Source organism: Antechinus flavipes, chromosome 4 (genome assembly GCF_016432865.1).
Source record: "Antechinus flavipes isolate AdamAnt ecotype Samford, QLD, Australia chromosome 4, AdamAnt_v2, whole genome shotgun sequence".
In the NCBI taxonomy this organism is placed as follows: domain Eukaryota; kingdom Metazoa; phylum Chordata; class Mammalia; order Dasyuromorphia; family Dasyuridae; genus Antechinus; species Antechinus flavipes.
In genome coordinates, this window is record NC_067401.1 from 196705733 (window position 1) to 196777821 (window position 72089).

General features: G+C 40.5%; 1 protein-coding gene across 2 annotated transcripts; it reads left to right on the forward strand.

The window, feature by feature from the left end:
• Window positions 1-2999: 2999 nt before the first annotated feature.
• Window positions 3000-46312, forward strand: FGD2 (FYVE, RhoGEF and PH domain containing 2). 2 transcript variants are annotated; one of them, XM_051996799.1, is made up of 16 exons: window positions 3000-3189; window positions 9674-10013; window positions 11372-11458; window positions 12521-12669; window positions 13808-13964; window positions 14612-14750; window positions 15490-15548; window positions 16626-16772; window positions 19200-19292; window positions 35508-35587; window positions 35720-35750; window positions 37314-37406; window positions 38178-38309; window positions 39374-39520; window positions 44086-44232; window positions 44781-46312. In XM_051996799.1, exons 1-16 carry the CDS (start codon window positions 3125-3127, stop codon window positions 44991-44993), a joined length of 2079 nt encoding a protein of 692 aa, XP_051852759.1. In that variant the 5' UTR covers window positions 3000-3124; the 3' UTR covers window positions 44994-46312. The 2 variants fall into 2 exon arrangements, with proteins under 2 accessions (XP_051852759.1, XP_051852760.1); XM_051996800.1 differs by lacking the exons at window positions 3000-3189; window positions 9674-10013; window positions 11372-11458; window positions 12521-12669 and having other exon boundaries at window positions 13901-13964; window positions 14617-14750.
• The last annotated feature ends 25777 nt before the right edge of the window (window positions 46313-72089 follow it).

Consider the following 72089-nt stretch of genomic DNA (forward strand, 5'->3'; position numbering starts at 1 on the left):
TGCAATTTTCTTTGGGTATCTACATTATGACTTGTGGTTTTTCTGGACAATATTTTAAGTATACTATATTAAAGTGTCAGATGCCATAGACTGAGTCTAGAAGGAAGAAAAGGATTTTAAGGTCAGAGTGGTAAGGGAGAGCATTCCAGTAATACAGGACAATCTGTGCAAAGGGATGGACATTAGATGTGAGGTTATGTAGAGGAAATAGATAATAGAGTGCTGATGAGCAGGTTGCTAGATGGGGCAGTGGATAGAATGTTGATCTTGAAGTCAGGATGAATTGAGTTCAAATCCAGTTTCAGGCGCTTAGAAGTTGTGTGATTTTGAGCAAGTCACTTAACCCCATTTAGCTCAGTTTTATCATTTGTAAAATGAATTGGAGAACGAAATGGAGAGCCAGACACAATGAAACAACTCAAGAATAACATTCTGACTAGAATATAGAATATGTAAGAGGGAGTGCAATAAGTTTGGACAGAAATGTTGGAGGCAGACTGTGAAGACCTTTAAATACCAAGCAAATGAGCTTGTATTTTATCCTCGGGAAAGCAGAAAGCCATTGGAATTTGTTGAACAGGAGGGGAACATGGTCAAATATTCTTTATAACTTTGATTATCTGAATTGAAATGGGAGAGACTTAAGGGAAATAGATGAAGAGGTTGCCTCAAGAGTCTAGGACAGAAGGGAATAAAGATGAAAGATGTGGAATTTTTTTTAGATTTTTTTCTACTAAATTTATTGAATTTTTTTTATTATAGCTTTTTTATTTTCAAAATATGTACATGGCTAATTTTCGACATTCATCCCTACAAAGCCCTATGTTCTAATTTTTTCCCTCCCTTCCCCCCCTCCATCATTGGGCAAATGATCCAATATATGTTAAACATTTCAATTCCTCTATTCCTGGTTCCACAAATGTCATGCTGCGCAAGAAAAATCAGACCCAAAAGGAAAAAATGAGAAAGAAAACAAACTACAACCAAACAACAACAAAAAGAGTGAAAATATTATGTTGTGGTCCACATTCAGTTCCCACTATATTCTCTTTGATGTGTTTCTTTATCAGTGTGGAATATCTTTGTTCTTATTGAAGAATTGGCCATACTGATTGACTACACAAAGAGGTTTTGAGAATTTGTGAACCTGGTTAACTGGAAGAATTACTCTGATAGTAATTAAGGAAATTAGCAAAATTAGGAAAAAAGATGGGTTTAAGAGAAAAGAGAAGGAATTGTGTTTTGGACAGGTTAAATCTGAAAGGCCTGTCTGACAAATAATTGGTACAATTTGATCAGTCACTGTCCCTCTTCTTCAGCCTCAGTTTCCTTCTCTTTATTATTCAAAGTATAGTGGTGTGATATGGTTAGGTGGCAGTTTGTCTGAAAAAAATGTCTGGGTTTTTGGTGGATTTCAAACCAAATATGAATCAGCAATGAGATTCAGCAGCTGAAAAATCTTAATGAGGTCTTAGGAAAGACATAGACTCTAGGAATAAAAATGTGATATCCCTTCTGTACTCTGCCCTGGTCAGACCACATCTAGAGTATTATGTTCTTTCCTGGGCATCAAAGTAAAGAAGAATATTGATAAATTAGGGAAGTTAGCTGGCACAGTGGATAAAGTACCAGCCCTAGAGGCAGGAAAACTCATTGTTGTGAAATCAAATTCAATTGTAAATTGTAAAATCAAATTATAAAACAATTAGCACAGTGCCTAACACATAGTAGGCACTTAATGAATCTTGTTTGCTTCCCCCTGTTCTATCTATCTAGGAACCTCTTAGGATTTTGATGTATGTAAACTAGCATTTTACTCTAAGGAATCAAAGGCTTTTTCATATTCCACAAGCAATAAATAATAAGATTATTCATACCTCTGTACCTTTCTATCAATTGTGCAACTGGGGCAACTAATAGAGTTTAGGCTGGAATTAGGAAGATGCTTCCTGGGTTCAAATTCAGCCTCAGACACTTATTGGCTATGTTCCCTGTCTGCCTCAGTTTCCTCATCTGTAAAATGAACTGGAGAAGAACATGGCAACTCACTCCATTATCTCTGGAAGGAAAACCCCAAATAAGGTCAAGAAGAGTTGGACATGACTAAATCAAAACAACTGATTGATAAATTGGAGCATCTACAGAGAAAGGCGATCAGAGTGGTGAAGGGCATTGAGCCCATGCCATAGAAGGATCAATGGAAAGAATGGGAGATGTCCAGTCTGGGAACACTAGTCTCAAGAGGAAATGAGAGCTATTTTCAAGTACCTTTGAAGGACTGTTGGGGAAAGGAAGGATTCGATTTTGTTTTCTTTGGTCCCAAATGACAGAAGTTGTAAAGTAGCCAATTTAGGTTTACTCTCAAGGAGAAACTTTCCTAATAATGTTTTGTTATTTGTTTGGTTGCTTCGGCTGTGTCTGATTCTTCATGACCCCATTCAGGGTTTTCTGTCAAAAATACTGGAGAGATATTGGAAACTGCCATCTCCTTCTCCAGTTCCAGAAAACTTGTGTATCTTTCTGACTCCAGCTCCAGCATATTATGCATTGTGTTACCCTCATCTGAAAATAAAATGAGGTTTCTCCAGAGGTGGTGAACTTCCTCCTCACTGGAGGTCTTCAAGCAGAGCCTGTATGGCCATTTGTCAGGTATTTTGAAGTGGAGATTCCTCTCACATATGAATTGGACGAGGTGATCATTGAGGTCCCTTCCAATTCAAATTCTGTTAAGCATGAGTACTAGGCTAATGATCTGCAAAGTCGCTTAGAGATTAGGAAATTTCTCTTTGCCTCTTCAAAAGCAGAGTTTGCATATTCTAGGGCCAGTGGGTCACCCAAGGCGAGATTTTGTTCCTCTGCCAAGGAGGACATATATGCAGTTCTGGCCAGGCTCCTCCTACTCTGAATTTCATTGGAGGGGCTCAGGAATCCTTCCTCCTTCCTCATTTCTGAGGGAAGAAACAAGACTTCAGAGTTTGCACCCCAGCAAGGGTGGGTTCACTTCCTGAATGTCTTAACCTGCAGTCAGGAGAGCAGGGCTGTGGTTAGAATTGGTGGCTGGAAACCTCCCACCTTTCTATCTGTGTGGCAGACTGATGGGCAGAAGTAGCTTGTGCCCTACAGCATGGAGAGAGAAGGAGACAATCTGGGGAATGTGTTTAACCTACTGACTGTGTTTGAAGACAGCAGGTATGGCTCGGGGAGGCTAGGAAAAATCCTGGGGTCCCATATGAAGAGGAGATGGAGCATGGGCTGGAGCTTGGGAGTAGAGATACTGCAGTAGGGATAGGACCCCTTTTGAATAATTATATAATTTTTGATTGAATAATTTATAGTTAATAGGATAGTTCTATAATAGATTTAGATCTAGAAAGGACCTCAAAAGCCATCTAGTCTAATCCTAGGTAGATGAAAAAACTGAAGCCCAGAAAAAAGGAAATGACATCCAAGTCTGCTGACTATAGAGCCAAAGCTTTTTCCACTGTATTATATTGCCTCGGTCTTAGCCCCTTTACTCATCCCCTACATAGGCTACAACTACATATTTAATCCATCCCAATTTCAAATGCCAAAAAATGGTGCCCATCTCTGGCTCATTTCTCCCTCTGCTTCTTGCCTCACTCTGTCTCATGGTCCCCAGCAGCATGTCCCATTGTATCCAAAGGTATTATAGGGACCAGGAGGTTCAAGAAGATGATCTTAGAAAATAATAGTAATTATGCAGAAAGAGACTCTCTGTGTAGGAGCTTAACTGTATAGTAGTATATATGTGATACAAAGGGACAATTAGATGGTGTAGTAGATAGAGCACTGGAATTAAAATCGGGAAGATTCTCATCTGGTCTGGTCTGTGAAAAGTTGGTGTAGTGTTGTATAACTCTCCCTGACTGAACTGTAAAACCTCATCTCTTACCCCCTTGTTCCCATCTTCCTTGTCTCGCCAATCTTGTACTCTCCTGGCCTTCAAATCACTGCCTGGCTCCTAAAATGTCTCCTTCCTCCTCTCTTCACATTCTCACCTACTCAGCTGGATGTTTTCTTCTCATTCTTGGTCCTTTAGCTTTGAGTGGATGGAACGGGTTGAGATAGTGGACAAGGAGATAATAGGGTGTCTGCAGGGCAGACAAATAATACGGAGCACCACATGGTAACTCCTAGAGATATGCCATTGTATAATTCATATATTTGGAGGGTGATGTTGGGGTTGCCCCTCGAACCTCTGGTTCCTGACAGTGTGAATAAATGAATAAATGAAAAGACATTTATTAGGTACCTACTATGCATCAAGTCCTTTGACACAGGCAGAAAAGTGAGACGATCTCTTCTCTTCAGGTACTCTCATTCTAATGGGATAAGGCAACAGATACAGGAAGATTCAGCTATAGGGTAGATGGTCCTTAAGGTTCAGCAGCAAGGTGAATGGCAAGGCTTGTGGATTTTTAGAATCTAGCTTCTTAAATTATGGTTTGTGACCCCATATGGGATCTCAAAACTGAATGTGGGGGGGGCACAAAATTATGATTCATCATCAATAAATGTTTGATTTGTTTACCTGTTTTATATACCTATACCCAAGATCATTTCTCAGGTGAAAAAGGACTGCTAGTGGAAAAAGTTTAAGAAGCCTGTTTTAAAGTACTTCAATTAGGCAGATGATAAGGGCTTGAAGTTCAGAGGTGTAATGACAAAGCAAGTGGGAAGGGCAAGTAATATGGAAGACACAGCAACCCAGCATAAAGAGCTACATTTCTCAGCTTGGGGACTCAATTCTCAGCAGTTGCAGTGCACATCACTCATACGGGAAACTTGGGAAGGTTTACCTTAAGACAAAACAGTCCTAACATTTTAGCTATATATATAGTGTTAGTGACCTTTAATTTATTTAATTTATTCTTTAATTTATTTAAAAGGGCACCCATTATATGTCCAGCATTATGTTAGGTGCTAAATGCTCACACCATCCCTGTCCACCAGGAGCCTATAATCTAGTGAGAAAGATAATAGGACATGTACTCAAATAGCTATAATATAAAACAATTTAAGCATGAATGAGTGAGTATTGAAAAAGATCTTCACAAGTCAAGATGAATCAGATGAATTTTGACAAAGAAACAAGTTTTGCACTTGATTTCAAAAACCATTTTCACAATGACATAACAAAGGAGGTGTGTGTGTGTGTGTGTGTGTGTGTGTGTGTGTGTGTGCTTGTGTAAAGCCCTGGGCATTTTAGTGACATATAAACTAAATTTGGATAAGTGGTATAAAATGACCACTGAGAAAGCTAAAACTATATTGGGATGCATGAAGAGAAATGAGGTTATCCAGAATATAGAGAACCTGTATTCTGTCTTTCTCAGACCTTATCTGGAACATTACTTTTGGTCTGGGCTATCACATTTTAGGAAGGATATTGACAAGCTGGAAAGTATGCTGAAGAGGGTCCCCAGGATGGAGATGAAGCCATCTGAGAACCAATGGAAGGAATTAAATATCTTTGGCTGCAGAAAAAAAAAAAAGAAAGAAAGAAAAAGAAAGACCCAGAGCGACCATGATGATTGTTTTCAACTGTTTCAAGGGCCATATTGTGAAAAGAGCCTTGGATACATCCAAAAGGAGCCGTAGGTGGAAGCTATTAATGGAAAGTTTAAATCAGATAAAGATAAAACTTCATAAAATTAATGCTGCATAAAAGAATAGATTTCCTTGGTGGGCTCCCCTTAACTAAAAGTCTTCTAGCATGAGAACTGAGTAAGCAGTTTGTCAGATATTTTTAGAGGGGATTCCTATTTTAGGTACAGATTTGGAGAGAAAATGTATTAACTTATTGAAATTATTTATTAATTAATTTATCAAATTATTAATTAATTAAAGTTATTTATTATGATTTATTTATTAATAAATAAATATTAAGCGCTAAGTATTGTACTTAGCTGAGTGCCCAAGAACCAAATCTGCATCTCCTCTCCAAAGTATCATCAGGATAACCCTACTTGAGTAGAACTAATTCCATGAAGTGTGGGAGTGGAGAGAGGAGTAGAGGTGGGCTGGAGAAGTGCTTGTAGACTCTTTGGGAAGAGAAGAACACTTTCTTAGGGGATCTGCAACTCTTTTTGCTGAGTAGCTCTTGACTCCTTGGAGGCAGGAGTAGAAACAAGAGGAAACAGAAACTCAACTGGGGATTTTGAGGGGAGAAATACAGAAGCAGAAACTAAGACAAAATACAGAACAGAAAACAGTTACAGGATGTCCAGTTACAGCCAACATAGTCCTCTTCCTGCTCTGACCCTGAGAGGAGAAAAGACTGAATTATAACTCCAGAGCTGAAAGGCACACAAAGTCATCTAATCCAGCTCTCTCTTATTTTATAGATGAGGAAACAAAAGTTATTAATTTGGTAATTTATTTTTATCCCCAGTTACATGTAAAACATTTTTTACATTGGTTTTAAAAACTTTTGAGTTCCAGATTCTCTCCCTTCCTCCCCACCCCTTCCCAGCTCCAATTGCTCGTTCCAGCTTCTTCACTTACATGTAATCTTGGCTAAATCACTTTCCTTCTATGAAACTCAGTTTCCTCCTGAGATCAAATAAGTTAATATTTAAAGAAATTAATTCAGACTATTCACTGGAAGGTCAAATACTGAAGGTGAAACTTATATGTTTGGTCACATAATGAGAAGATAGGATACATTGAAAAAGACCCTGATGTTGAGAAAGGTTGAAGTTAAAAGGAAAAGGGGCGGAGGAGGTGAGATGGAAAAATAATATGAAAACAATCAGCATGAGCTTGGACTTCTTGAGAGATGGTGGAAGATAGAAGGGCATGCTATGGTCCAAAGCGGGGAGAGCGGTCAGGAAGAGTTGGATATGATTGAATACTGAATAATAACAAATTACCTTGAAGGTCTCTAGAGAAACTCAAAAGGGGTGTTGCCTGTGGAGAGGCTTTGAGAAATATAAGGAACTATTATAAATGAGAGGGAAAGAGCAAATGAAAGAGGAAGTAATCCAGGAGTCCTGGGAAGGGGGTACTGGGAGAAAGGGAGGAGTATACTCATGGACAGGAGCAAATGAACTGGGACCGCTTAGGCAGCCAACTGAGTAAAGATGTACTCAATGAGAGTCAAGGCTTGAAAGGACCTTGGGTCTGGAGGAGATAGCTTCAGGGAGATGTCCTGGTCTTAAGCTGTCTACAGATTGGACCTGTGGTTTTATTGGAAAGGGGGAGACTCCCAGATGAGGAAATTCCCACTACCAATGCATCTTTCACCTTCCCTGAATTTACAAAGAGTAGCCCAGGGCAATGAGAACTTAAGTGATTTGCTCAATCATACAACCAGGATCTATTAGGATCTGAACTCAAGTCAATGTGGAGTGTGGAAAGAGCATTTTTATTGTTATTGTTTTTCAGTTGTGGTTGACTCTTCATAAACCCATTCAGGGTTTTCTTGGCAAAGGGCAAACCTCTGCCACATCTTTCTCCAGCTTGTTTTACAGATGAGGAAACTGAGGCAAATAGGGTTAAGTGACTTGCCCAGGGTAACATAGCTAGTAAGTGCCTGAAGCCAGATTTGTTCTGTTTTTCCTGACTCCTGGCCCCAATGCTCTATGCATTGAGCTATCTAGCTGCCTCTTCCAAACCCATACTCCACTACAAAGAAGAGAGAAACATTTTTTTAATTTTCTTTTTTATTATGAATTTAACAAATATCAACCGACACAAATATTTCAATACACAAAGAAAAACAGAAAACAAGAAGTATATGTGAAACTCTGAAACTTCTATTATATAGTTTGGGCTGCTTTTTAAAAAATGTATATCATATTTAACTCAATAGTAACAAAATTACCTGGTTTGCCTATGTCCTTTTTCAATTCCATTCTTTTTTGTGTATTTTAAAAAAAATTTCATTGACAGTGTTTTCTTTCTTTTGATCGTTTGGTTTTGTATTACAATTATGGCCACATCCTCATGTATGCTCTTCCCCAACAATTCTCCCTTTTATACTTCTTCTTCTCCCCTCTACCCCTTAATAAAAGCCTTTTAAACAAACTCAGTCAATCCAACCAACAGACATCATTGGTCATACTGAAAAACATGTATCTCTGGTTCTTCAGAAGATAAATTTTGTCATTTCTGATGTCAAGCTCAATCCTTAAAATTACAGTGCTCCAAGGCATTTTTGTAATTATTAGTGTTACTTCCATTTACATGATGTGTGTGATGCTTCTATGATTTTACTTTTTTTCATCAGTTCATCTATCTTCTAATGGGTTACAGGATGTTTGAAAGGAGTTGAATCCCCCTCTTTGGAGATGATCAGAGATTGAATAACCACTTGTGTATACTGTAGTAAGAGTTTCCTTTCCCATTTATGTTTATAAGGTACAGGGATGTTTGAAAAATACAGACGAAATCTACTGAAAATTTAACAATTGGCTCCAGCACACCCCAGGGTCACACACACACACACACATAGATGTATACCCCTGAGTACATAGACATATTTAAATAATGTGACTCTATTATAATTTATCCGTAATATCCATTCATGCTACTTGCAAACTGCTTCCATATATAATTATATTTATATATGTATATATGATTATATATAAATTATAAATATATCTATTATATACTATATAAAATAAATATTTAAATACATTTGTTATATATACTATATTACTCCCTATAACATGTAAATATAACATATAAAATATTTATATATGGAAACGGTTTGTAAGTATGATGGATAGCTATAACTTAGGGTATGGCCTATGTTTGTGGACAGTGGAAGAACCATGTTCACACTGACAGCCAGCTGATTGGGAAAAAGGTACAGGCAAAGTTCAGGACTAATAAGGCTTCTCTTCCAAGACAGGTACAGAGCTACACATATCTATGCCCTGCCCATCAAATATTTCTGTCTAAAGAGAGGATAGATTCAGGACAAAAGCTGCTTTTTGGTCCTTCTTAAACTATATATAATTCTGAGTAAGTTTACAAGTTCCTCTGTATGGGAGTATGGGTTTAAACAAGGAAATAGGTTGTTCCCCAAAAACAAAAAACAAAGTTCATTTTGATTCATGTTCAAAAGCTGAGGTTCCTGAGAAAGAGTGACCTGGGGACAGGGGCAGAATAGGTGGTAGAAGTGGTGGAAAACTTGTTTTCACTTCTCTCTTATTATAAATGTGAGGGCTCCATTATAAGGTTTCTGAGGTCCCTTCCATTTTTAAATTTGAAATTGTCTTTTCTTCCCTCCCTTCCTACACCAGGAGCAGGAAACTCAAAAAAAGAAAATAAGTAAGAAGCTGAGAGAGAAAATGAGAAAGCGATAAGTAAGGGAGGAGGAGATTAAGAGAGAATGGGACAAAAGAGGAATAAAAGAATGAGAAAAAAGAGAGAGAAAGAGTGAGGAAAAGAGATAGAGAGTGGAGGGAGAGAGAAAAGGGAAACAGACAGAGACGGGGAAATAAATCCCATCATCTGCCTAGAATGGTGGCCAAATCTTGGAAGAGGTGGAGGTGGAAAGGGGAGTGAGTGGACCTTTATTCCCAGAGCTTTCCAACCCTCAACTCAACAGCTGCTTCATTTTAAAGTTAGGAAGGGTGTAAGAAATCATCTAGTCTAAAATTTAAAAACAAAATTCTGTGGTTCTGTGTCCCACATCCAGGGCCTCCCACAAGCAGCAAGCCAAGGACAAACCTTCTTCTAAAAGCTGTTCTGCCTCCTCTCGGGTGGGACAGCTCCCACCATTCTCTCCAGGTCTCCTTGGAGTTAAGACCAAAGACCCCAGTTCTGAAAAAGAGCAGCACATGTCCAAGAAGCCTCAGGCTCTTATGGAACCCTTCTTTGATATGACTCCAGGGCCCTGGGAAAGTGAGAGTCTGAAAGACAAATGGAAACCTGGCCACCGGCCAGTCAGCACCAGGTTACTGAACTCCCTGAAGAACAAGATCTCAAGCGGAGGCTGGAGGAAGTCATGTGAAGTCACAGTAAACACCAAGAAGCAGGTTCCTAAGGGCTCATGCTGGGGAAAGGGAGGTGACCCTGCTGTCCATCACCCCTTAGTCATTCCCCATCACACTTCCCACTGTGAGCCGCTGGGGTCCAGACTCACCGGGGAGTGATCCAAGAGAGAGTTGTCTAACCACCAAAAGCAGCATTTGGATAGTGAGATGCTTGACTTCTTTCCTGGGCTTCTCCCCATCTCTTCCAAACTGGGATTCCTCCACACGTGGAGCCTCTGTTTCTCTCCTTTCCAAGGAGCAAAGAGCCTTGGTTCTAGCTCTTTTCCATTGACTAGGGTGACCCTGGGGAAAGAATTTTCTTTTTCTGAGACTCAGTCTCCCCATCTTTAAAATAGATATAGCATCTGTCTCATGAAGCTGTGTAAGGTTCAGTTGAGATAATATATGTACTTTAAAGTACTTTAGAAAGTACAAAGTCCTATTCAAATGTGAAGCATTTCTATTAGTATTGTTATCACTTATCGTCATAAATTAGTATAAGTATGTTACCAGTAGAATAATGAGAAATTTCCAAAATTATTATATGTTAGGAATTTGTGATAATAATGAAAAACAGTTGGCAGAATGAAGGGGTGACATAAAAGCCTAGACTTGACCAAAGTTGGCTGCCTCAATACCATTCAATAACATTAATTAGCATTTATTAACTATAATAATTAACATACTCTATATTTGTTATAGTTATATATTAATATTTGGTCCTCCCCTTCATTAACATATATTAATAAAATATAATAATTAAAGGTTACAAAATGCCATGTTGTGAATATTATCTTATTTGGTCCTCACAGCATTTGGGGAGGTGGGTACTGTATTATACACATTTTACAGATGAGGAAACTAAGGTAGACAAAAGTTAAGTAGGGACATACAGCTATTTTGTAACTGAGGCAGGATTTGAACACAATTCTTCATGACTACTAGGTAATGTTCCTGGTTCTCTCAACAAATATATATAAGTGCCTACAATGGCATTCTATTAAGCCCTGGGGAGATAAAGACAAAAACTAAAAACAATTCTTGGCCTCAAGGAACTTAGTGCAACAGGTGAATAAAGTAAATACAATATAATTTGGAGGAGGAAGGACTAATACCTAGAGGGGAACGGCATTCCAGGTACAGGGGCCTTTAACAAGGCTAATAATGTGACCGGGATGCTGAGGATGGAAAGGGGACTAGTAGGAAATAAGATTGGGAAGATAGGCTGGAGACAGAATAGAAAGGACTTTAAATGTTAACCAGAGGCGTTTGCCTTCCACTGTCTCCTGCACTGTCCTTGTGACCTGTCAGGGGGAATAATGCTCTTGTTTCCATTTCTAATCCCCAACCTGCCTTTCTAGCTGGAGGAGCCAGAAGAGAATAAAATTGTCAGAGAGCTCCTGGAGACAGAGCAGACCTATGTGTCCCGCCTCCACCTGCTGGATCAGGTGAGTGATTGACATGCCCCAAGCCCAATCTCCACCTGCAAGTCTCCCCTCATTTCATCAGCATGGATCCAGTGGGAAAGTGGGCTGGCTTTGAAGTCACGAGAACTTCCTTTTTAATAAGTAGAAATCATAATAATTTTTAAAAACTCATTACATAACATAATGTGCTAATATGTGATAAGTGCTTTACATATATGATCTCATTTGATGCTCACAACAACCTAGAGAAGTAGATTTTTTTATTATCTCCATTTTACAGATGAGGAAACTGAGGCAGAGGTTAAATGGCAAGGTCACACAGCTAGGAATGATAACAGCTAACATTTATTTAGCACCTACTATGCACCTGGGCAGCTAGGGGTCTGAGCAAGTCACTTAACTTTAATTGCCTCCCAAAAAATAAAATATATAATCTATATATTATATACAATCTTATTTATATATAAATGTTACCTCATCTGACCCTCATAACAACCCTGGGAGGTAGATATTATTATTATTATCCCCATTTTACAGAAGAGGAAACAAGTCTGAGAGAAGTAAAGTTGCCCATTTGGTCACTGGGCAACTGAAACAAGATTCAAATTCAAGTTTTTTGACTTCAAGATTGGTACTCCAGCCACTTTACCACATAATTGTCTCCAAATCAAAAACATTAACTTCAATCCTTAAGATTTGCAAAGAGTGTTTTTCACATATTATCTCTTTTGATTTAATTTACTTACCCAAGAGCAGAATTTGATTATTATATATCAGAAATATGACCTGATTCCAAATCTTTGGCCAGTCCTCCATTCATCATCTAAGAGTCAGTAAACTATGGCCCAAGGGCCAAATTTGTCCCATTACAAAATCTCATAAAGATCTAGGGTCTTTGTCAGTCTTATATTGAATTAAAAGTGTCCATCAGATACCAAATGTGTGAACTTGAGTAGGTCACCAGCTCTCTGTAATTCAGCTTTCCCAATCTCTGTGGGGCTCTCTGAGCCAGACACAGGGCTCCTCTTTCGTAGGAGGGCCTCCTGGTTTCCTCCCATCCCTCTGAATGAATTCTGCCTTCAGGTTTTCTTTGAGGAGCTGCTAAAAGAAGCTCGCAGCAGCAAGGCTTTCTCTGAAGATGTCGTCAAACTCATCTTTTCCAACATCTCCTCCATTCATCAGTTCCACTCCCAGTTCTTTCTCCCAGAGCTTCAGAGGCGTGTGAAGGAATGGTGAGTTGGGGTGGCTTCTGGAAGGGGAGAGGCAATATAGCTCAACAATAAAATTCTATCTCATGCTGGAGAAGGTAATCGGAAGCTTTGCTCATGGTAAAAAAGCACCAACTATGTGCCAGATAAGAACAGCTACGTGATGCAATGGAGAGTGCTGGGCCAGAAGTTGGAAAGGCTTCCCTTTTTAAGTTTAAATCTGGCCTCAGATACTAGCTGTGTGATGCTGTTTGCCTCAGTTTCCTCATCTGTAAAATGAGCTGGAGAAGGAGATGGCAAACCATTCCAGTATCTTTGCCAAGAAAACTCTAAATGGGGTCACAAAGAGTCAAACATGACTGAACATATTAAGACATATTAAGCATTTTACAAATATTTTCTCCTTTAAGTTTTACAACAATCCTGGGAGATAGGTAATATTATGATCTCCATTTTACAGTTGAAGAAACTGAGGCAAAAAGAGTTAAATGCCTTCCTTAAGACAACTTAATAAATATCTAAGGTTAAATTTGAACTTGAGTCTTTACTACTACAGTACCACTGCTCTCTCTATTATACCATCCAGCTGCCTTAAGTCATGTTTGTTGAACTAAATAGAGTTGGATTCCATAAATGGATAATAAGAATTGGTAAGGAACTTTGAGGCCACTGAGTATATCCCCCTCGGTTTACAGATCTGGAAACTGAGGCACAGATTGGTTAAAGTGACTTGTCCACAGTCACTCAGGTAGTAAGAGGCTTATAACAAATCCTCCAACTCCAAATCTAGCACTCTTTCTTCAGGCCCACACTGTAGGATTAATGGTCATCAGAGCTACTTCTTGGAGGACATCAGAACTGTCCCAGTCTATTAGGATTATTGGCAACCCCTAATATACTTGATTATAGGGTCATAAATGTAGAATTAGAAGCCATTGAGCCCAATTACACTAATTTGTGGAAACTGAGGCTTAGAAAAATTGAACACCAAGAATCACGAAGCAAGTATCAGGGGTGGGAATTGAATGAGTCTTAATTCCAAGTCCAACCAGTACCTCACCCACTGCACCATAAAGCCTAGATGCTAATATTGGTCCAAAGGCCTGAACTAAGGGACGAGGTCCTTGGGATGAGTAGAAGATTGAAGCTATGGTGTCCACAGGGCTGCCGTCCCCCGCATTGGTGACGTGATCCAGAAACTGGCGCCCTTTCTGAAGATGTACAGCGAGTATGTGAAGAACTTTGAGCGGGCAGCAGAGCTGCTGGCCATATGGACAGAGAAGTGCCCGCCCTTCCAAGAAGTCATCACCCGAATCCAGGTGGAGGCCAGAGCAGGGGTGGGAGAGGTTCAGAACGGGCACAGGGACGGGAAGGGAAAGACAGAGAGACATCCCACCCTTGGCACTTCAAATTAGGAGAGAACAAACTCTCATCCTTCCTATATCATTATTTAAAAAACTGAGGCCCGAGGAAAATATCTGCTCTTTAATGTAGTCCCTTCATATATGCCATATATAAACCAAGACCCAGGCCTGGTCATCTGGATGACCAGTCTGCGCTTTCTCTATGGCCTCATTCCCCACCTTTCCCTTTCAGGTGAATGGGGACAGCACGTACACGTCCATCAGTCTCCCTCTCCTGTCTCTACTTTCCCAAACTATGAATATTGCTGGCCAAATTCATATAATTCTAGAGCTGGAAGAGACCTTAAGGGTCATATTGTCCCATCCCTTCCTTCCCAGAGGACGAAACGGAGATGGAGAGAGGGCGAGGTCACACAGAGAGTTCAAGATAGAGCTAAGATAGAATCCAGGTCTCCTGAATCTTCCCATTACCCCAGGCCATATCAATGCCCTCTGGATCCATCTCCAGGCCTGGAATATCTGAATTTTGCCCCATCTAGGCTGAGTAGCAATATGATTCTCTCTCCACTCTCACCCCCTTTGCTTCCCTTCTTGCCCCCAAGAACAGCGAGGTCTCTGCCAACCTCACCCTGCAACATCACATGCTGGAGCCGGTGCAGAGGATCCCTCGCTATGAGCTGCTGCTGAAGGAGTATGTGGAGAAGCTGCCCCCTGATGCCCCGGACCAGGCCGATGCCCAGAGTAAGGTCTTAGCCCAGAGGCCGTAGGAGGGAATAGCTTGGACTGGGAATGATGAACAGAACCATTCATTTATTCAGTCAGTAATTCGGTTATCCAGCTGGCCTGTCTTCCTGTCCTGAGCCCCCATTAGTAATGCTTTGCTTGTGACTCTATTAACACTCTCTCGTCTTCCACCTTGTATACCTTAGTCTACCGTTATATTCTAATTTTATTCCCCCATATGTGTTGTCAGTTTTGTCATATTTATTTCAATGTTCTCTTAATATTTGTCAAGTGCAACCAAACAAATAGATACAGGTGCTAGGAGAGAATATAAGGCCTAATTCCTACCCTCAAAGAGCTTATAGAATTTGTAACCTGGAGTGAGGAATCAAACCATGAAGAATAAGATAAAGGAATTGTCCTAAACAAAGGCTGTCTAGCTTAATAAATAATTATTAAATTGAATGACTTTTCCCCACTACTCTGAACCCCTGGTAATATCCACCCTGTATAATCAGCCCTTTTGCCCAGGGTTTTGTCTGTAACAGGAGTCCCCCAAGTTGGAGTAGGGATAAACTAGGAAAACAAGATAAGTATCCTTCCTGACTTCAGCCTCCCAGCTTAGGGCAGCTGGCTCCAAATACTCCTTGTTTCTTCTCCTAATCCATTCTAGAGCTGCCTTTCTTTTTTGGTTCTAAAGATCCTCTTTCAGAATTCAGAAGTCCCATTTTTGTAACTTTACAACTCTGTCTTTCAGAAGCTCTGGACATGATCTTCTCTGCTGCTCAGCATTCTAATGCAGCCATCAGTGAGATGGTGAGCTGGGACCCCTTAACTCTCAGCAGGGGGGGAGTAGTTGCTTCTGGGGTCTTAAATCCCAAAGTTTCTAATTCCTTCTGATCCTCCCACAAGGGTTCATTGTTCCCTATAGTCCTTAACATTCCTATACTATGGCTGCCCTCTCATTCCTGAACTTTATCCTTGGCTTACTTGGGTCCCCTATAACCACTTGCCCTGGAAGCTGCTATGTCTCTTGGATCCAATCATCCACTAATACACCTTCATTCTCTCATCTCTATCAATCAGCCCACTTTTTGTTAAGCTACAACTATGAGTCAGAGACTGTGCAAGATGCTGGAGTTAGCAAAAGTTACCAATGCTTACATTCTAGCAGAGGAAACAACCTGAAAGCACAAAAATAAATACAAATTTCTAGTAGGGAATAGTAGTAGTTGCTGAGACCAGGAAAGGCCTATCAGGACCAGAGATGAAGCAGGTTGTTCACTTCTTGGCAAAGAGATGATGGACTCAGGATGAAGAATGAGTCATATTTTTGGGCGTGGCCATGCAGAAATTTGTTTTGTTTGACTACGTATATTTGTTACAAGGATTTTGCTTTTTTCCTTTTTTTGCCCCAGTGATGAGGGAAGAGGGAGAGGAAATTAGTTTTTGTTCATTGGATTAGAAATAAACACTTAAAAAAGAGAAAAAAGTCTCATGTGTGAGGTATCATTTGAGCTCAGCCAGAAGCTTCATTTGTTAAGAGGTAAAAACAAGGAGAGAATACATCCCAGACAAGGGGACAGCTTGTGCAAAGTTATTAAAAAGGTGCTCACTTTTACAATTTTATATCTTCTGATATATGCTACCTTCCTGCAGGGAAATCTTCCCAAATTAAAACTATATTTTCAGATTAAAAATATACTTTTCAGGCAAAATAGTTTGTTTAGCTCCCTTGTCTGAATGTTTCAAGCGTTCCCAACTTTAAAAGTCAGAGAATTCTAGACCTCTATGATCTAGGATTTCCCTAAGAACCAAGGGCTACAAAATGAGCTAGATATACTTCATGTCCTTCTTGAATCAGGTTTTCTCCTTCTCTTTTTCCCTCTCCAGGAACGTCTGCAGAAGCTATGGGATGTGTACCAGCGTCTAGGCCTTGAGGATGATATTGTGGACCCCTCCAATGAATTGCTCCAGGAAGGCCCCATCCAGAAGATCTCCTTCAGACACAGCAGCACTATGGAGCGCTACTTGTTCCTGGTAGGGGAGGGGATTCAGAAGAGTGAGACTATTTGTCTCTGGAATATGGCACTGAAAAGGTCTTTCTGACTCCAAGTCCAGCATTTTTAGCCACTATACTATATCATCTAGGTCAGGGACATACAGGTGAATGTTTAATAACCAGTTCTCTAAGAAAAAAAAAGATATGAAAAACATTCAATCTGCATTATTAATATTTTCTCCATCACTTTCTCAAGTCCAAGATTTTTTTTAAAATTCTGTGGATTAAACTTTCTTAAGTTTTATGAGTTAAATAGAACAATAAACCAAGTCCTATTTTGTAGCTTTGCTGATTTCCGAGATGTAAATGTTTACACAGAAAAATTAACAATTGCCTCTAAGAACCTATCTAATATAACTTTATTTTATTTTATTTTTTATTTTTAAAATCACTTCCAGCTCTGGGCCCCTTTGGTTTTATATCATCCATGAGAATGTCAGGACAAATCTCTGAACATTACCCTTTAATTTCTTCAGGAGGAAACAATTATTAGCACTCTCTCTTTTTTTTTTTTTTTGGAATAACTTTTTATTTTTCAAAATACATGCAAAGATACTTTTCAATATTTACCCTTGCAAAACCTTGTGTTCCAAATTTTTCTCCCTTTCTTCTCCCTCATCTAGACAGCAAGGAATCCAATATAGGTTAAACATGCAATTCTTCTAAACATATTTCCCCATTTATCATGCTATAGCCTTAACTCTTTGGTGCCTCATCACATTCAGTTCTGCTCTCTGGGCACCATCTGTCCAATTCTCCACCCTATAGCCTTATTGAGAGGGATCTGCTTGAATCATGAACTTCAAAGACCCCTTTGACTGTTATGGGTGGAAAAATTTGGGACATGTAGATGACATTTGGGTAAATACCATTCTCATCATCACAACTGAAAAACAATTCAACTCACTTAGCCCTTTACAGATTAGGAAAGTGAGGCACAGAGAAATCAACTGACTTATCCAAGAACTTATTCTGAGCAGTAATAATCATAATAACTAGCATTTATATGGTACTTTAAGGTTTACAAAGCATTTTATATGTTATCTCATGTGATCTTCTCCACAAGAGAGAGATGTTATTATTATCATCCCCATTTTACAGATGAGAAAACTGAGGCAACTCGGAAGACATGGCCCTTGCAACCATGATGGTTCTTTGATGAGAACATGTGCCTGAGGAGACCAAGGAGTGATTCTATTGGCTTCCAAGGGAGAAGCCTTGGACAAGGTGCAGTGTATGGAGAGAGTGAACACTGAGCTGAGAATATGAATTTAATCTGAGTTGGAGCCCTTGGCTCTGCTACTTATTGGGCAGCTAAGTGGCAAAGTGGATTGAATGGAGTTAGGGATACCTGTGTTTGAATCCTGCCTCAAATAAACTAGGTGACTTTAGGCAAATCACTTAACAGCTTCTTTGCCTCAGTTTTCTCATCTGCAAAATGGAGATGATAATAACAATAACACTTCTCTCTCATGGTTGTGGAGAGGATCACGTGATAATATGTGAAATGCTTTGTAAACCTTAAAGTGCCATGTAAATGCTAATTATTATGATTACTCTTGCTTAGCTTAAGCTCTTGGATAAGTCAATTGTGCCTCAATTTCCTCATCTGTAAAGGACTGAGTGAGTTGAATTGTTTTCAGTCATGTCTGACCGTGATCTCATTTGGGGTTTTCTTGAAAGCAGATATGGAAACTGAGGCTTGTGGAAATGTAAAATAGAAAATGTTATCTGTATTCAGTCTCTATGTTCTATCTCTGGAAGAGGATGGCATTTTCCATCCAAAGTTGGAATTACCTTGGATCACTGAATTGCAAATAGCTAAGTCTATCATAGTTGATCATCACACAATCTTGCTGTTTTCATATATAACTCAGCAACAGTTCTTGTAAATCTTTCCAGATGTCCTGAAATCAGCTCATCCATAATTTCTTATAGAAAAATAATATTCCATTACTTTCATTTATCAACCATTCCCCAGTTTTCTGGGAATCCACTCATTTTCCAACTCTTTGCTACTACAAAAATAGCTGCTACAAACATTTTTGCACATGTGGGTCCTTTTCCCTCTTTTATGATCTCTTTGGGATATAGATCCACCACTAAGTGGCACTGCTGGATCAAAGAGTATGCACAGTTTGCTAGCCTTTTGGTCATAGTTCCAAATTGCTCTCCAGAATGGTTGGATCAGTTCATAACCCTACCAACAATGTATTAGTGTCCCAGTTTTCTCACATCCTTTTCAACATTTAACAGATTCAGCTTTTTAAAGTATTTATACACAGTACTCACACTATTGGTCTGTTGTGAAATTCAAATGAAATAATGTATGTAGAACTTTAAAATGTTATGTTCTTGTTTACCATTATTATTTTAACAGTGACCATATCTCTTTCCTCCACCAGTTCAACAATATGCTGCTGTACTGTGTGCCTAAAGTAATTCAGGTTGGAGCTCAGTTCCAGGTGAGGACACGAATAGATGTGGCTGGGATGAAGGTAAGATTCTCTCTGGACCTTCCAGTCTATTTATTGTATTTATATCTTCTGTTTTTATATCATTTTTCCCCAAAAAAATATATCCTTCTCTTCTCCCCTACCTAGTGAGCTACCTTATAATAAATAAAATACATGGGAGTGGTGTGACTAAATATGTAGATGAAGTATGATCTGAAATCTGACCTAAACCTGCTTGGTCTCTGAGGGAAATGACTGTCTTTCCTCTTTTGTGGGGAGTAGGAGAAATGTTGTCCCAGCCCTTTCAGCAGATTCAATGTGGGGAGAAGGAGGTGAGAGACTAGGTCCAGGACTTCCAAAGCTGGGAAATCTGTCCTTAAGACTCCAAAAGGCATATCAGATTAGATATATCTACCTGCCAACCGCCAAATCTTTAGTCTAAGGAAACACAATAAGCTCAGAACAAAAGTTGTTTCCCTGATCACTCTTTGGGAGGAGAGCATCTCCTAGTTTGCACTTGCTAGTTTAGTCCCCTCCTACCAATCAATGGTTATATAAAGGGCTGTCATAAATAGAAATAATAAAGTAAGCCCATTTATCCAAGTAAAACAGTAAATAGAAGATAATTCAGAGACATTCTACAGATTTGAATATATATAATAGAGAATATATCAGAGAACATAACTAAAGTGAATGAGACCTTCAACTGGAGGTTGAGATTAGATCTTAGCTGAAACCAGGACAAAGATGATGATATCACAAAAGAGAGGTCCACAGTCTCCCTAGAGATCAAGGAACATGAGGGAATCGGTTCCAATATATATTCTTGGGTCAGACTCTAATCTGCCATTCATCTTCTTCTCTCTCTCTCTTTCTCTCTCTCTTTCTCTCTCTCTTTCTCTCTCTCTCTCTCTCTCTCTTTCTCTCTTCTCTTCTCTCTTTTTTCTCTCTTCTCTCTCCTCTCTCTTCTTACTTTTTCTTTCTTTTCTCTCTCTGTCTCCCTCTTTTTCTCTCCTTTCTTTTTTCTTTTATCTTTCTCTCTCACACAACACACACAGACATACACACACACTCAAACACACATACACACACACACACATCCTTCCAGTAGGTCCTTCTGCCACATGTCTCTCTAAAGAGTTTTTGGAACCAACTGAAGTAAGTCCCTCATCACAGTGTTATGCTTAGCATGATCCTCAGTCAATCAGGAGTAGCATATCCCTTCAAATATTTCACAAGAAGCACAGGGCTGCCTGCCCCAAAAAAAATGCCTCTGGTTTGGACAGAAGCTGAATTACACAAAAAATGAAAAAAAAAAAGGCAAAAATCTCCCCAAACCAGTTCACCAAAAACCAATTAGCATAATATTTTTATCTAAGAGCATTCTATACCCATATATAGCAACATTCTATACCCATAGTCTTCCATATCTGAAAAAAGGGAGGGGTTATTTTTTCAACTTCCCTCCAGGGACTCCACCACCTCAACCAGCATTTGCTTCTTGAATAGGAGCAGAGATTTAAAGATAGTGAGAAAGGGTGTGCTCTGAGAGCAGAAAAGGATTAATCCAGTTTAGCTCTTTGGGATCCTAGTCTAGGTCAGCCCTAGACAATGATGGAGGACAAGTTTCCCCAAGGAAAAGAGCAATAGTATGCCATTGAAGGAGCAAAGGATTCACAAAGTGAGTTAGGAGACCTGGTTCAAATTCTGGCTTTGCTACTTGTCACCCGTTAATTATGGAATGCCATCTATTTTACCCAATTTACTGATAAAAATGTTGATTAGCATAGAGCCAACATTCTGCTACATTTCAATGTTGTTGTTCAGCCATTTTTCAATTGTATCTAACTTTAGGATCCCATTTGGGTTTCTCTTAGCAAAGATACTAGAATGGTTTGCCACTTATTTCCCCAGCTCATTTTACAGATGAAGAAACAGAAACAGGGTTAAGTGACTTGCCCAGGGTCACATAACTAATATTTGTCTGAGGCTGGATTTACACTCAGGAAGATGAGTCTTTCTGACTCCAGCCCTAGCATTTTATGCACTATGGCGCCACCTAGCAGCTCTCTAGAATCATTGGAATCATGGAATGGACCTATTGGCCGTTGTGAGTCCAATTCATATATAAAAGGATTCCCACTATAATATATCTGATAAGTGATCATCCAGCTTCTGCTGGAAGATGTCTAAGGAGGGAAATCCCAGTGCCTCTGAATCCCTCTGAAGGAAGCTTTGGAGAGCTCTTGTTTTCCTGACACTGAGCCTAAACTGAGCTAATTGCACCTTCCATTTCTTGCTTATGGCTCCTATTAGGGGACCCAGCTGAACAAATTTAACCCCTCCTCCACATTTAATTCCTCTGTGACAGCTCTTCAAAAACTGGAAGACACTGTCATAGATCTTCTGAGTCACCTACTTTCTGTGACTTTTTGGTTCTCCTCATTTCACCAATTCTGAATCTATCTAGTTATAATCTCAACCATCCTTCTTCTCTCCATCTCGTCCACAAAGGTATAATGAGAGCCTTCGGCAAACGTCTTGCTGAAATCCAGGTAAACTGTGCCTATTTTATTTCCCATCATCTGCCAAAAGCTAATATGGTGCTCCATGGGCTACCTCTACCAACTCCCATGGTTCCCCCAGGGAGATATTTATGCTTTTGTTGCTTAGTCACATCTGACTTTTCTGTGATGCTATATGAGGTTTTCTTGGCAAAGATTCTGGAGTAGTGTGTCATTTACTTCTCCAGTTCATTTTACAGATGAGGAAACTGAGGCAAACAGGGTGAATTGACTTGCCCAAAGTCAACTCATCAGCTAGAAAATGACTGAGGCTGTATTTGAACTCAGAAATATGAATGAGTTCCCAACCAGTGCTTTATCCACTGCCCCACCTAGCTGACTCTTTGGGATATTAGTCAAGTTCAATATATAAATTGGATCTATAAACTTAAATCTAACCCCTGAGTAGTTTAATTATTTGCCAGTAGAAACAATTAGCTCAAACCCAAGGCATTACTGAGAAGCTATAGTGACAATGAACAGTTAGGTGGAATCAGTAAGAAATCTAGATGAGTTCAAATCTAACACCATATACACTAGCTGGGCACGTCACTTAACCCTGTTTGTCTGAGTTTCCATGATAAATCACTCCAGTATCTTTGTCAAGAAAACCCAAAATGAGGTCATGAAGAGCTGACATGATTGAACAACAAAGAAAAAAATTTAGTGAGAGCAGTAATAGCAAAACATTCCCCTTCTCCCCATAAACATAGGATACACTCTCATATATACAAACAGATCCATGAGAAGAGCAAGTATACACAAAGCTCATACTAGTGTAAACACTATCAGAGTGGTACATATTAGTGATCATAACTTCCCTTCTTAAGTTCTCAGAAACCTCTTTAAAAATGAGTTCTAGAAATATTCAAGTCAAGCTCAGTAGTCTACAAGTTTGAAGAATCTATCTTTTCCTTCCTTTCTTGATAAACTAGACAATATTTTCTTGTCTCTAGTTCTGTGGTACCCATCCTATTCTCTGTTGCTGTTTTTTCAGATATCACTGATAGTGGTTTAGCAATCAGATCTACAAATTATCTCAGTGCTGAGGGGTGTAGTTTGTTTGACTCAACTCAAACTCAATGAAAGGAGTTAGGTGCTTGCTTGCTATAGCCTCACTTACCTTGGATTTCAAATTTTGTCAATCACTTTTTTCTATCTTTCCCAGTTAGATCATTATTTTAGGTAGAAAAAAGGAGGAAAATAAGCCTTGAATAATTCAGCTTTTTCTCTAGCATCCATCATCACTGTTACCCTGAATAGCAAGTTCTCTGTCTCTTCTTTGATCTTCCTTTTGGTCTCCAGCAGAGCTTATAAAAAGTCCCCTCCTCCTTTATCAGTGCAGCTAGGTGATACAAAGGATGGAATTCTGAGCTGAATTCAAATCCAGTTTCAAACATTTACTAGCTATGTGACCCTGAGCAAGTTTTGTTTACCTCAGTTTTTATTCTCTCTATTGTACCATCTAGACACCTTTCTTTGTGTGTGTGATATTTATGTGATATCACCTGTCTTTGCTCTCATTTTCTAGTCCATGTCTTTAAAAAGTCTTAAGTTCAACTGTCCATCTCTTATCAGTATTTCTAGAAAGCTCCTCCTTTTATTCCTTGTTAAAATAATTTATCTAGTTAGAATTTCATTGTTGAGAGCGTCCTGTCTCTCTTGAGCCAACGTTTCATATAGCATCTTTTATAATAACTTTTTTTCCAAAATATTTGCAAAGATAGTTTTCAGCATTCACTCTTGCAAAACCTTGTGTATCATATTTTTCTCCCTCCCTCCTCACCTATTCGCTCCCCTAGACTGCAAGTAATCCAACATAGGTTAAATTTGTGCAGTTCTTCAAAACATATTTCTACATTTGTCATTGCATAGCATCTTAAGCCATGAGATGCTATTTATCTTTTCTCCTTACTCTCCAAATTTAGGAGAGTTCATGTCTGATTCTCAGATGGGGTGTTTACTTCCTTCCAAAGTTCTGATTGTTTCTACTTAAGTTCTTCCTTATTAGTCAGAATCTAATCCAGAATAGCAGTTCCTCTCCTTACTTCCTCAAACTTTTGATCAGCTACTTTGCTTTTATCAAAAAATTCTAGCAGATGGAAAGGCAGTAGCTTCAATTGCCTTATCTCCTCTCTATCCCTGAATACATACTGCCCATATCTTGTTTGTTTATTTACTTCTGATCATAAGTAAACGAGTGTCTAGAAATCAAGTTATGATGTTGAGATCTTTAAAAGATTGGAGGAACTAAAAGAAATCTCCTCACCAACAGATACAGTAGTTGAGACAATTATCAGGGAGAAGCAGCAACTGGGTTTGGTAAAGTCCTAGACTTATAGAGCAACTTATGTGATTCAGTCCAGCAGGAGATTGAGATGACAAGTCCTACAATTATAGATTTCAGGTGTATTCTGATTAATTTTCCCCAAAAAAGTTCTGTTTTTCTGGTTCCAGGAAGGAACTGCCTTTTGATTTAGAGTTATCCCAGAATCTACCATAAATGATTTTCTTGTAACATATACACCTGGGAGACTATAATGTCACCTGTAACAAGTCAAGCTGAATCCAGATGGACTAAGTCCTTCCAGTATACACTGTCACAACTGCCAGGTCAATCTTCTACTGGGATAGGTCAAGCAAGTCACGTCTCAAGGCTGGTTCTTTATCAGATTCAGTTATTGATACCCACTCAGGTTACTGGGGGGACCTCTTGTAATTGTTCCTCCTTTTGAAACTCACAAGGTCACAACATGAGCTATTCCATCTCTGGATATTCATTTACTGAAGAAAAAAGAAGTAAACATCAGAGACAGGATCCAGGGACATATAGTAGCCAAGTGAGGAGATAAAAACAGCTGAATCCACCACCCTTTCTTCAATCTAATACATGGAACACTGAGGAAGGAAGAAAAGAAAGGAAATAAGAATTTAATGTTATAGAACCCATCACGGAAGAAAAAATGTAAAAAGATCCAAAAGAGGGATATAGTGATCCTTTTTATATAAATTCAGTTCTTGTTCTTTCATCAGCCCTTCTAGCTCTAAAGCCAACCAGAAAATTCATAGTCACCACATAGCACTAGCCTCTCAGTCACTCATGACTAAAAGAAGGCTGCTAGGATGTATAGTGGATAAAACATGAGGCCTAAAGTCAGGAAAACCTGAGTTCAAATCCTTCCTCAAACACTTAGTAGCTATATGATTTTAGGCAAGTCACTTTACTGCTGCTGCCTCCATTTCCCTATCTGTAAAATGGGAATAATAATGGCACCTACCTCTTAGGGTTATCATGAGGATCTAATGAGATAATATTTGTGAAGAACTTAGTACAATACCTAATACATAGTAGGTACTAAAAGATTTGTTTCTTTCCTTTCCTTCTTTGCCTAATGTTCTATGGATTGAAACTAGATAGAGATTATTGTGCATGCTTTATATAACCACTAGGAAGGGCAAATTTACACTTGTCCTAAAGACATCCATTTACCACCTTGCTTTGAAATTTCCAATTTGCTACAAACTGAATATCTTTACATAGATTCTGAAATTATGAATATTATTACTATCTTTTTTCTGGATATTGTGTCCTAGGAACTGCTTTATATCCAAACGTATATAAATCAGAAATGGATCATATGTGAGAAATAGCAAATAGATTAGCATTATCCATGTAAGAGTGAGAGAATGAAGAATTAAGTATGACAATGAAGTCATGAATTTGGACGACTTTAAGGATAGAACTAACTTCAAAAATAATAGGAAAGTTCAGAAAAGGGATGAATGTAGGGAGAAGGTAGTAAGGTCTATTTGAACATCTTGAATTTGAGATACCTATGAGACATCCAGTTAAAAATGGCTAACAGGTATTTGATGATGTGGAATTGGACCTAAGAAGAGGGATTAAAGCAGGATATATTTAATACATGATAACTGATGAGATCACTAAGTGAGAGAGTTTAGAAAGAGAGACTAGGATAATACTTTAGTATACATACACATTTAGTGGATGTGACTTGGATGATGATCCAGCCAAGGAAAGTAAGAAAGAGCAAACAGGTAGAAGAACAAAGGAGAGCAAAGTCACAAATCCCCAAAGAGGAAAGCGTTTTCAAGAAGAGAGAGCGACTAACAATGTCAAGTTAGCATAGAGAGATTAAGAATGGTATAGAAAGGTCAAGGATGAGGGGTGAGAAAAGATCATAAGATTTGTTGATGAAGATCCTTTAGTGACTTTAAGAAGAAGAGTTCCTGTTGAATAATAAAGTTAGAATCCATATTTCAAACAATATTTAGAAGAGTGAAAAGAGAGAAAGTGGAATGACTGGATATTGGTGCTTTTTCAGAGTTTGGCTTAAAAAAAGGAGAATTAAAGGATGATAGCTATTGTGAATAGTAGGATCTAATTTGGATTTTCGAAGGACAAGGGAAGATTAGAATTTTTCACCTTCTCATTTAGCAAGGACATTGACCTACAGATGGATGTAGTTGTTATTTGGTACACTGGAAGAAACACAAACACATTCTCTGTATATTAATGGATTGTTCTCCTTGCCTTTCATATTTGATTTTACAACATGATTTTCTGTTCTTTTACTGTAAACTCTCATAAGCAAACCACTTGTTACCCATATCTGTTTACTATTTGGGAGGGTCTGTCTGAATTCCTAAATAAAAATTTTATAAATAGTTTTTCCATCTTTTTCTCAGGATTTTCCTGCTTTCTTTTGCTACTCCCACTCACTAAATTTGCAATTCCTAGGTTATAATAATAGTTTTTACCTTTAAAAATAACTAGCCTCAGTTCTTATCTTGGCAGTCTTTCAGAGATGTCTAAATTGTGGTCAATTTTTGCCTTTTCTTTTCTATCTTCTCTTTTTAGTGGTCAATCAGAAATCAAAAGGCAGCAATGTGAAATATTGTGAAATGTAATAGCATTGGTCTTATCCTGCCTCAGGGTGTTAGTGATTGTGTTATGCTAAGCAGTCACTCAGAACCTTAATTTCCTCATTTGTAAAAGAGAGAGAATAGCATAACAGTATTGCTACCAAACTCAAATGAAATGATGTGACACTGAAAAGGTGTATGGGGGAAAGAGATCACATCAATCAGTCAACAAACATTTATTAAGCATCTACTATGTGGCAGGCACTGTGCTGAGTGCTGCGGATACAGAGAAGGGCAAAAGACACTCCCAGTTCTCAAAAAGCTCACAATCTAATAGAGAAGACAACATGCAAACAACTATGTAAAAACAAGCTATAGACAGGATAAATTGGAGATAATCAGCAAAGAGAAAACACTAGATTTAAGGAATTAGGAAGAGCTATCTTTAAAAGAAGGTAGGACTTTAACTGGGAAGAAAGTTAGGTAAGTTAGGATGTAGAACTAAGGAGAGAGCATTCCATGCATGGGGGACAGTCAACGAAAATGTCTGGTATTCTGTGAATTGAAGGGAACTTACACTTGCAATCGCATACAAATACAGCAGTGTACGTAATATACACTTGGAATTCCATGAAAAATCTCCTAACTGCTCTTCCTCATAGTAAAAAAAAAAAAAATACTTTGATATAAACAAAAATTTTGAGAAACACTGCAGTAATATATGCAAAATTACTTTGCAAATTTTAAAATGTTATATAAATGTGAGCTATAATTTATGTTCTGCATAATAATACATACCTCCAGTCATAATAAAACCATTCCTTTATGAAAAAGGAATTTTTAAAGCTGCCTTGTTGCATCCTAAGCAGCTGCCAACTTTCCTACCCCAGGCCTGGCACTTTACCCAACCTCCTGAATTACTCTTCTGTGCCAGACCCAACACACAGTGAGCCCTAGTCAAACTATGTTGACTCCTAATCAGATGGAGAATGTCAGGATCAGGACCTGTTGGCTACTGTTGGGAGCCTGTAGCTGGCATTCAAAGGGCATCTCAGACTGGAATTTTCTGGGCATTGCTCTGCTTGCCTATTCTTGAAGAGGCTGTAAATTATTATCTGGAAGCTTATGCCCTTGATTTGGCTCAGATTTTTTTTTCCTGAAGACAACCCTCAGCCTTCTGGGGAATGAAGCATTACTTCTTCCAATGAACACAGAGTCACTATCCAAGGCTTATATGCCCAGGAATTCATATTGTACAGATGAGCATAAGAGAACATTTCAGGAATATACACTAACCATTTCTTGAATACCTAGTATGGGACTGGCACTATGCTTAGTACTGAGGATACAAATGAGAAAAAGAAAAACAGCCCCGGCCTTCAAGGAGCTTATAATCTAATGGGGGAAGATAAAACACAAAAGGGAACCAGAAAGTGTAGGGGGGAGAATGTACCCAGCACGGAGGCATGATGAGAGTGGAGAGGAATCCATAAAATTCAGCTGATGGAACATGAAGAGTTTGCTGGGCTTCTGAGCTTTGGGAGGAGTTTTTTGCTCATTTCTCCAACTCTCCAATCAGAAGTGCAGAATCTACTGAGGATTCTGAGGAAGCTTGAGTACCAAAGCTGAAGCAATATTTCTGATAAGTTTTAATGAGAAATGCATCTTTGCATCATGGGCACATGTGATAACATAGGTTATCACAGACACATAGATAAAAGAAACAAATTCAGAGAGACAGAAACAGAGAAAGACAGTCACATTTATATTTATCACATAAATCAGATCATGTAAAGATGTTGTGTGTGAAATATAAACATGATACTGTCATGTGTAAATATATGTACATGTGCATACATGTATATTGCACCCATAGAGTGATTATATGTACATGTGTGTGTATTCATGTATTGCATAAATATATATATGTATAGATAATAGTCTAGATATAGGATAGACACAGGCATCCATATATACATATACACATTATACATATACATACATATGTAGACAGATATAGATATACCGTGTTTTCCCGATAATAAGACACTGTCTTATTATTTTTTTGAACAGAAAAACACCAGAGGGCTTATTTTCAGGGGAGGGATTATTTTAATGAACATTGACAGCAATTTTAATAAACAGGTAAATGTGAACCAAAAAAGTACCTTTATTCGATAATGATCATGTCATCTTCTTCAACAACATTGTCATAAGTGTCCATACCCTGAATTCCGTCCTGGATGTCTTGCGCCTCTATTTCCTTCAGAAGAAGTGGATCCAATCTGTCATGTCCAGCAATATAGCTCTCTTTAAATGAACATGTCTTGTCCAGGTAACCTGCTCGTAGTGCCTTGGCGACACAGCTGTCAGTAATTTTATCCCATGACTTCTTCACCCAAGTCACGACTTCTTGCAGACAGGGCTTCACAAAGTTTCCACGCTGATTTCTTTCCATTCTATTTTCAATGTAGTCATTGACTTCCATGTGCAAATGGTCCTTGAATGGCTTGTTTATTGCAATATCAAGGGTCTGGAGATAGGCAGTCGTTTCTGCAGGAATCATTACTTGATCTATTTTTCTCTCTGCAAGGAAGTTCTTCATTTCTTTAGCACGGTGAGTGCTGGCTGAATCCCAGATTATCAGACCTCTTTGGTTACCTCACATAACAAGTGGCAGCATTAAATCAACCCACTTTCTTATAACGGCTTGTGTACACCAGGCTTTTTCGGTTTCAAGAATGTAAATGCCTGATACACGTTCAATCTTATCTTTCTTGCCCTTACTAATGATTAGAGGTGTGGCTTTCTTTCCATCCAAACGAATTGCCAAAACACAGGTGACCCGTGCACTTTCATAGCCGGTGGTGGGAAAGTAGATTGACGTTGCACCCCTGTGATGAATTGTTGTTTGAGATCCTTGTCCCATAAACACTGCAGTTTCATCCATAGCAATCATATTGCAGGTTTGGTACTTGGAAATGTCGATCCTATCAATAAAGGACTTAAATGCAAGTGCACGTTTAATAACTTCAGCATCTTCCAGCTTAAACAGTGTTGTTGATCTTCTTAGGGACAATTCATACCATTGAAGGAAACCGTCCAACCAGTGTTGTGATGCTTTGAATCCTTCTGAGACCATTTCAAACTCTGGTGCCATTGAAAGGGCAAATGCTTGAATATCAGCATCAGCCCTGCACACAACCAAGGCTTTTGCTCTCCTGTCAGCAATCCATTCACCAATGAGGATCTCCAAGTCAGGATATAAGGGTTGCCGACCTGATCCAGACTTGTGCTTTTTCCCTTTTCCCTCATCCACCTGTTGATTGAGGTTATTATAATCTGCTCTCCATTTTCTGACCATTCGAAGATCCAAAAGTTTTTCTTTACAGAAAACTGCAAGATTCTTGCCATGTGACTCCTCTACAATTGCTTTCTTGTACTCAACAGTATAGCTCTTCCTTTTTGTACTCATGTCTGGGGGTCAAAACAGACAGAATAATAAAATTATGACCATCAGTCCTTCTTTTCACTCCATCATGCCCCTCAATAATGTTTTAATCCCATCGTGCTCCCTGAGTGCTCCTTCTATCCTCCATCATGCCCCCTGAGTTCTTCTTTTATCCTCCATCATGCCCCTTTTATCCTCCATCATGCCCCCTCACTCCCACTTACATACCGGGTTTTTATGTTGTCCTGCCTCAGCTCTCCTCCGCGGCACTGCTCTCAATGGCGCCAGCAAGCAAATCACTGGGGAAGAACAGGAAGACGGGCTCACTGCTGCAGCTCTGATTGGATGCAGCTCAGAGTGCGGCGTGCGTTTCACCTGTGGGGGGAGGAGGAGCGGTGCATACAGAGGGTACTGTAATGTAGTGCAGGGGATCACCTTCACTACAGTAGCAATCTCAATAGGGCTTATTTTCAGGGGAGGGCTTATTTTAGAGGAATCTTACACAGTAAGGGGAGGGCTTATTTTCGGGATAGGTCTTATTATCGGGGAAACACGGTAGATGTAGATACAGATATAGATATGGATATAGATATAGATGGGGAACTTTCTTATTCCCAAGATACTACTTGATACTTCTCCCCACAGTGGTTCAGAGATGGTCAGCCCTGTGTCTTGGAAGACTTTTTTGGTACTTTACCAATTTATACTTCTAGAGAAGTTAGAAGGAAGATGGAGCTCTGGAAAGGAAGAGGAAGTAGTGTCCTAGACCAGTGGAGGTCAGGGATAGGCAAAGAGGTTCAGTGTGAGACTTCCTTTGAGGTCTGATTAACTTTCCCAGGTGCTGGAATTACTGATTCAGATCTAGTCATGTGTTTGTGTAACTGATGTATATGTTGGAGGGATATGTTGGCTGTGTGTATCTCAAAACATCTCTATGTGAATGTCTCCCTGTTCTTTGTGTTTATGTATTTCTGCCAGTGTCTATGTGTCTGAGTATGTCTATAAATGTGTGTCTAAATAAGGATGTCCAAGGAAAGTTTGCAGGTGCGTGTGTTTGTGAATATTCCTCCCTGTCTATGGATTTCTAAGAGTGATTCTAAGGCCATTGGTTCCATTATACCTATGTCCCCATGCATATCCAGGAGTGTGTGTATGTGTGTTCATGCTCACACAAGTACACTACCTTTTTCTGAAGGGGATACCGTTGGTCATGCAGAAGGGAAGGGATTAATGTCTGCTGTTCCTCTGAGAGGTGTCTCATAGAATATCAAAATTAGGAGGGGTCTTACAACATGGAATGTCAGAGCATAGAACAGAATCTCAGAGCTGGGAGGGATTTTGAAAACCATCTCTTCCAGTCCCTTCCTTTAACTTTATTGGCTTAAGAGCCTGTTCCTGTGGTTTGGAACCAGACTGGCCCACAGGCAAAACAATGAAGTCATCCAGGGAGATGTGGCCTCCTCCTCCCCAGGCCTCACCATCCTGATCCCTGATTCCTGCCCTCCCCCATCTCTTCCTGAGGGAAGCATCATGTGTGGTCTTGTTGTCTGTACTATGATTTCCAAGGGCAGCATTTCTCAAACTAATCTGGCCAAGAGAAATTCTTGGACTTGAAATACATTGATAGATGTAATTGCTGATTGAGAAGGGATGGGAGAATGAAATACCCAAGAATAAAGAGAAGCTTGGGAAATGTTGGAATAAAGTAAGTGAAATTAAAGCCTATTTTCATGCTAAAAAAATGTTGCCATACATAATAGATACATTTGATTTATTCTAGGAAAAGATTTTGATACTAGCAATATTTTCCTTTCTACCAAGGACATCGTGGCTACCCAGTGGATAAAATATTGACCTTGGAGTCAGGAAGACCTGATATGGATTAGCTGTGTGACCCTGAACAAGTCACTTAACCTCTGTTTGCCTCAGTTTCCTCATCTGTAAAATGGAAATAGTAATAGAAATAATAATGAGAAGAATAAATAAAATAACATGTACAGTGCTTGGCAAACCTTCAGGTGTTATACAAATGCTAGCTGTCATTATTTCTCCAAAAGTGAAAATATCACTAGCATAAAAATTTCTCATAGGCCTACATGCTCACATTGCTTCAAACACCAGGTTCAGAGGAGCATTTGGGAAGTTTGTTAGCTCCCTCACAGCAACAACTTCTCAGAAGTGGGTACTTTTATTATCTTCATTTTATAGTTGAGGAAACTGTGGCCAGGGTTACACCATTAGTAAATGGGTTAGATTTAAACTCAGGAATTGGAGTCTTCCTGACTCCAGGCTGATGCTCTGTCACTGCAGCACCACCTAGCTGCTCCCTCTCTCATAAGCAGAGCTGTGCAAAAATGGAAGGGGCTACCTCTCAGTAGAGATCTGGTGCTCTATTACTGCAGCGCCACCTAGCTGCTCCCTTTCTCATAAGTAGAGCTGTGCAAAAGTAGAAGGGGCTGCCTCTCACTGGAAGCTTGGTGCTCTATCCACTGAAGCGCCCCCTAGCTGCTCCCTTTCTCATAAGTAGAGCTGTGCAAAAATGGAAGGGGCTGCCTCTCACTGGAAGCCTGGTGCTCTATCACTGCAGCGCCACCTAGCTGCTCCCTCTCTCATAAGCAGAGCTGTGCAAAAGTGGAAGGGGCTGCCTCTCACTGGAAGCCTGGTGCTCTATCACTGCAGCGCCACCTAGCTGCTCCCTCTCTCATAAGCAGAGCTGTGCAAAAGTGGAAGGGGCTGCCTCTCACTGGAAGCCTGGTGCTCTATTACTGCAGCACCACCTAGCTGCTCCCTTTCTCATAAGCAGAGCTGTGTAAAAGTGGAAGGGGCTGCCTCTCACTGGAAGCCTGGTGCTCTATTACTGCAGCGCCACCTAGCTGCTCCCTTTCTCATAAGTAGAGCTGTGCAAAAGTGGAAGAGGCTGCCTCTCACTGGAAGCCTGGTGCTCTATTACTGCAGCGCCACCTAGCTGCTCCCTTTCTCATAAGTAGAGTAGTGTAAAAGTGGAAGGGGCTGCCTCTCACTGGAAGCCTGGTGCTCTATCCACTGCAGCGCCACCTAGCCGCTCCCTTTCTCATAAGTAGAGTTGTGTAAAAGTGGAAGGGGCTGCCTTTCACTGGAAGCCTGGTGCTCTATCACTGCAGTGCCACCTAGCTGCTCCCTTTCTCATAAGTAGAGCTGAGCAAAAGTGGAAGGGGCTGCCTCTCACTGGAAGCCTGGTGCTCTATCCACTGCAGCGCCACCTAGCTGCTCCCTTTCTCATAAGTAGAGTTGTGTAAAAGTGGAAGGGGCTGCCTCTCACTGGAAGCCTGGTGCTCTATCACTGCAGCGCCACCTAGCTGCTCCCTTTCTCATAAGTAGAGTTGTGTAAAAGTGGAAGGGGCTGCCTCTCACTGGAAGCCTGGTGCTCTATCACTGCAGCGCCATCTAGCTGCTCCCTTTCTCATAAGTAGAGTAGTGTAAAAGTGGAAGGGGCTGCCTCTCACTGGAAGCCTGGTGCTCTATTACTGCAGCGCCACCTAGCTGCTCCCTTTCTCATAAGTAGAGTTGTGTAAAAGTGGAAGGGGCTGCCTTTCACTGGAAGCCTGGTGCTCTATCACTGCAGTACCACCTAGCTGCTCCCTTTCTCATAAGTAGAGCTGTGCAAAAGTGGAAGAGGCTGCCTCTCACTGGAAGCCTGGTGCTCTATTACTGCAGCGCCACCTAGCTGCTCCCTTTCTCATAAGTAGAGTTGTGTAAAAGTGAAAGGGGCTGCCTTTCACTGGAAGCCTGGTGCTCTATCACTGCAGTGCCACCTAGCTGCTCCCTTTCTCATAAGTAGAGTTGTGTAAAAGTGGAAGGGGCTGCTTCTCAGTAGAGACTTGGTGCTCTATCCACTGCAGCGCCACCTAGCTGCTCCCTTTCTCATAAGTAGAGTAGTGTAAAAGTGGAAGGGGCTGCCTCTCACTGGAAGCCTGGTGCTCTATTACTGCAGCACCACCTAGCTGCTCCCTTTCTCATAAGTAGAGCTGTGTAAAAGTGGAAGGGGCTGCCTCTCACTGGAAGCCTGGTGCTCTATCACTGCAGCGCCACCTAGCTGCTCCCTTTCTCATAAGTAGAGCTGTGCAAAAGTGGAAGGGGCTGCCTCTCACTGGAAGCCTGGTGCTCTATTACTGCAGCGCCACCTAGCTGCTCCCTTTCTCATAAGTAGAATTGTGTAAAAGTGGAAGGGGCTGCCTCTCACTGGAAGCCTGGTGCTCTATCACTGCAGCGCCACCTAGCTGCTCCCTTTCTCATAAGTAGAGCTGAGCAAAAGTGGAAGGGGCTGCCTCTCACTGGAAGCCTGGTGCTCTATCCACTGCAGCGCCACCTAGCTGCTCCCTTTCTCATAAGTAGAGCTGTGCAAAAGTAGAAGGGGCTGCCTCTCACTGGAAGCCTGGTGCTCTATTACTGCAGCGCCACCTAGCTGCTCCCTTTCTCATAAGTAGAGCTGTGCAAAAGTGGAAGAGGCTGCCTCTCACTGGAAGCCTGGTGCTCTATTACTGCAGCGCCACCTAGCTGCTCCCTTTCTCATAAGTAGAGTAGTGTAAAAGTGGAAGGGGCTGCCTCTCACTGGAAGCCTGGTGCTCTATTACTGCAGCACCACCTAGCTGCTCCCTTTCTCATAAGTAGAGTTGTGTAAAAGTGGAAGGGGCTGCTTCTCAGTAGAGACTTGGTGCTCTATCCACTGCAGCGCCACTTAGCTGCTCCCTTTCTCATAAGTAGAGTTGTGTAAAAGTGGAAGGGGCTGCCTCTCACTGGAAGCCTGGTGCTCTATTACTGCAGCGCCACCTAGCTGCTCCCTTTCTCATAAGTAGAGTTGTGTAAAAGTGGAAGGGGCTGCCTCTCACTGGAAGCCTGGTGCTCTATCACTGCAGCGCCACCTAGCTGCTCCCTTTCTCATAAGTAGAGCTGAGCAAAAGTGGAAGGGGCTGCCTCTCACTGGAAGCCTGGTGCTCTATCACTGCAGCGCCACCTAGCTGCTCCCTCTCTCATAAGCAGAGCTGTGCAAAAGTGGAAGGTTTCCAAGCAGAGATCTCTGTCAGATAGATTGGTGCATGGGGATTCTGTTTTGCTCAGACTATATTCCTGCTGAAGTCCCTTCCAAGTTAGAACTTTTGGGATGCCACAGAAAGCTAGGATGCTGTCCAACTTGAGTGTCCATTATATGTACAGTTGTCCAGCAATGGACTGGATAGCAGCGACCACTACTCCAAGGTGCCCATTGCCTGTCTACCTCCTTTTTTGTAAACATTCCCGGCAAAGGACAAACTTGGCGTGATCCAGTGCACCAGTGGGGCTCTTTGCTGCTGTTCCTAAATGATCTTTCTGACCTTCTAGGTCCGGGAACTGAACGATGTGGAATTTCCTCACTCTTTCTTGGTGTCTGGGAAACAGAGGACCCTGGAACTACAAGCCCAGTGAGTGATGTTCAGTATACCCTACAAGACACAGGGGTGGGGAGCAGACCAGATATCTGTGGGGTCAGGGAGTGTGGGGATGGGGAGATGGAACCTAACTTTCTTTAATGTATATGTCTTATTTTGGGGCAGGTCTCAGGAAGAAATGAACACCTGGATCCAGGTAACATCACTTTCAACTGAGAGTTGGGGAGTGGGAAATAGAAGGCAATCACAACTTCAGCAGAGAGAACCCTATTTCAGCTCTCCACAGACATACCACAAATCATTTTCTCTGGGAATGTTCACTCTGCCAAGTGAACTGAGTCACTGTCTCTAACTGTTGTTTGTCCCAACTCCCTTCCCCTTGCTAGGGTGAACGAGCTAAATGAGGGGGATGGACCTTTTCAGTCAGTCAGTGAAGTGAAAAGGACCTCTTCTTTGTCCATTAAGTTCTGCCTTGTATCACCTTTATGCATGTCAGCCCATTTTGTTTTCCCAGCTAGATTGTGATTCCCTTTAGGGCAGACACAATTTCATATATGTATCCACTGTGCTCAGCACATAGTGGGTATTTAATCAATGCTTACAGATTGATTGATTCCACTGCCACCCCTAGCACCACTTGAGGGCAGGAACTGGGTCATTTTTTATCCTTACATACCCATTGCCCCAGATATGATAGGTAATGCTCATTTAATTGAATGTGTTGAAAGCCTACAGTGCATCACAATCAGGCACTAAGGAAGAGAGAAAAATAAATATGAGATACAATTCTTACCTTCAAAGAATTTTCTCCCCCCCCAGGTAATTGGGGTTAAGTGACTTGCCCAGAGTCACACAGCTAAGAAATGTTAAGTCCGAGGTCAAATTTGAACTCAGGTCCTCCTGACTTCAGGGTTGATGCTCTATCCACTGCGCCACCTAGCTGCCCTAGAAATTAATATTTAATGAGGCAGTATGGTATAGGCACCTCAATTTATTAAAAGCATTTATTAAGGCCCAACTATGTGCCAGATATTGTACTAAATATTAGATACAAAGAATAATTAAGTCCCTGCCCTCAAGGAGTAAATACTCTCTCTCAGGAAAGATAACACTGTAAGTACTAACCAGGAAGACATGGCACAGACATGAAAATCAATCTATACACTTATATATTATACATGATATCTATAATATATAAGTATGTACATAATATATATTTATAATAATTTATTGAGTCCTTCTATGTGCCAATTACTGTTTGTAACTTTGTGCTACAAACACAAAGAAGTAAAAAATCCCTGCCCTCAAGGAACATATAGTCTATCAGGAAGGATTTCTAAAAGGAAAGATCGCAGTATAAACAGAGCATGTTATATGCTCAATGACTGGTGTAGGACACATGCACTATAAGAGTCAGCCAGGTGATAAGGAAAGCTCTTTGGAGGAGGTGACTTGAGATGGAACTTGGTAGAAGAAAAGCACTAGGAGGAGCTTTTGAGGATTTATTTATCTTCCTCACGAACTATTCCAATTCTGCTTTGGGGAGTAGACGCTAAAATGTGACCACAAGTAGACAAGCCATCTGACCTTCCCACTTAGAAGTGTTTATGAGCAATCTCTGCCTAGGGCAGATACTTAGCTAGTGAATTCATCTTGTTTCAGGCTATTGGAATTTCCCAGGTGGGAAATTCCAATAGCCTGAAACAAGGAGATGCAGGATCCTGGGTCATTACAATTAATATGCTATTCTTGCACCCAGGCTTGCCAACAGGCCATCGATCAAATTGGAAAGCGACATGAAACCTTCAAAGCTGCCGTCCAGGGGCCCGAGGGAGATACGGAGGAGCATCAGGTAAACGCACCAAGCTCCTCCCCTCACCCCAAAGAATACCTCCTATTCCTCTTCTGTTGACTGACCTACCTCAGAATCACCTGTGCAATGTAGGAAACTCTACATTCTGCACCCTTCCCCCCCAAAAAAAAATCTTTCTTGCATATGAAATTTCATGTTTCTGATTTTTTCTTTAGGATCTTCTCCCTGCAAATAAGTTCTGAATGAGAGAGCTCATTCTAGTAAAAACAAACAAATAAACAAAAATCACCATATTATCTATGCAAGGGAATCAATGGCCAAGGAAAGATCAGCTATAAAGGAGGAAAGGACAGAGAAAGCTGGGGATCATTGAGGAAAAACTTTGCCTGCTTTGCAGTTGCAGTCCCAAGGGACTTGGCTGAGGAAGAAGCAGAGGAAATCTCCTCCCCTGGGGAGAGGAGAACGATTTCAGGGTGGTATGAGGCTAGAAGACTAAGACAAAGGTCCAGAAAAGAGAGGTTAAAGATGGAGGGCAAAGGAAGGGAGTGAGAGAGATGGCCTCTGAGAAGAAGATAATGTGCTGGGACCTGGATGCCTGGGTTTGCTTAATTAAGAGCAATTCACTTTTTATGGTCCTCAGTTTTTTCATTTGTCAAGTGGAGATGATATTAGTGCCTTATCTACTTACTCCTTAGAGTTGCTCTAAATTTCAGATAGTCTGGGAAATAGGAAGTGATAAATGGCGCAGGATGGGAGATGAGTAATGGGAAGAGTATCAGGAAGTTTTTAAGTTTCCACTCTTCTGGTCAGCTGAAGTCTGAAGAGCTGGGCATCCGAGCTCCCCAGTGGGTCCGTGACAAGATGGTGACCATGTGCATGCGCTGCAAGACGCCCTTCAATGCCCTCACCCGAAGACGACACCATTGCAGGGCATGTGGCTATGTGAGCAGCACCCTCGCCTACCCCTTCCCTTTCTCAGCCATCAGTCCCTTTCAGTCAATCAATAGATGTTTACTGAGAGTTTATTAACCATGTGCTCAGCACTTTAGTAAACACAGAGAGGAATATACAAAGTCATAACTAGGGTAGGGCTATCAGGGCTTTGTCCCAAGTCAAGAAAACTTATAGGGTACAAAAATTGGACACGGTCAGTAGCTAAAAGTTAGTATAGTTGTAAATCCTTCTGTCCCATTCAACCAAATATATCTTAATTACTTATGTTATTTTTAAATCGTGAATTACAAAATTGATTTCTATAATGTTTTGTGCTACTTTCCCAGGCAAGGAGACATTTGTGCTTCTTGTCTGGTTTGTAGTAAGCACTTAATAAACTTAGTGATTTGATTTAGCTTCTTTCTTGTCCTAAGGGCCAAAATTGCTGCTTATAGCTCTGGGGAATATAAAAATGGCAGAAGCTCTGGGGAATATAAAAATGGCAGACTTGGTCCTAGCCCTATTTCCTCCCTTTGCTTTTCTTTTATTCTTTCTATCCTTTGCTAACTTTTTTTCTCCTCATTATTCTTGACTCTTCCTCCCTTGGGACTTTTTCTCAAGATCTTTCTTGTCTACACTCACACTTTGGGGACTACTTTCATTTTATGGTTTCAGTTATTCCCAATGGTTGTAACCACAGTAGCACATTTGTCAATTTTGCACCTTTTTGGGGAGAGAGGAAACCCAGACCTCACCTGGAAGTGACTTACCTATTTAGGTGCTCTCCCATAATAGAAAGAAAGCAAAGTCCCATCGGCCCTCTTCCAGGACTAAGAAACTATTTCACCACAGATATTGGCATCTTAGAGCCCTGACTGCCCTCCCCTAGTTTCAGCTCTGACCTTTGAAGAGCAGGAAGATGGCAGTAAATGTTACTGATTGTTAGCCACCTTTTAATTTCCCCCCCTTCTTCTCCCTTTCTCTTTTGTCCTGAACTGCCCCAGTTCTCCCTCTTATCTCAGGCCAGGCCAGTGCTTGCGTTACCCCTGACCTTGATCCTAATTCTCCCTCAGGTGGTGTGTGCTAAGTGCTCTGATTACAGAGCTAGGTTGAAATATGATGACAATCGGCTCAACCGGGTCTGTCTGGAGTGTTATGTCTTCCTCACCGGAAACCTACTGCCAGAGGACAAGGAAGATAAGAAGAAAGGGATCCTAGAGGTAAGGAAGGGGCAAAGACTCCCTCCAAGGTTAAACTGCCCATTTCTCCCCTCCATTGCACCCCTCTTGTTTCCTCAGGCACATCTTCCACTATCTATTATTACCCAATCTTCCACTTTTTTCCCCTATTCTAACTACAATGGACAGCATTGTCAGATCCAAACTAAGCCTGTCCCTCCTTCCTGCTCTTGGTCTGAGATTCAGTCCTACTCTGAATCTGAGCAGCTAATAGGTCCAGGTTTGGGGTCAGGAATATCTGGGTCGTGGTCGTGTGACCTTGGGCGAGTCACTTAACCTTGTTTGCCTCAGTTTCCTTATCTGTAAAATAAGATTGAGAAGGAAATGATAAATCACTCCAGTATCTTTGCCAAGAAAATCCCAAGTCACAAAGAGTCAGACCCGGCTAAATAGCAACATTCTATTTCTCTGCTCAAGGGAACAGTGGGCTTCACTACTCTGGGCTTCCTTTGTACTGCTCTTCAAAGAACTCTGAGGTCTTCCCCTTCCAGATTGATTCTTTTGAGTAGGCAAACTAGGCCACTTTTTGCCTCAATTCTTACCTAGCTTTCAAGGACTGAAAGGGTGTTGTCTCAGACAAATGGAGACCTAGGAAAGACCTTAACTTAAAAATGTTGCCCCCACTGTATCCGGGGCCATTGCCAGTTATTTTGACCTTTGCTTTGCCACTGGACTCCCCGTGACTGGAGGAGAGAGCAAGGCTGATGACTTTGCACAGCTCTGTCTCACTTAAATCTAATTCATTTGCAAGTCAAGATATCACCCTCCTGACATCATTGGTCCTCTTCAAGAATAAAGGATGAATAACAACAATTTTTACTCCAGCTCCCTGACTGCCTCCAGAGCCTGCAGTAGGGAGATTCAGAGTCCACTTCAGGGCCCAGCTCTCCAGAATCCAGAATGTATAAAGAATCAGAGAATTTTGAAGTTATATGGGCCTTACAGGTCATTCCTTGGTCTTACAGATAAGGAAACAGAGACCTTATTTTCAGATAATCTGGAACAACATAGGATTTTAGTTTCCAGTTGGCTTTACTCTTGATTCTGACTTAGAATAAAAGAGGAAAGAGTATACTCTACCCCAATGCACATATGCCATCCCTGATATAAACTTTCAAAGACAGAACATTTAACGGGAAGTGAATAAAGCAAACCAAACCTGAGTCCTTAACAGCTTCCAATGACAAGAATTTGTTGAGTGCCTCCTGGGTTCCAAACCATAGTTTCATTAACCCAGTACTAACTGACCTTATCAGTCATAGATATCCAATATGCAAATGAGACAGCATATAATAGTAGTTTCCCTTTATGGTTTTGTGGTGTCATGAAAGAGCACCAGATTTGGAATGAGGGCCTGTGTTCAAATCCTGTTTCTTCTGATGGTAACTATGACTTTAAGCAAGTCACTTGCCATTCTGGGTGGACTTTAGTTCTCTCATCTACATAATGAAGAAGTTAAACTAGATGGTCTCTAAGGACTATTCAGTCTAGATCTAATGATAAGACTTAAGTTATAGAAGGGCCCAAAGGAATGAATAAGTCCTTCAACCATTCAGCAGATTCCCCCATCCAGTTTCTGTTATATTCTGATATATTTTGGTATAGAGACTCACAATTTAATTGGTACAGAAAATTCCCTATGAGGAAAGTCCCTCTATCAATGTAAGTGGGCACCTGTTGTACATTCTTGAGTCTTAAAGAATCATTGGAACCCTGCTGGTTAATCACTGTTAAGTCCCTTGCCAGTTATGTATCAGAGGCAGAATTTGAACTCAGGTTTTTCTGACTCCAAGGTCTCCCTTGTATGTGTTGTAATATTTTTTTAATCCTGACCTGTGGTTTATCAGAGTAGGAAATTCCCAATGTGGAAATTCCTTCCATTAAGACAAACACTAGTACTAGTGATGGTGGTGGAGGTAGTAGTAATAGTAATAGTAGTGGTAAAGTAGTAGGGGTAGTAGGAGCAGGAGTAATAGAGTAGTATCAGGAGGAAAGGAAGAATAGGAAGGGAAAGAGAAAGAAGAGGAAGAAGAAGGGGAGGAGGAAAAAGAGGAGAAGAAGAAGGAGAAGGAGGAGGAGGAGGAGGAAGAGGAGAAGAAGGAAGAGGAGGAGGAGAAGGAGGAGGAGGAGAAGAAGAAGAGGAAACAGAAGGAGAAGAAGAAGGAGAAGAACAAGAACAAGAAGTTTTAAAGAAGAAGTAGTAGTAATGGTAGTAGTAGTAAAATAGGAAGAGTAGCAGTAGTTGTAAAGCAGAAATAGTAGTAGTGATGGTGGTTATACTGGTAGTAGTAATAATTAACATTTGTGGTGCCTAAGAGTTTAGAAAACACTTAATATACATTATGTCATTAAGTCTTAATAATGATCCTGTGAAAGAGATATAACAGGTATTAATGGCCCCATTTTTGCAGGTGAGGATATCAAGGCTTTGGGAGGTAATATGATTTTAGACAGGCCCTAAGAAGTTAAGTAGCTTGCCCTGGGTCACACAGCTAGTATGTGTCAGAAACAGGACTAGAATCCAGATCTTTCTGATTTAAACTGACCTTCTCCCCTTTTTGCCTCCTTACCTCTCATTATAATATTAACCAATATTTGCATAAGACTTGCTGGTCTACAAATCATTTTACATAACATTAATTCGTCTTGTAGGAATTACTATGCCCTTTTTACAAATAAGGAAACTGAGACAGAAAAAGTTTAAGTAATCCTGGGCATGTCACTTTCTATCTCAGTTTCCTAATCTGTAAAAAGGGCAGAATAAAATTACTTACCTCCCAGAGTTGTGATGAGGATCAAATAAGATAATACTTATAAAGTGCTTAGCACAGTGCTTGGCACATAGTAGGAGCTTAATAAATGCCTGGTTTTTTCCTCTTTCTCTTCCTTCTTTCCTTCCTCCTTTTCTCTTCTTTGTCTATTTTCTTTCTTTTCTCCTTCCTTCCTTTCCTCCATCCCTCCTTACCTCCCTACCTCCTTTTTTCCTTCCCTCCCTCCTTCCTTCATTCATTCTTTTCTTCCTCCCTTCCTTCCTCCCTTTCTTCCTCCTTCCCTTCCTTCCTGGAAAATAAACAATTTTCCCAGAATTACTCATAGTAAATGTCAGAGACAAGAATCAGACCCAAGTCTCTCCTGAGTCTGGATCTAATCAGTGCCCCACAATATGAGTCATTCCCCCAATCCCCACTTCCCACCCCGCACCTGTTCCCTTTCTCTACCTGACTCTTGTGTCCTGGATGCTCCATTTTACTAATGTTCTGCATCACACCCTCATTGTGACCTGGAATCTTTTCCTTTAGCTTGAGATGATCTGGTGTTCACTTCTTGTTTCCCTCAAAGTGCATATCCCATCAATCATGATAAAGATAAACATACATACATCACGGTACAATTCAACATTTATTAAGTGTTTCCTGTGTTCTAAGGTGATATACCGACTACTTAGGGAGATACAGAGATAAAAAGTGACCTTATTCCTGCCTGCAGGAAGCTTATAATCTAACTAGGGGCAGAGAGCTGCACCACAAATAAGAAATCGAGTGGGAAGTGATTCAGAGAGACTCCCTTATCTCGCTGTCCAGTGGTAAAAGAGAAGGCCCTCTCTGCTATTATCAAATCCCCACATTGCTAATGGCAAAATATTCTGCCAACCTCCAGGGATGGTATTGTGTTCTAGTGTAGTAGACAAATATCCATCTGGGAGTTAGAAAGCTCTGGGTTCGAGTACTGACAAATACTGGTTTATGACTCTGGACAAATCAGCCAGCTTCCTAGGGGCCCTACTTCTGCCCGACCCCCTCTAGGAATGCTCTAAGGCTGTAAGTTTTAGAGCAGTAACTGATCTATCAGTCAGTCAGCTATCATTTATGAAGCACCTACTATGTGCCAGTGATACTAAGACCAAAAAACAGTTCCTGCTCTAAAAGAACTCACAGCCTGATGAACTTGTGCTGCAGGTGTGTCAGGCAGGGCCGGGGGAACTCCCTAACTGAATTGAAAGCTCAAATCTGGACCCCAAATCTCTCCAGAGCACAGGAGCAATTAAGATCCTGAGAGGGTATTTCACATGTCTTCTTCCTCTTCTCCACCAGAGGGCTCTCCCCTGAAAGCATTACCCTGGACAGAGCTACACTGTGAAGGCAGGGAGGGTGACAGTGTGACTAGAACTCAGGACTCTCCTCTGGGACACAGGGCGCCCCATGTTTTCTCCTGCCATGAGCCCATGCCCAGTGGCACAGCTCACTAGGTGCACACATGCATACCCACGAACCTGATTCCCCTTTCTTTTTCCCCCTCCAAATCTTGCCTTAATGGCAAGGCTCACCTCCTCCACAAAGCTTTCCCAGATTGCTTCTGCCCACCCAGCTCCCACCTTCTTCCAACTCACCCAACCACGCCAGAAGGCTCCTTGAAGATCATCTGGTTTTCAAGCCCCTCCTTTTACAGGGAAGGAAACTAAGCAGATGGTAATTGGTTCCCAGTTCCTACTAGTTCTTTGGGGGGGATTGTTCCACACCAACTGATGGCTGCCCCTGTGCATTTCTCAGAAAGAGTCTTCCAAGGTATCGGAACAGAGCTTGATGTGCAGCTTCCTGCAGCTCCTGGGAGACAAGTGGGGGAAGAGCAGCAGCCGAGGCTGGTGTGTCATCCCCAGAGATGACCCCCTGGTGCTTTACATCTATGCTGCCCCACAGGTAACAGCACCCCCGTTAGCCCTCACATCTTCGTAGCCTTTACACCCTCCCAACCCACCTTCCCATCTGCCATCTCCATCCATTACAAGAGGAGTAAGCAATGGAGATGTCATCGCTCTCACTCTCTCTTTTTTAATATGTAGCAGAGGTGGGAGGGGATGTTGGTTGTAGGGGAAGGAGGGGAAGCAGGTGACTTGTTCAGGATCACAGAGCAAATTAGTGGTGCTGCTTAGGGGAACCTAATTCTTGGGATAGGAAATGTTTACTTTTCCCTAAGAGTGATGAACACTTCCTTGGCAACTGTCTCCATACCTCTTGAGAGATACTGTCCATACATAATTCCTATCCCTCTGTAAGGGGGAAGAGTGCTCCTAAACAGAACAAAATTGATTATTATCAATTATATTAATTTTCATTATTTTTATTTCATTATTCAGTCATAATAATTTCATTATTAATTTTCCCTTCCTTTCCTCTTTCCTTTTCTTCTTTCTTCCATCCATTCCTCCCTCTTTCTTACTTCACTTTCTACCTTCTTACCTTCCCAGGATATGAAAGCTCATACCTCCATTCCCCTGCTGGGCTACCAGGTGACCAGTGGGCCCTTGACCGATCCCCGGACGTTCCAGCTGCAACAGTCTGGTTTAGTCTACTCATTCAGAGCTGAATCTGAGGAGCTCAGGGGACAGTGGATGAAGGCCATAGATCGGGCAGCCAGAGGTCGGAGCTTCATCGAACCGGAGGGTGAATTGTCAGACTGAGCCGGGGTGGGGGACGCTGTGTCTTCTCCACCTCCAGACACACACACACACACACACACACACACACACACACACACACACACACTTCTGCTGATTGGTTACTCTCATTTGAGGCAGAATTATTTTCATCCTCTCCTATTAATTCTCATTTCCCTGAATGAAAACAGATCGGAACCCCTGAAATGAAATCCTGCACTGAGTCATTGTAAATAAGAAAGCTGGTGGGTCTGCTATCCTCTGTGAGAAATGAGAGACTAAGAGGAAAGATCCTTTTCTGAAGGGAAGGGAGACCTGAAGGCTAGAAATCAAAACAACAGAAAAAGGAATAGCAAGGAGGAGAAGGAGGGGGGAGGAGAGGAGCCAGTGGGCGGCAGCGGAGAGGACCCAAGATGAAGGCGCAGGATCTGCATTCAGATGTGGTTCTGCATCTTACTACCTGCAAATTACGTGACTTCTCTGGACTTGTTTCCTCAATTGTAAAAATGAAGGGGATTGGACTATATGAACCCTAAGATCTTTTCCAGCTCTAAATCTGGTCATATGGCAGAAAGGAAGGGAAGGAAAAAAAAGAGAAGGAGAAAGAGAAGAAAAGAAAAAAGAGATGATAGAGGGAAGTGAGGGGATAGTTAGGGTTAGAGTATAGAGTCGGGGTTAGCAGGGAGAAGGATATTAAGGAAAGCCCGAAAGAGGGAGAGTTGGATCCAGCCCAACATCACTGCGGGACAGATTCCCCGAGACAACCTGTCGTTTTACTGATACTGGGACAAAAGTGATGCTCCAGGAGAGCCGCTGGGCGTGGTTCCTCAGCACGGGAAAGGGTACGCAGGCAAGGGGGCAGGAAGCCCGGTGGGGATGGGGAGACACTTTTCTGTGCGGCTTGGAAGGGGCGAGGTGGGTGGTGGGGAGGAAGGGGCTTGGCGCTTGAAAATGGAAGGGGCGAGTCCCAAAATGAGGAGTGGGCTGCCCAAGGCGACCCCCACTTGCTGTCATTCTCCCCAGTGCCCCCCATTCCCTACGCCAAGCCTCCTGCCAGGTCCTCCCCGAGTCCCGGTTTCCCTCTCGCAGCCACCCAAGACAAGCCGCTGCTAAAACACACATCTCCACCAGGGGGCGGGCCGACACCGCAGAGCGCACACCTGGCTCCGCAGCCAGCCCAGAGCTTTCCAGAGGTCACTGCACGCTTTGCTGTGTCTGAGGATCAGTGTCACAGCTGGAAGGATCCACGGAGAACGTCTGCCCCTCCGTTTCATGGATGGTAAACTGTTTTGCTTAGGGAAGACCAACGGACTCCCACCAATATACCAAATAACATTTTTATAGGGTTTTTGTTTTGTTTTACCTTTGATGCTCCTAATAATTCCATGAGGTAGATGCTCTTATTAGCACTCCCATTTTACAGATTAGGAAACTGAGGCTGAGTTGCTCCAAGTTATATAGCTAACAAATTTCTGAAACAGAGTTTGAACTCAGGTCTCCCTGACAGATCTTCTATCCACCATGCTCTCTCTCTCTCTCTCTCTCTCTCTCTCTGTCTGTCTCTCTGTCTCTCTCTCTCTCTCTGTCTCTCTCTCTGTCTCTCTCTCTCTATCTATCTATCTATCTATCTCTATCTCTCTGTCTCTCTCTGTCTGTCTGTCTCTCTCTCTCTGTCTCCTCGTCCTTTCTTCTTTCTATCTCTCTTTTTCTCTTTCTTTCTGTCTCTTTCTTCCTCCTTCCTTTCTTTTCTCTCTTCCTCTCTCTCCTTCTCTCGGTCTCTGTCTGTCACTCCATCTCTTCCTCCTTCCTTCTCTCTGTCTTGACTTTCTGACTCTTTGTCTTGCTCTAGGTATGTGTCTCTTTCTTTTCCTCCCCCTTTCTTCTCTCTCTCTCTCCTTCCTTTTCTGTCTCTCTCTGTCTCCCTCTCTTCTTCCATTCTTTTCTCTCTCTTTCCTTTTATCTCTCTCTGACTCGTTCTCTCTGTGTGTCTCTCCCTACCTCCCTCCTTCTTGTCTTCTCTCAGTTTCTGTTTCTCACTCTTTCCCTCCCTCCTTCCTTTCTTCTCTCTCTGTACATCTCTTTTCTTCTGTCTCTTTTTCCTCTCTCTTTTCTCTCTGTGTATATGTGTACACACAAACATACATACACAATACATATACATGTACACATTTAAAGATATACATACATTGTGTGTGTGCATATATTGTTCTGTGCAACATGCAGCATACATCTATATACATGTCTACATCTCTGTGTGTACACATATCCATCCCCCTAACCTGCAAAATACCCGACGTTTCTGTACAAAGAGTGGGAATCAAAAGAACATAATAGCGGTAAGGTATATGTCTAAACAACCAGATCTGCAACATTTCGATGCCCTTTCTTCTCATGAAGTACACTAGTGGGCATGGTGCCTTCCTGGACAGGCTCTTCATAGGGCATGATGTCTCTGTTAACTGAACCGATCTGATCCACTTCTCATCAGGTGGCAGTGTAGACTTGAGACTCTTTGGGAGATGGGAGAGTAGGAAACAGTTATTTGTAGGCCTTTACCCACCCCAGAACCATACCCTCAAAATATAGGTCTTAGGAATGAGGAATTCCAGGGGATGGGGGAAAAGATCAAGTGGTTGGTATTTATTTAGGCCTTATATTGTTACTTAAAAAGGCAGGAAGGTCCAGCAAACAGAGGACCTGCTTTGGAATCAGGAAAAACCTGGATTTAAGATCCACGTCTGACATATTCTATATGACCCTATCCTCACAGACAGTATGGGCTGGATCTATCACTTCAGTGGCTTCCCTGACTATCAAAAACTCCTTGCAAACTACAGGAGGAAGCCATGGGAATGGGGAAGAACTGACATAAATGGGCTGGGTGCCTGGTCCACCTGCCATCTCTGCCCCCCAGGGGCAACTCTCTAAGGCAGAGCAGGTGTCAACTGGTATGATTTCCTCATAGGGAGTTCCTTATATCAATGGACTCACAGGGGCAGACAAAAGAAAAAGGTGAACTATGTGTTTATGTATCCATAACCACGTATACAATCAGAAGAGTACAAACTTCAGGTTTTTCAATTGAATGTCTTTATTAAGTTCTATGTCTCCTTCAGAGTCCTGTACCATGCTTTGTACAGTTTAAAGTCATTCAACAAATATTTATATTTTACTGTGCACAGGACACTTGGCTAAAAAGATTAAAAAACAAACCTAAGAGTCTCTGCCTTCAAAGAGCTTACTCCCTACTTGAGAAAGAACATGAGGTACTTAAGGTACATTATTCAGTGTCAGATGTGTTAAGAATCAAGGAGAAAGGCAAAGCTCTTTAAGAAAATTAGAAGAGTTTTGCACTTTTATCTGGAAAGAATCAGAAATGGTTTCAGGGGAAAAGATGACCCTTGGTCTGGAAAAGTGGGTTTATTTGTATTCCAGTGTAGGCTTTCAACAAATGAGAGAATGAATGAACTCACCAGTGAAGTGCCTGCCCCCAACAGGGCAGTGCTCTGAGAAATATCCTGCCAAAGGATCCCCCTTCTGCCCAGGGTGACTGGTCACTTCCCCCTTCATCTCTCCCCCTCCTGCAGCCTCAGCCTTGGGGATGCCTTCAGAGCAGCCTGCCTCCCTCCTCCTTCCTTCCCTCCCCCAGGAGGCTCACCGCCACCTCTTCCTGCTCTACCAGCACAGGCTCTCCCCACCACTTTCAAACCTCCCTTTGCCCTCATTCCCCTCATGGCCCCGTGCCTGGGCCAGCTGCCCGATGGGTCTGTGCCAACAGAAACAGCTGAGAGTCACCTTTCCCTCCGTGGGAAGCTGGGAGCTGCCTGGGCCCCTCCTGCTGTGCTGTGTCATGGTTCTCACCGGGCCCTGTGAGCAGGATAAGCCAAACAAACACTGGGGCCGTCTGTCCCTCTCTCTCTCTCTCTCTCTCTTTCTCTCTCTTCTCTCTCTTTCTTTCTCTGTCTCTGTCTTTGTGTCTCTCTGTCTCTGTCTCTGTCTCTGTCCCTGTCCCTCTCTGTCTCTGTCTTTGTCTCTCTCTGCTCTGTCTCTGTCTCTCTCTGTCTCTGTCTCTGTCTCTCTGTCCCTCTCTGTCTCTATCTCTTTCTCTGTCTCTCTCTTTCTCTCTCTCTCTGTCTCCCTCCCTTTCTGTCCCTCTCTGTCTCTGTTTCTGTCTCTCTCTCTCTGTCTCTCTTTTTTTTCTTTTTCTCTCCTTCCCTCTCTCTTCTCTCTATCTTTCTCTGTGTGTCTCTGTATGTCTCTGTCTATTTCTCTATCTCTTTGTGAATGTCTCTGTCACTCTGTCGCTTTCCGCCATTCTGTCTCTCTGTCTCTGTCCCCGTTTATCTTTCTCTGTCTCTTCTCTCTCTCTTTTTGCTCTTGCTCTCCCTTCCTTTATCTTCTCTCTATCTTTCTCTCTGTGTTTGTGTGTCTTTCTAGTTCTCTCTTTGTGTCTCTCTGTCTCTGTCTCTGCCATTCTTTTTCTCTGTCTCCTCAACACTACACTTTCTCTCCGTTCCATTTCTATTTTCTCTCTCACTTTCTCTCCTGCTAGGCTATCTCTGTACCCATTCCTTCCCAGCTGTCTCTTTGCACAGAGTGAACTATGCATCTTTGTCTACTTGAATTAAACTTCAGGTCTTCTTCCATTGCTTTCACACAGCATGGCATAGCAGCTAGAGGGCTGGCTTCAAAGCCTGGAAGACTTGGATTCAAGTTAGAACTCTAACCTAGTCCAGATAGGTGACTTTCAGCAAGTCATTTAACCCCTCAATGTTCTAGGTAACTCTCTAAGATGATAAATTGCTGAGAAAGTGCTGCTGCATTGGTAGAGGAAATTTCCTCACTTGGGAGTTCTCTTTACCACTGAAATCCTGGCTTTACTCTATCCCCCTAAAGCACAATCTAGCCAGGCCTGGAGTTCAAAGATCTGAATTCAAAAGTACCTCAGACATTTGCTAGCTGTATGATCCTGGACAAGTTATTTAACCCTGTTTACCTCAGTTTCCTTATCTGCAAAATGAGTGGAAAAGGAAATGGCAAACTCTTCCAATATTTTTGCCAAGAAAACCCTAAATGAGGTCACAAAGAGTCAGACCCGACTAGAAAAAAATTGAAAAATAACAAAAACAGCCTTGAGGAGAGTAGAGGATGGCAGGCTTCTTTGGGCCATTTCTCTAGAGACTATGCCTAGAAGAGTTCTTGCATTTCCTCTTTCCCAGCTTAGCAAGTCCAGCAAGAGAAAGAAGAAAACTCAGAAACTGCCATGGAAAGCAATAGGAAAATATTTCATTTCCAGAAATTTTATCTTATAGCATTTTTCAGGAACCTTTCTATTCTAAGAATCAAAATCCATTCTTATAAGCAGAAAAGGCTATGACCTAAAAAATTGACATCTTAAAGACCAAGGCTCAAATCTTACCTCCAACACTACAGGCTACATGACTCTGAGCAATTAACATCTCAGTGCCTCCAACAACTCTACAACACAATAAATTGTAGAACATACAATGCCAGTTTAAATGTTAATCTGTCAGCCGGTCAACAAGCATTTATTAATAGCTAATAGTTTAAAAACAGGAGCAGCTAGCTGTACAGTGGACCAAAAAAACCAGGAAGAATACAAATCCAGTTTCAGATTCTTCCTAGCTATGTTGACTCTGGGCAAGTCATTTAACTCTTATTTTCCTCATGGATAACTCCCTTGTTGTGGTGGTAGTCATCACTACCTGACAGAAGATGATCAGTCCACTGGAGAAGGAAATAGCAAACCATTTCAATATCTTTGCCGAGAAAACCCCTGGACAGCTGGTTCATAAAGAATCGAATAGTTGACATAATATAGCCACTGCCATATGATAGGCAATATGCTAAATGCTTTATAATTATCTCATTTCATCCTCACCACTCAGAAAAACAGGTTCTATTATTACCCACATTTTACAGATGAGGAAACTGAGGCTGAAATTAAGTGACTTGTCTAGGGTTAAACATTTATAGTAAGATCAAATTTTAATTCAGGTCTTCCTGACTCTAAACCCAGCTCTCTATAAACTCCACCACGTAGCGTCCATGTAAGTGGTGACTATATGCTCAGTATTGTGTTAAGCACTAGAGAGTATACAAAAAAATTAAAAATGAAAAATAATGAGGGCACTCAACACATTAATGAAATTACAGGTTTGTTTTTTTTTAAAGACTTGGTCAGACTTCATTTTTCTGCTGTGTCTAGAATAAGCTTTAGCACTTAGAGATTGATATATCAGAGCCAGAGCTACGGATTCATGTGAATTCAGATTCAAGCTTGAAAGTTTATCAATAATTCATGCTCTACATGGAGTAAATGCTTCCGACCCAGAAAATTCCAGTCAAGCAATTTGTTATTCAGTCATGTCTGTTTCTTCATGACCTCATTTGGGATTTTCTTGGCAAAGATACAGGAATGGTTTGCCATTTCCTTTCCAGTTCATTTTCTACAGGAGGAAACTGAGGCAAACAATGTGAAGTGTCTTGTCCAAGGTCGCATAGTTAGTAGGAGTCTGAGATTTGAACTCAGGATAATTAGTGTTCTGATCTCAGGACTGGCTCAAAATCCATTGGGCCACCTAGCTGCCCATAGCAAATAGTTAGGTAGCTGGCAGATAGTAAGGGCTTAATAAATGCTAATCAGTTGATTGATAGAAGAATTAAGGCTGACTCCAAACAGCTAACTGAGAAGATAATTTTCTGTACTGAAACAATAAGTTTGGATGGGGGCAGATTTAGGGAGAAGATGGCACTCTCACAACTGTATACTTTGCAGCACGGTTCCTATACACCATCTCATTCAGTCTTCACAACAACCCATTAGAGAGGGAGAACCGGTTGTATTCCCTCTTGAAAGATCAGGAAAATGAGGCACAGATTCCCTAATTCTCATAATTCTCTAACTTACCTCTGTACATGCTTGAAGTCTCATGGCACATCAATGACAGAACCCACAATAGAACTCTGTTCTTTGTCAAGTATTCTTTTTTGCTGCAATTAACACCAAGATTCAGAATGACTTCTTTAAATAGCATCTTCCTCGTTCAATTTAAAATGCCATTATATTTTAATCACACATAAATGCTCAGTAAAATTGTTGAATGATGGGATGAATGAAAAAAATTAACTTAGCTTAAATTTTACGATAGGGATATATATATATATTGAGTGCTCAGAAGGATTTTTTTTTTCCTGTATTCCCCTCTTGGACTTGTATTTGGGATGTGTTTAAAGTTCTGGGAATTCTCAACATTTCAAATCAAAATAACAAAGACACGCAGTGAAGATGCTTGGGAGCTACCCCAGTCTGCTCCCTGTTTTGGGCTGGTCTTGGGCAGGAAAACTTCAAGTGGAAGCCCAGATCCTCCTTAAGCAGAGAGTGCTGTCTATCCAAGCTTGCTTTCTGACTTTCACTTTTCCTGAGGACCTACAGAGTCATTAAGTGTTTTGATTTAAATGGCCTTTGCAGGTAGGTCATGCCAGGACACAAGACTGATGGAGCTGGAGAAGGCCTTAGCCACCATCCCGGACAACCCCCTTATTAGGCCCCAGGAACGGAAGTGACTTGCCCAGAAGGCAGCTAGGGGAGCTCATGGCAGGGCTGGGATGAGAAGCAAAAGCTAAGTGTAGGACTCAAGCCCTGGGTTTCCTGATTTTCAAGATTGCTAAATAGGACATCTGTCACTGACAATGACTATAATAATCTTAACTGTGGACAAGCTGTTTCCTTACTGTTTTCACCATGAGTGCACCTTCCCTCCCCCCTTTTCCTCCTGCCTGGAGGAGGTTCCAGGAATTTCCAAGCATCATCCTAAATCCATTGACTTTGGCCAGGGAAGGAATCTTAGAGATCACCTCATCACGCATTTCTGTAAAGATGGAAATTAAAACCCAAGATAAGTGATTTTTACAAGACCATACAGATTGTAGCAACAGAACTGGAATTCAATTCTAGATTCTCTGATAAAATGAGGTTTCTGTTGAATCATAACTTCCTCTACCTCCTGAATCAGATGGCTTTTAGGATCCTTTCTGTCCTCCATCCCTAGACAGCTAGGTAACACCCTAGTTCACAGAGTGCTAGAATCAAGAAGAATCATTTTCATACGTTCAAATCTGTCCTCAGACAGCTATGTGACCCTGGATAAGTCACTTTGCCCTATTTGCCTCAGTTTTCTCATCTGTGAAATGAACTGGAGAAGGAAATGACAAATCACTCCAGTATCTTTGCCAAGAAAACCCCAAATGGGATCATGAAGAGTCAGACACACTTGAACAACAATATATCCTTCTGTCCATTCTCTGTCTTTCTCTGGTTAGTTTTCTTGGGATATTGATAACCTGGGGATTATAAGGTACTATAAGACATAGCCTTACGCAATGGAAAAACTGCAACAATAACATTGGAGTTGGATAGAAGATAAAGCATTTATTAAGCACTTAGTGTATGCCAGATACTGTGCTAAATAAGTACTAGGGATATGAATAGGGATTTGGATAGAAGATATATTAATCACTTAGTATATAAAAGACACTGTACTAAATAAGTAGTGGGAATATGAATATAAGAAAATAAGAGAGTCCCTACTCTCGAGTAACTTCCATTCTAATAAGGAGAGACAGCATAAAAGCAAATTGGAAAGTAGGAGATATAGCATGGATAGAAGACAGAGGGGGCCAAAGGATCTTGGTGTGAATTCTGGTTTTCCTACTTAAAAGCCCATGACCTCAGATAAGTTACTTCTTAGCTGTTGGTCCTCAGCCCAAAGGAGGGATACACTCGATAAGTTCTAAATTATCTGCCTGTTCTGAATTGCAGAATTAGATTCAGACCTGTTAGAGACCTTAGAGACCATTTAGTCAAACTCCATAATTTTTCAAATAGGTTACATTTAAATTACACATAAGAACCCTGAATATCTCTGGAGGCAGGAGTTGTCATTATTCCCATTTTGCAGATAAGGTAATGGGCTGAGACAGGACCCTGGTCCTGTAAATTTCTAATTTGAACTTGAATATCTCACTCTCTAGATGAGGGACTAACTCCCAGAAGCAAAAAGTATTCCAGGTTACATGAACATTAAGTAAGAAAGACTAAATTGAAAACCAGGCCCTTTAGATATCAATGAGCTTATTCTGTTCTAGCCTCAGAATCACAGTTTAGGGAAACCCTTCACCCCTGCATGAGAAAAGTCAACAGATAAAAACAGTCAAAAGTTGGAAAAGTCAACGGATAAAAAGAGAGTACATGTGCATACAAGAACTCAAAGGACCATCCTTTTTAGCAAAGACCAGGTCCCGACTATGTGAATCTTCTGTAAGATAAACGGGGCATATACCTTCATTCCTGAAGGGACATTTTTTGGCGGGAGTACAGGGACCCCCAAGACATCACACTGTACTTGGAGAGACAATCTGCTATGGGTCTCTGGATTTGGCAAGACTACTAGTGACAGCACTTCACTCACTGACACCAGGTTTGACTCAGTCTTCCCAGCTTGAAGTTCACAAGTATGTGACATGGTCTTAGAAAACCAAGGAGTCCCTCTGTAACTGAATAGTAGTAATAGTGGGAAGATGGCTGGATTTTTTTTTTCCTCTTTCCTTTTTTTTTGTTTTTTCTTCAGAATATGGATAATGAGATAACATGTTTTGCATGACTTCATATTTGTAATTGATTTTGTTATTTCCTGCCTCCTCAGTATGTGGAAGGAAAGATTGGGAAGGAAGGAGAGAATCTGGAATCAAAAACAAAATAAAACTGAATTTTTAAAAAAGAGTCATCTTAATGGTATTTTCTGAAGAAAATTAATTGTAAACCCTTTGAGATAATCTAGTCATGTAGTCATTTTTAAGTGATAACATAATATTATGATTTATTCTTCATTTCATAGTAAAACAATCCTATGATTTCCCCCAAAAAAGTTTTTAAAATTAAACTTTTTAAAAAGATTGCTGGATTTGGAGACAGAATATCTAAGAAATTCAAGTTCTGCTGCTTTCCTGATTATGCGACATTAGGCAAAATATTTTACTCCCCGGATCTCAGTTTATCTATAAAATGAAAATCAGGGTTAAATGATCTCTAAGATCCTTTCCAGTTTTAAAGTTATGATCCTACAGATCAATAAATGAGTCATCAAAATATATCAGACAGTCAATCAATAAGCATTTACTAAATACCTTCTATGTTCAAGGCACTGGGTCATCCATACAACTGGATTTTTCTGACAGTCCCAATTTAAAGAATAGAGAATATTTTTCTATAGAGGTTCTGCAATTAGGAACATTCTTTGTCAACACTGATTTTCTTTTGGTTCGGGAAGTATGGTCACCATAACTTATGATAAGAGAATAGGGCTTCAGAGAGCAAAGGTCATATTGAATATGTTAATGTTAAATGTTTGTCTACATCCCTAGGCTCACAGGATGCCCTGTGAGGAAAGAGATCCTTCATCTTCAGAAAAGTTAGTTTCCTATAAGTTTGATTGTCAAATGAATTTCCACAGATTGAATCTCGGAACCAGATCTAGACATAAAGATAATCAATCAGTCATCAACATTTATTGTTGTCATTCAGTTGTGTCTGGCTCTTGGTGACCCCAGTTGGGATTTTCTTAACAGAAATACTGGACTAGTTTGCCATTTCCTTCTCTAGCTCATTCTACATTTAAGTGACCTTCCCAGGATCATACAGCTAATAAGTATCTGAGAACAGATTTGAACTCAGGAAGATGAGTCTTTCTGATTCCAGGCCTGGCACTCTATCCACTGAACCACTTAGCTGTCCCTCTCAAGCAATAATATGTGTCAAGCATTGGGCTAAGATAGACAGCCATGAAGGGTGCATCCAGGAGTACTTTTTTATACTTATTTGTATAAATGCACATATAATAGGGGTACCAATCCATACAGGATATGAGGAGAATGGGTCTGTATCCTGGACAGGTCTTTCTGATAAGTCACATGTACTCGAGGAAAGAAACCCAAAGCAGAAGTATCCAGGAACTTGAGGTCCAAATTCAGGTTCTCCTTATGTTCTTGCTGCCATGTGCTCTTCTGCACCAGAGCTTCTACTGGGAAGGAGAAAAATTCCTTTCTTCCATCACTGAAAGTCCAAAGGAGAGCTAATTGGATATGAAGGGACACTCTCCAAAGAGAGAAGTGGGATCTTTGACTTTTCTTTTAAATCTTTTTTGAGCACTTCTTCCTGACTCAGCTGTCAATCCTCTTCAACACAGTTCTCAACAATGTGGATACGACACCTGGAGGGAGACCAATCACATGGTGCTGATCACCCATGTCCTTTAGCAAGGGTTCAGGGACACAGACCCACCAGAATGGGGCAGGATACAGCTTATCCCCATGTACATCCTATAGGATGGCCCCTGCCATATACATAATTTCCATGTCAGGAAATTTCATTTGTAGTTATCTATTCTGTGTGTTCCTTTGTGTGTAAAATATTCAAAATAAAAAAAATTTTTCCATTTTGTTTAGGAGCCACAAATGCCTCATTTTGGCTCTAATCAATCAAGCAATCAGTAAATCAATAAGCACTTATTAAGCTATCATGTGCTATTCATGGACTATGCTGGGTATTCTAATTGAATCCTATTGTTCAACGTGTTTGTTTTTTCTGGTTCTTTTATGAGACAAGTATGTGGAAAGGTGGTATAGTGGACTCAGAGTCAGGAGGTGTTTTGTTTTGTTTTGTTTTTGTCTGGCCCCTGATGTGTGGCCTTCAATTAACTTTCTGTGTGACCTTAGACAAATAACTTCCTCTCTCTGAGCCTCAATTTCCTCATCTCTGATATCCTTTCCAGTTTTAACATCCTGTGGTTCTGTGGTGTATATGAATATGCACGCACATGTACATGTGTAAATACTCATGAAACATCCATATATAATTCACTGTGCTAAATACTAAGGAAGGTACCAAAATCTATTTTTATTGTATTTTTTATTATAAAACTAAACATCAACAAACATGAACATTTCAAAAAACTGCTGTTTATTCAATTTCAATTTAGTCATTAGTTATTTCATTTAGTCATTTAATCAGACATGTCTGATTCTCCATGATTCCATTTGGGGTCTTTTTAGTCAAGACACTAGAGGTGGTTTGCTCATTTTACAGATAAGGAAACTGAGGCAAACAGGGCAAAGTGATTTTCCCAGGGTCACACAGCTAGTAAGTTTCTGAGGCTGAATTGGAGGTCTTCTTGAGTCCAGGTCTCCATCCACTGTGCCACATAACAACAATCCATAGACAAAGATGATCAGAAAAATTAATTTATAGTGCAAAGTTTAGATAAGATACAGTACTTATCCGCAGGGAGCTGACCATCTAGGAGGGGAAGAAGAGTAACCATAATATAACATAATAGTAATTTCACCAGAAAGATATAAAGTAAAAGGTGAAATATAAGAAGGAAATAATTATTCCAGATGGAAATCAAGACTTCATGGGAAGTTAGGAACAATAGAAATCAACTACTAATTGGATGTAAAAATCTAGGGAAAGGGAAGAAATGGCTCCCCAAAGGCAAGAACAAAGGCTCCCCAAGCTGATTTCAGAAAAGCCTAGAAAGATTGTGAACTGATACTAAGTGAAGTGAGCAGAACCAAGAAAACATTGTACACAGTAACAAGATTATGTGATGACCAACTTAATGGACTTGGCTATTCTGAAGAATGCAGTGATTCAAGGCAATTGCAATAGACTTGGGATGGAAAATGCCATCCTCATCCAGAGACTGAATATGGATCAAAATATAGGTTTTTCACCTTTTTATTTTTTTTCTTTCTTATGGTTTTTTTCCCCTTTTGGTTTTCTTCTTTTCTTTCTTTCTTTCTTTTTTTTTTTTGTATACTATGACAAATATGGAAATATGTTTAAAAGGATTGTACGTTTAACCTATATCAGATTGGTTGCTGTCTGGAGAGGGAAGAGGTAAGATGGGGATAGGGAGATTTGGAACACAAAGTCTTACAAAAATGAATATTAAAAGCTATCTTTACATTTATTTGGAAAAACAAAATATTGTTTTAAAAATAATTGTAATTGGTTAATAACTATGTCATCCTATTGAAATTACTCTATTTCTTTCTCACAAGCACATAAATATAAAAAAAAAATTGTACAATATATTTCCTTTAATGTTGAATAGGAAATATGGGAGATTGGATAAAAAAAAAAAAAAAAACAAGATATACAGGGCCAGAAAAATGTCAGGGATCTTTACTCTGGAACTTCTAGAAACCAAGTTTCTTTTAAGCTGTATCTCCAAGATGTCCCACTAAGGTCTTACTCCAAGTCTAACGAACCTCATTAACCTCAATTGTGTCTGACTCTTTGTGACCTTTATTCTTTTTCAAATTTACTGAAATGAGAATGCTGCTAACTCAATATTAACCATAAATACTTTAATTTGAATTACTCTATAGGTCACGTAGCAAAGCCCCAAATAAATGGACATAGATCAGATAAATTTTTGTGGTTTGAAGGGGAAAGGAGTCTTCAGAAGAAGACAGGCAATGGAGGGGAGGGAAAAAGCCTAGACATAAGATAATTTTATATAATGTTCTAGTAATATGAAATATTTTCACATCCATTATTTCATGTTTCAATATAGAAAAGGTATTTTAACCCCCTTTTTACAGATGTGGGAACTCAAGTTGAGAGCAGTCACAAGTTGTTACTTCTAAGTCAATGTCTTTCATAATACAGTACTGGAATACCCTTGGAGGTGGACTTTTTTCCCCTGCTCTTTTGCAGAATTATCATTTTCAACCCACCCACTATGTTCTGTGCTATTCCTTTTCTTCTCACTCTCTCTGATCACAGCAGCTTCCATGGGGTTAGCTACTAATTTTCTGTGGAAATCCCTTACATCTATATCTATCTATCTTCTATCTATTTATCATCTATCTATCTACACATATAAATTCTTTACCTCTGAAGAGGAAGCCAGCTGGCTCAGTAGATAAAACTCTTAGCCTAGAGTTAGGAATCCTAAATTCAAATCTGGCTTCAAACACTTATCAGTTGTATGATACTAGTCAAGTCACTTAACCTCTGTTTCCTCAACTGTAAAATCTTATCAGTTGTATGATACTAGTCAAGTCACTTAACCTCTGTTTCCTCAACTGTAAAATGGAAATAATAATAAATAACTATCTCTCAGGTTACTTGTCAGGCTCAAATGGAATTCTTATAAAGCAGTTAGTACAAGCCTTGCACATGGTAGGTATTTAATAAATGTTTTTCCTATTCCTTTTTCCTGACTTCCAGGCCTATATCACCAACTACATATTGGATGTTTCCAACTGGATATCCCATTGCATTTCAAATTCAACAAGTTCAAAACAGAATTCATTATCTTCCCATCAAAATCCTCCTCACTTTCTAATTTTTCAATTGTTATTGAAACATCTTTCCATCGTTTCTAACTTCTCATGACCCCAATTGGAATTTTCTTGGCAAAGACACTGAAGTAGTTTGTCATTTCCTTTTCTAGGTGACTTTACAGATGAGGAAACTGAGGCAAACAGTGTTAAGTGTCTTGCCCAGGATTGCACAGTACATGTCTGAGGCTGGATTTGAACCCAGGAAGATGAGTCTTTTGGCTACAGGTTTGGCACTGTATCCACGATTTAACCTAGCTGCCCTACTCTTTCCAGTCATGCAGATTCTAAATCTCAGAACTATCACGGACTTTTCACATTCTCTCACCCCACTTTTTTAATTGGTTGTCAAATGTTGTCAAACCTACATGACATAAATACATCTCACATAGGTCTCCTTCTCTCTACTCACAAAATCACCATTGTCTCTCACTTATACTGCTGCAATAGGCTTCTCATTGGCTCCTCCCCTTCTGCCTTTTTCTTCTCTGTCCTCTGCACTGCTGCCAAAGTGATATTCCTAAAGGACAGCCCTGACCATATCCCACCTCTGGTCAATAAAGTCTAAAGGACTCCCCATCTCTTCTTTGCTATCTAAAAAAAATACAAACTCCTTTTTTTTTTTTAAGTTCTTTTATAATTTGGCTTCAGGCTCCCTTTCCACCAGGATTGTTGCATATATCTCTCTTTCATATATATAAATGTTTCAGCCAAACCTGCCTGCTTGCTATTCCTTGTATCAAACACGTCATCTCTTACCTCTGTGCCTTTGCAAAGATAGCTCCCCTTGCCTAGGATGCTGTTTCCTTCCTCTCTCTCCCAACCTCTCCCTCATAGAGAATCCCTACCTTCCTTCAAAGATCAGCTCAAGAGTACCACCAGTCCCGGAGTCAGGAGTTCAAATATGGCCACGGACCCCTCAGGAGCTGGGTGATCCTGGGCAAGATACCTAAGTCTCTCCCCCCAAAAAAAATCAGCTCATGTCAACTCTTACAAATAGCTTCTCCTGATCCCCCAAGGAGCTTATGTTCCTTTTAAAAAATGAAATAAAAATATATCTTCATTTCCAAATATATCCCTTCCCTATGTGGAAAGCCATGTAACAAGGAAGGGAAAAAAAAAAAAAAAAAGAAATGAGAAAAAAAAAAATTTGCCTCGCCAAGTGAATCCAACAGGATAGACAATATTTTGTATCCATTGTCCCTCTAAAAAGTAATCCATTTTTATATGTTACTTAAAAAGGGGAGGAAGGGGAAATCTCACATTCTATGAGATGATTATAACATCACATTTTAATTTCACTTTTAAAATGGAATATAAGCTCCAAGAGGGCAGGGACCAAATTTGTTTTTGCTTCTGCATAGTTTAGCACAGTGCCTGGTGTATGGCAATCACTTAACAAATTCTTAAATTTAATTGGGATTTTAGGATGGGGCCCTTGGGCTTCCAGGAGCAACTCTCAGGGTCCCAGTCCTCTTATGTAGGGGAAATAGCTTTACTTGTAGTCACATAATGTCAGGAAGAGCAGAATTCAAGTTCTCCCTCAGACACCGTGGGACCTTGTCCAAGTCCTGTAATTGTGTTGAGCCTCAGTTTTCCCATCAGTAAAAAGAGGTCCGAATTAAATGATCTCGAAAGGCCCTTCTAATTCTCTGAATAGAGAAGTAGGAAAGGGGGTTGGGGGAGACGTGAGGAGGGAGGGTGGAGACTAGAGGCCTGGAGCCCAGTGGGTGGAACTCCTAGAGCTTCTTAGAAAGAAACTGAAAACCCCTAAGGAGAAACTCGGCCACTTCCTGTTCTTCGGTAAGAGGAACTTGGAGCTGCCCCTGACAAGAAAGTCTTGACCATCCCTTTCTCGGAAACTGCCTCACTGAGACCGCAGGTGGGGGAGGGAGGAGGAAGGGGGAAAGGGGGAGAGACAAACAGTGACCAAGCCCTAATATTTCTAGATTAGGGCAAAATTGTTATTACTAATATCAGTAATGATAATAATATAATATTGTATGGCTTGGTTTTTTTAGGGTTGGCAAAATGCTTTACAAAAGACTTCTAATTTGATCTTCACAACAATCCTAAGAGACAGGTGTTCTTAAAATCATAAAATTTTCCAAGTCACAACAGCCCTTCCGTCCTATTTTCTACCTCAAATCCACAAGCATTTATTAAGCTTCTACTTTATACCAATCTCAATCAACTCTGTACCAGATCCATGCTAGGCAAAGGAGTACAAGTGAATGAAACAATTCCCATTCACAAATTGTTGATGTTCTAACGCGGGGAGATACAGTATATTTATAAATATGTGCAATTACAAAGTAGGTAAATACAAGGTAATTGGGAGGGAGACGCTGACAACTGAGATCAGGAGGAGCTTCGTGGAGAAAATATTTGAGTCTCCTCTTAAAGAAAGCATGAGGCTCTGTGATGCTGGAGGTTGGAAGGGAGTACATGTTAGCCAAAGGGTTGGCCAGCTCTAGATTGGGGATTTTAAACTGGAAAGGAGGAGGGAGAAAAGGTGGGAAAAGGGAATGATTGATCATGGATCCCTTCAGTAATCTGGTGAAACCTCTGGGCTCGTCTCAGAATAATATTTTTAAATGCTTAAAATAAAATGCAAGAGATTACTCTCCAAAATTAAATTTAAATATAGTTAATCAAAATATTTTTTTAAAAGAAGTTCACACACTCTAGGTTAAGAACCCTTACTAGCTCTTTTTCAGTGCTCTCAGGCTTCCCTCCCCTTCCTTGGACCCATCTACTGGGCAATCTCCCAGACTTCTCCCTCCCAATCCCCTCAGGACCTGGCTTACAGCTATTGCAAACGTTAAAGTGTTACCTACGCAGGTTACCGGCTGGTAACCAATCACCAACAAAGAGCTGGACTAGCTACCTCTGCTCCCCTATTTTCCTGGTCAAATAAGGTCACTTTTTTTCACTGAATGATCTTAGACCTTGCTTCTTATTGGCTGAATTGGGTGGCTTCATCTTTCTAAACCGTAATTTCCTCATCTTCAAAATGGAGATAACACTTCACCTACTTTCCATCAAGTCAAATCAACAAGCATTTTAAAAGTGACTAAAACTACTGCGCACAGGTGAAGTCCTGGGATACAAAATAAGGCAAAACCATAATGCCTACTTTCAGAGAGTTCGTAGTCTATTGGAGACACATGCAAACAACTATGTACAAAAAACATACGTCTACAGCAATAATCGAAGATAATTTCAGAAAGGAAAAATTAAGGCCCTATAGAAAATTGTTCTTTAGAAAGTGGGATTTTAAGACTTGTGATACAAAGTACCATCCACATCCAGAGAAAATTATGAAGACTGAATGTGGATCAAAACATAGAATTTTCACCTTTTTTTGTAGTTGTTTGCTTGTTGTTTTTTTCTTATATATTTTTCTCTTTGATCAGATTTTTCTTGTGCAGCATGAGAAATATGGACATATGTTTAGAAGAATTGCACATGAGGGGGCAGCTAGATGACACAATGGATAGAGCACCAGCTCTGAAGTCAGGAGGACCTGAGTTCAAATTAGCCTCAGGCACTTAACACGTCCTAGCTGTGTGACCCTGGGCAAGTCATTTTACTCCAATTGCAGAAGAAGAAGAAGAAGAGAAGAAGAAGAAGAAGAAGAAGAAGAAGAAGAAGAAGAAGAAGAATTACACATGTTTAAACCCATATCAGATTGCTTGCTGTCTTGAGGAGGGAGGAAGTAAGGGGAGAGGAAGAAAAATTTGGAACACAAGGTTTTGCAAAGGTGAATGTTGAAAACTATCTTAGCATGCATTTGGAAAAATAAAATACTATTTTTTAAAAAGTGGGATTAGATGAGACTTGAAAGAAGGAAGCCACAGAAGCCAGGAGGTAAAGATGAGGAGGGAGGAGAATTCTTAACATGGAGGGCAGCCAAGTAAAAATGCACAAAATGAACAATGGAATGTCATCTTGGAGAAACCTCAAGGAAGCTACTATCACTCAGTCATCATGTAAAGAAAAGAGGTTGTCACAAGAGGAAGGCCTATGTAAACTTTAAAACCTATAAAAATGAGTGAACCAATGAATGAATAAATAAATTAAAAATCATTTATTAGATGCCTTCTATGTACAAATTATGTGGTCCCCATCAGAGAAGTTGCTTTTGAGAAGCTGGGTGGCACAGTGAATAGGACACAGTCGGAAGCACCTGAGTTCAAATATGGCCTCAGATCCTAGTCACTTATGGAGAAGGGAATAGCAAACCACTTTAGTATTTCTTCCAAGAAAGCCTCAAATAGGGTGATGAAAAATCAGATATGACAGAAAAATGACCAAAATAACAACATAATTTAGTTCAAGTAATGTGTTATAAACTCCAATAATGTCTCCAGTAATATTCGAGGGAATTTTGCTAGGTTATGAGGATACAAAGATATTCTTGTCTCCAAGAAACTTATAATCTAAGGAAGGGAAGAGATGTGGTGTGTGCACAAATAAATGAGTTTTTAAAAACAGACTGGGATACAGCAAAGAAAAATTCCAGATGAAGTGTTTTAAGATAATTTGAGACAAAGAAATCATTTTTAGTGAAATGAAGTCTAAAGTCAAATAGATTCTTCTTCATGAGTTCAAATCTGGCCTCAGACATTTCCTCACTGTATGATGCTGGGCAAGTCACTTACCCTGTTTGCCTCAGTTTCCCTACTGTAAAATGAGCCAGAGAAGGTAATAGTAAACTCCTCTGGTATCTCTGCCAAAAAAAATCCCAAATAGAGTCATGGAGAGCTGGACAGAACTAAAACAAGTGAACAACAAATGTGCCAAACACTGTTGTATATAAAAAGACAAAAATGAGATAGTCTCTGCCATCTAAGAGATTTCGTTCTTAAAAAAAAATGGGGGGGGGGGGGCGGAGAGGGGAACAACACAAATAGAAGTGTGATTATTCTTGCCTGCACGTTTGCAAGCCAGCATTTAGCCCAAATGAGATGGAATTTTCAGAGACGTGGCCCTCAAGTCATACATCATCTGAGTAATTTGAATCCTGTACAATCTGGGGCAAACCACAGTTTTTCTGTGTCTCAGTTTCCTTCCCTGTAAAACAAGAGGGATGGATCACATCATATTTAAAGTCTCTTCCTGCTCTAAATCCTATCATCTTAAGTCACTTCCACTTTCAGGGCTCAGTTTCTTCATCTCTAAAATGAAGATAATAACCCTTGCCCTGGCTGCCTGACAGGGGTGTTTATAAGGATCAAATGAAATAATGGGCACAAAGCATGATATAAATTTGTAAGCTATCATTATTATTACTATTATTATTCTGCTCTTCCTGGGAATTAAACACTGTCTCCAGAACTCCACCCTAGACCCCAGACAGGCTCCTGACACCAGTAACAGACAGTGGGAAGCAATTAATTGAATTCCCAGCCATCTCAAGGCAGTTATCTGGCTAAGCAAGTGTACCTGGGCGACTCAAATTTTGGAAGGCCCCTAGGAGGACACGTATTCAGTTCAATATGAAGTTCCTGGTGTGCCCAGATTATTCTCCTGGGAGACAGAAAAGAGAAATACAAAGATGGATACACTCACAGTCTTTGCCTGCAAGGAATTTTAGCCGAGTTTTTTTTTTTCTTTAGCTTTTAGTGATCATTGATTGTTAGCTTTGTATTTCCTGGGTGGGTAACAATTAGCTCATTCTTCCCTTTATCACAGTAACCAAAAGCCGGGTCCTACAGGGATAGGGAGGGGGAAGCTTGGGAGACGGCCCAGTACCGTCTGGTGTAAAAGATGAGTTTTGGAATATAAGGATTGCTGACAAAACTCTCTCCCACTTGCTGAAACGCCAGTGGACATGTGCCTGAAGGCAGGAGGCCAGCTGTGTGGTCTCTGCCATACACCGGGGCCACATTTACCGGGGGCCCACTTCTCTTTCCAGCAGGTGGTGCTGCAGGCTCTCCTCTCCAGCCTCCATTCATACATTCACAGGTTTATCAGGAGGCAGAGCGGGAAAAGACTTCAGAGATGGAGACCAACGCCCTCCATATTGCCCAGCAGGGAGCTGGCAGTCCAGCCCAGGTCTCCACCTTCTGAATCCAGCATCCTCTTTGCATGACATGGCTCATTCATCCACCCGTGCATCCATGCAGCCATCCATTCCTTTTTGCACTTTATTGCATTATGCATGTATATTTGGGCTTGTAGGGTTTAGAACTGGCAACTTAGAACTCATTCAGGTCACCTTCAGTCTTCAAAAAAATCCAAACTATCAACAACCCCTGAAAATAATGCTCCAAATTACTAACAACTTAGAGAAGCACAAATTAAACCAACTCTGGTCCCACTCTTTCCTATCTGTAGGAATGGCAAAAATGACAAAGGCGGGAAACAACACATGTTGGAGGGCTGTGGGGAAAAAGGCACATTAGGGGGCTTTGGGGGAAGCTATGAATGTAATTAGTCTAGCCCTTCTGGAGAGTAATTTAGAAGGATGCCCCTGAAGTGACTGACATGTATACAATCTTCCTTCTAGTTACTCTACTAAGCCTGTGCCCCAAATAGATCAAAGAAAGAGGAAAAGGATTCAAACGTACAAAAATATTTATAGTAACTTTTGGTAATAGCCGACTCATGAAACTTAGAGGGGTGCCTACCTATGAGGAAATGGCTAGAAAAATTGTGGTACATGAATGTCATGGAATGATCTTATACCATTAGAAGTGACAAAGTAGACAGTTTCAGGAAAAATTGAGAAGGCTTCTGTGAACTGATACCAAGCCAAGTGAGAACCAAAAGAACAGTTTATACCACGACAACAGCATCATAGAGATAAAACAAAATACACGCAAAGTATTCTCTCCTTAGCTGTTGTTGAGTCGATTCAGTTGAATCCAAAATTTTCTAACCCCTTATGGGGTTTTCTATTCAAAGCTACTGGAGTGGTTTGCCGTTTCCTTCTCCAATTCATTTTACAATTGAGGAAACTGAGGCAAATGGAATTAAACAACTTTCCCAAGATCACATAGCTAATTATTTCTGCCTTATCAAGTCCTTTGTTTTCCCCTTTTGTCATTTACCCCTTTTGTCACCTGGAAAGGTCAATGGAAGCCATTTAATACAGTCCCTTCATTTTACATTGAGTAAACTGAGACCTAAAACGGTTATATCTTACTTCGCCCTCTCCCATTTTCTCCTCTCCTAAAGGTGAGTCTCCCACACTTAGGGATGTACTGGAATCAGCTCTAATCTTCAAGCTGATTGTTAACTATCCGGGGAGATCATTTACACCTCAGAAATTAGGAAAAAATTAAGATTATTGTTTTGTTGGCTGTACAGACTTAAAGTGATTAAGAAAAATTAATAATGTAGGTTAAGCTTTAAAATGTATAGAACATTTTTTTGATTCTACTGAATGAGTGTTGCCTCAGATAAATATACTGTTAAAGACTTTAGCTTAAAAATGCCAAGATCTCTCAAGATCTTTAAAAAACTGCATCCAAAGCCATCTCCAATTGTCCTATAGCTGGAAATTGGACTCAGATGACTCTGGAGGAGAAAGTGAGGCAGATGACCTTGCACAGCTCTCCCTCACTTAAAACCATTTCACTTTCATCTCTCTGATGTCATGGTCCTCTTCAAGAATGAAGGAAAAATGACAACCTGCTTTCCCTCCCTATCTCTATTGTATTCTCCTGTCAATGATTGTAATAGCTAAGTTGGGGAGGAGATCCAACTCCCCTTCCTCATAAAATTAGAAAGAAATTAATTGCCTGTTAATGGAGTAGTTAGATAGAGTGCTGGGCTTGAAGTAAGAAAAATCTGAGTTCAAATCCAGTCTCAGACACTTACTACCTGTGTGACCCTGGGCAGGTCACTTCACTCTGTTTTCTCAGTTTCCTGATCTGTAAAATGAGCTGAAAATGGCAAAGCACTTCATTATCATGGCAAAGCACTTCAATTATCTTGCCAAGAAAATCTCAAACAGGGTCACAGAGAGTTGGAAATGACTGAACAACAGAAGGCAGGGATCTTTTCATCTCTTGATAGCCCCTAGCATATAACAGGTGATTATTGATTATTGAATGAATGAATGAATGATCAATAATGTGTATTATAAATTGGGCAAGGTGAATAGTGGAAGAACAGCAGTGTTAGTAATAGAAGACCACAAAAATGAACAAGACACAAATTACTGCTGTAATTGAAACAAGTTATCTCCCTACCACAGAGGACCCAGATTCACATCCCTTCTGTGACTTTTATTACCTTGTGTATCTTGTAGTATACAACTAATCTCCCTAGATCTCAATTTCCTCATCCCTAAAAATGAGAAGTTTTCAGCTAGATGGCTTCTAAAGTCCTTTCCATCCCACAGATTATATGATCCTGTGACTTGAGAATCCTAGCTAGCTATTTGATTCCCTTTTCTACCTCAGTTTCCTCATCTAAAATAAGGTAGTTGACCTGAACAGTAAAATTAATTTGGAAAACTATTTATTAACAATCATGTATTACTTTCTTCTTGAAAATCCTGATAATAAATATGCTCAGTCTAGCAAAACAAACACTCCCCTCCCACCAAGTTCGTCATATTTAAAAATTTCCTTCTTCATTTTCAATTTATGATAGGAAGCTGGTAGAGTTTCATCTTCAATCCTTCAAACTAGTCTTTATCATTGCAACAATCATCTTTCAAATTTGTAAAAAAAAAATTAAATTAAAAAAATTTTTAAAAAGACAAACAAAGTAGTCTCTTTGCTTTAGGAACTTGTAATTTACTGGGGATGGGGAATTGTATCAATCAATCAATATTTATTAAGCATCTATTATGTACCAGGTTAAATCCTGGGGATACAAATAGAGGCAAAAGGGAGTCCCTGACGTCAAGAAGCTCATAATCTAAGGGGTGGGAACAAAAAGCAAACAAATATGTACCAAAGTGCTTTAGGCTGGATAATGGGAAATAAATGGGAGGAAACTGTCTGTTAAGTGAGTACTAAACATCTCAGAAATAGAACATCAGGGCCCTGGTTAGAGCAGGGAGTAGATCCAGAATAGGAGAAAGCCCTTTTCGAGAGAGGGAGGAAAGGAGGGGGGGTGGGTGTGGGTGTGTGGAAACCCTGAAGGAAAGAAAAATGTACATCTTCTACTCAGAACCTTGGGAGGATAGAATCTGCCGGGATAATCAGATTCAGACTCCTCCTCACATGCTAGCCAAAACCCTCTCCAAGTTGGCATTTCCTTACCTGTCCAGCCTTATCTCAGATTACTGCCTTTATATGCACAAGTTCCGGTCCAACTGGGTTATTCCTAGTCACTGGAACACACCCTACACTTTCCCGCCTTCCTCCCAGATTCTGCTCACGTGGTTCACCAGGACTAGCTTTCCTTCCCTGCCTATTTAATTCCTTATGGGATCAAAGAGCTAGCTGGAGCTGGAAAGGTCCAGAGACTGAGTGATTTGCCCAAGAACAGTCAGAATTTGAACCCAGAACTTCTGATTCCAAATTCTTTTCAATGGAACCCCAAACTCAATGATTCTGACAACCCTAGGTCACCACATTTTTTCCTCTTCCATTTCATGTGCTCCTTTGTTTTATGTCTTTCTAGTGTCCCTTGGCACCCTCCTATCTTTTCCTTATGATTTTATTAGTACAGAATACTCCCAGGGAGAAAACTCTTTTTACCAATTATAGATGGACATCTTTTTTTTTTTTTTTTTTGGAAAGAGAAAAAAATACACTTCAATCTTTGTTATGTTTTGTATGGTCTTAGAAAGCTTCTGAACATTTAAGTGATTTACCTATTGTTTGCTGCTATTGTTCAGTCGTGTCTGACTCTTTATGACTCTATTTGAGGTTTTCTTGATAAAGCGGTTTGCTATTCCCTGTGCCAGCTTATTTGGCAGATGAGGAAACTGAGGCAAACGGTAAAGTGACTTGCCCAGGGTCACACAGCTAGCAAGTGTCTGGGGTTGAATTTGAACTCAGGTCTTCCTGATTCCAGGCATAGCGCTCCATCCACAGCACCACCTAGCGGCCCCATTTCCTACAGTTATGGGACAGCATATGTCAGTGGTGGAATAACGCACTTTAGAGAAACACAGATTCGGAGCCTAAAGGGAAGTTAGAGGCCATCTACTACAGAGTCAAAGTGCACAAAATCAAATTAAAATATAATTGGGAAAAAATATAGCAAAATAAATAAAAATAAAATATAGCATAAATAATGTTAATTTGTGGTTTTTTAAGTCAAGTTACTGCCTTCAAGAATCATTTCTATTTGAATTTGATCTGCCAGTCTAGTCCACCTCCCTTATGGTGCAAATGAGGAAACTGAGACTGACACAGGTTAAATAAATGGCTCAATGTAATATAGGTAATAAATAGCAAACACTCAAACACTGGTCCCCTGATGTCTAACACTGTACCATACATATCCTGTAATTACACTGTTACTATAGTTATTTTTGTCTGTATCCTATCCCCTCACTAGCCTGAACTCCAAGAAAGCAAGAACTAAACTCTGTATCTCTCTTAGGCCCTATCATACTTCTCTGCATACATTTGGTAATTAATAAACAGTTGTTGAATTGAATAGGAAACACATCCAGGTCCATTGGAGAGTGCAGAGAGCCTCCTCTTCATTCATCTTTCAACCATCAGCATAATCCTATGTGATTTCAAAAGAACTTACACAACCATCCCCATCCCTAATTTGACCCTCACTAAATGGCCCTGAATGATAATTTGTACAGGTCTTACTACACCCATATTACAGGTGAAACAACTGAGGTCTATAGTAATAAGTAACGTATTTGCCCGAAGTCACCCATTGAGTTAATAACAGAAGGAGGATTAGGAACCAGGTGTCTTGATTCCCAGTCAAATACTCCATCACACTGCGTCCCATGAGTCATTAAAAATAACAATAATATTTACATATTATTTTAATTATATTACATGTCATCGTATTATGTAATAAGTTTGCAAAGTACTTTACAAATATTATCACATTGGATCCTCACAAAAATCTTATGGAAGCATTCTGGTTGCTATTGAGGAAACTCAGGCAAATAACTCATCCTGGGTCATATTGCTAGAAGTGTCTAAGATAGAATTTGAATCCAGGTCTTCCTGACTCCAGATCCAGTATTCTTTCTATCCACTACACCACCTAGCTCACTCCAAGAGGTATATAAATGCTAGTTATTATTACTAATTTTATTACTGCGAAGATGGACAGTTAGGTGATATGGTGGATTGACTCCTGGGCCTGGAGTCAGGAAAACTAATTTTCCTGAATTCAGATGGGGCCCTAGATACTTACCTGGGCAGGAAGAAATTATTATCCCCAATTGAGAGACAAAGAAACTGAAACTTTGTGTGTGTGTGTGTGTGTGTGTGTGTGTGTGTGTGTGTGTGTGTAGAGGTAGGGAATTCTACCCTTGACCCTTAACCCACAATAAAGAGAAGGTGAAATGGTTGTGTTTCTAAGTTAAATAAAGAAGTTGTGATGAAAACAAAGTTTTAGTTGCGATTAGGTACAGTAGTCAATAAGTATACAACATATTCCTCAAGTGAGTAACTTAAGTTGACGAGATATTCACGGTTAATCTACTTGAAAACAAGCTAAGTCTCCTTGTAGGTGTGCCCTAATGAGATTCAACTCTCAGGCACTAGATAATGTCATCCCAATGCTATTCAGAGACTTCTAAGGGTGTGCCCCCTGTAGAGTTCAGAAAAGCCAGATTCACCACCCAGATTCTTTCTTGGATGCCCTAATTTTGCTGAGATCAACTAGAAAAAAAATTTGCATTTTCTTTTGTTATAGACTGTACTAGGACAGTCAGTTGAAGGTTGCAAGTTAGACCAGTTCCTTTGAAATAACTTTTGTACAGTTGAATGTTTAAGTATGGTATCTGTGGTATTATTGCATACATTATAAATACAGTGGCTGATAGGAACGATAATGTTCTGAGAGTTGGCAGCTGGGTAGCCCAGTGGCTAGAGTTCCAATTTCTCCTTATTTAGTCATTCAGCCTCTGTTTGTCTTAATCCATCGAAGAAGGAGATGTTAAAACACAGGTATCTTTGCCCAGAAAACACCACGGACAGTAAGGTCCACCAGGTCACAAGGAGTCGGACACAACTAAACAAGGATAAGTCCCAAGAGTGTACTGTGCCCAGCAATGCAGTTAGGACCTCACTGAAGACTCCACGTTAAAAGGCTGCCACAAGATGAAGATGTTGAGAGCATTTTGTAAGAAGCTACTGACACTTTAGGGAGATAGGGAGAAAATTCACTAACCAAAATGAGGAAAACAATAAGACATCATCTCTTTTTTGAAAGTATCCTGAGAATGTGAATCCCTCTAAAATTCCTAGCAAAACAGAAATTTCAGAAAGTATTTGAAAACTGATTATTAGATTTCTCACAGCAATGAGAGAATACTGCTTTGGGCTAAAATGCTATTAATCAATAGAGGAATAATTGGAGATAGAATATCAGGAATAACTTGGAAGGAACTGTCACCTGATAAGCCAGAAGAAGCTACAAAAACCCATAGAGAAACCTCTATGCTTCATAGCATATGGCATTGGGTCACCAGGAGATCAAAACCTGGAGTTATATGGCAAGAATCAGAATGCTTACAGACATAAAAGCAAGTAGGTGTTGGAGACACTAGGACAAGCATATGCC

Bases quoted from the DNA above. Each gene is read 5' to 3' on its own strand.
- FGD2 (XM_051996799.1), top strand. From the start codon at position 3,125: ATGGAGAGAGAAGGAGACAATCTGGGGAATGTGTTTAACCTACTGACT. The intron at 11,459-12,520 runs GTGAGTGATTGA...TTCTGCCTTCAG, and splicing joins GCCTCCACCTGCTGGATCAG to GTTTTCTTTGAGGAGCTGCT. The intron at 15,549-16,625 runs GTGAGCTGGGAC...TTCCCTCTCCAG, and splicing joins ATGCAGCCATCAGTGAGATG to GAACGTCTGCAGAAGCTATG.